The 72089-nt window shown below is 37.8% G+C and overlaps 1 protein-coding gene and 1 pseudogene across 1 annotated transcript; one reads left to right on the forward strand and one right to left on the reverse strand.

Annotated features, from left to right (window-relative positions):
• The first annotated feature begins 4815 nt into the window (after positions 1–4815).
• ACADL (acyl-CoA dehydrogenase long chain) lies at positions 4816–59067 on the forward strand. Its single transcript, XM_039249968.1, is given in 11 exon segments — positions 4816–4972; positions 10353–10508; positions 13718–13855; positions 15645–15809; positions 24810–24876; positions 30353–30517; positions 31372–31473; positions 32605–32718; positions 47694–47821; positions 51708–51794; positions 58305–59067. Coding segments are annotated over 11 exon segments (1293 nt in total). The 5' UTR covers positions 4816–4895; the 3' UTR covers positions 58399–59067.
• Positions 8324–9382, reverse strand: LOC120243751 (annotated as a pseudogene).
• Positions 59068–72089: the final 13022 nt, after the last annotated feature.

The following is a 72089-nucleotide window of genomic DNA, read 5'->3' on the forward strand; positions in this document are numbered from 1 at the left end:
AGGTCATGATCTCACAGTTCATGGGTTCAAGCCCCGCATTGGGCTCTGTACTTATAGCTAGCTCAGAGCCTGGAGCCTGTCTCAGATTCTGTCTCTCCCTCTCTCTCTGTCCCTCCCCTGCTCACACTGTCTCTCTCTCTCTTTCTAAAAATAAATAAAATATAAAAAAGAAAAGACCTGAAGTGCAAATAGAAACTTAATTTTGAAAAAAAATGTTCATTGAAGAAAAGATGAGATAAAGGTGCAAAACAGCAAGATTACATGTCAAAGGGGGCAATCAAAGCTTATATTTCAAGGAGGTATGGCAGGTATCCAAAACAATTGTTAAGTATTTTCACCTTTCAAAATAGCTTATAGATCATTTAAGTGTTGTATTTCATTAAACATAGATAATGTCTTCCTAATCTCTTTATGTAAATGGAAACGTATAATGAAACCCATCTCCACAAACATCACTAATCACTCCCTCTAAAGTTAGGAGGCTTAGGGTTTCTTCAATGATGTGGAGAACAAAGGCAAAAGGGAATGTAGAGAAAAATTTCCTTATACCCTGCAGCCCATTGACAAATATTTAAGACAGAGTTTAACTTTCCTCCAGGAACTCCCCCACTGTCTTAATGGTAATGCCTTGTTAGAGGGGAAAAAAACCTTAGCTTGGGGTGCCTGGGTGGCTCAGTCTGTATCTCCCTCTCTCTCTGACCCTCCCCTGCTCTCTCTCTTTGTCTCTCTCTCTCTCTCAGAAATAAATAAAACAGAAAAGAAAAGAAAAGAAAAGAAAAGAAAAGAAAAGAAAAGAAAAAAAAAGAAAAGAAAAGAAAAATAACCTTAGCTTGACAATAGCCAGGCCTCCAGAATCCTGCAAGTCTTCTTTAACATATGAAAATCTTTTTGGAAATTTCCTTTATCTTTACTGCCCTCCCCCCCAACTCCAAAGTATACAACCAACTTCTCTTTACAACCCCAGTGCAGCTCTCTCTGCTCATGGGTCCTGTTCTAATGCTATAATAAAAACACTTTTTTGCACCAAAGACATCTCAAGAAATCGTTCTTGGCCATTGGCTCTGTACCCCAACACTTCACATCACTTACAATACTGTATTTCCTAGGGATTTTGGAAATAATTCTAATACTCTCTAGAGAAATCTTGCCTTTGTCATCTACATGGGCATGCCTGGTCCTGCTCAGAGACGCAAACATAGCCACAATGTACCACAAAGGCCTGCTTGCTTCACACAGCTCTCCCGTAATTCTGCCCTAAAACTGCCATTTCCTCTTGATAGACAAATAAATTTTTATCTTGTTCAGATCTTCTTGATCTGAAATATCACTATTAGAGCCAATTATTTGAGTTAGAAAAATCTAATTTTGTCAAACTGATTATTAAAGGCCATTATTAAAAGTCAGGATCACCTGAAAATGTTTGTGAATCTGTGAGTGGAGGAGGAAAAAAACAACTAACACTTACAGAGAGTTCTACGCAGAGACCTCAGCAACAGTCCCTAGTCCCGGTCACAGACGTGGTCCTGTTGAGATGGAGCCGCAGAACTTGCCAAGGCAAGGGCAAGGATATCTCCCCACTAAGCTGGGCCTCCTGCTCAAGGACAGGAAGACAAACTCCTTGTGATGTGGGAAAGAAAGGCAAATGAAAAATTAAATTTCCTTATAACCTACAGCCCATTGACAAGTCCTTGACATAGGAACAGTGACCTTCCTCTGGGAGCTCAGGTGTCTCAGTGGTGATACTTTGCTAAAGGGCAAAATGCAATCTTAGCTTAACATTATCCCCACCCGCCAGGATCCTGTAAGTTTACTTTAACATATAAAAATTCCTTTGGAAACTTCTTTTACCTCTTCCTTCTAAGATATAGGCTGGCAATCATACTCCAAGCTTATGGCCCACTGATATACATCTGAAGGGTCTCATTACTAAGTTTTTACTAAACAGTAATAAATGACTTTTTCCTAACAATAGCTAGCCCCTCAAGGTCCTGGAAACCTTGCTTCCAAAATACCTTAGAGAGTTATGCTATCCCTACCCACCTCCCAACCGGAAAGTATATAATCAGTCACTCTTCATAACCTCAGAGCAGTTCTTTCTGCTCATGGGTCCTGTCCCCATGCTTTTAATAAAACCACCTTTTGCACCAAAGACTTCTCAAGAATTCTTTTTTGGCAATGGGTCCCAACCCCAACACTTCAAACCATATCACTTGGAGTTCTAACTCTTCTCCTTGCCTATTAAGGAGTCTGAGATCAACTTTTTTTCTGTTTATGTCTCTCTTTAAAGATTAGGGCCATCCAAAAACAGACCTGCACTGGCCAGTGGACCAAGTTCAAGGTATTTGTCACCATCCGGAACTACAATGGCCAGGTTGTTTCTGGGTGTTATGTGCTCCAAGGAGACAGCCTCTGCCACATGCAGGGCCATGGTCCTGGCCCACCTCTCTATAGACACAGGGCAGTGAGGGATGGGGTTTTAGGGTGATGGTGGAGTAGTCTGGAGCCAATGGTCAAGAAAGAATTCTTGAAGATGTCTTGGTGCGAAAGTGATTTTATTAAAACATGGGAACAGGACCTATGGTCAGAAAGAGCTGCCCTGAGGTTGTGACGGGGTAAGTGATTATATACGCTCAGGTTGGGAGAGAGTTAGGGTTAGAGTAAGTCTCTAAGGAACTTTGGAAGCAAGGTTTTCAGGACATTGAGAGGCCAGGTGCTGTTAGGAAAATGCCATTTATTACCATTCAGTAAAAGCTCAATCATGAGACCCTTCAGATGTATATCAGGGGGACATAAGCTTAGTATGATTGCCAGCATATATCTTGGGGTAGTTGAGATAACGGAAGTTTGTTTCCAAAGCAATTTTTATGTGTTAAAGTAGACTTATAGAGCCCTGAGGGGTCAGGATAATGTTAAGCCAAGATTCCCTTATGCCCCTAGCAAAGTATCATCTTGGAGGCACTAGCGGGTTTGAGCCCCATGTCAGGCTCTGTGCTGCCAGCTCAGTGCCTGGAACCTGCTTCAGATTCTGTATCCCTCTCTCTCTGCCCCTTCCCCACTCACTCTTTCTCTTTCTCTCTCTCTCTCCAAAAAATAAACATTAAAGAAAAAAAATGAAACTAAAAGCAACCTTATCTTGACAATAGCTAAGTCTTCAAGATCCTGTGAGACCCTGTTTTCAGCATCCAGAAATTCCTTAGGGACCTAAGTTAGCTATACCTTCCTTCCGCCACAAACTTGAAAATATATCATCAGTCACAGTGCAGCTGTTTCTGCCCACCAGTCCTGTCCCCGTGCGTTAATAAAATCACCTTTTTGCACCAAAGAAGACTCAATAATTCTTTCTTAGCCTTTGGCTTGTGAACCTCACTTTAAATATCATCACTGGTATGGCTCAGGCCTGCCTATGGGGGCGCTGGACTCAACTGGGCCCAAGAAGCTGCTGAGGACAGCTGATAGAGACAACAGCCACACCTAGACCAAAGATTGCCCTGCCACCACAGGCGACTTTGCCAAGGCCATCTTTTTTTTTTTTAATGTTTTTTTTTTTTTTTTTTATTTCTAGGAGAGAGAGAGAGAGACAGTGTGAGCAGGGGAGGGTCAGAGAGAGAGGGAGTCACAGACTGAAACAGGCTCCAGGCTCTGAGCTGGCAGTCAGCCCAGAGCCCGACGCGGGGCTCGAACCCACCAACTGCGAGATCATGACCTAAGTGAAAGTCTGCTTAACCGTCTAAGCCACCCAGGCGCCCCTGCCAAGGCCATCTTTAATGCCATCTCTAAGACCTGTGGCTATCTTACCAAGACGCCTCTAGAAAGTGACCCCGTTCACCAAGTTTCCCTAACAGGAGTTCACGAACCTTCTAGAAGAGTCTCCATGCAGAGGATCCAGTCTCCAGCTGTCGCCACCATATTGTTTTTTTTATGAAGAAATTAAAAGTGAATTAATAAGCCTGTAAAAAAAAAATCACCTGTGAGATGTGTTACTATACAGAATCCTGGACCTCATCATCAAATGTTATGATTCAAAAAGTAGTGCTGCTGCTTCCCTGATTCTCAGACCACACTGAGGCACGCTGAAGCAGTGTTTTATCATTATTTTTCAGACGTTCAGCAAGACCATGCAGAAAAACGTCTCTTATTGACCCATCGGGACAGGTAAATCGATCAGCCAATTATCATCTTGAAAAATCGAGAGGCTGGCCCCATGAAACTTATAAAAACCCTGGCACAGACTTCCAATGGCAGAGGTCCTAAGACTACCAGCCAGCCAAGTCTAGAGTTTGGGCAAGCCTGCACACAGCCAGTGCTCCCCTGAAGTCAACTAATATTTACATGGTTCTGTTTGGAATTAACTTTTTTTTTTTAATTTCCTGATATTCTGCATTCGGTGAACAAGTTCTTGATTTCTAACACAAAATCTCATTGTCACTTGCCCAATTTCAGGCCTTGATAACTGTCCACCACTAGTAGAACGGCATGAATAGCCTGCCTTACCTCCTTAGAATTCCACTCGGCAAACCCTATTTCGAGTTCAAAATCCCTCAGAGATTTCCCATCTCCAAAACCCGAGTTCGTAAATTTCAATAGCTCAGACTATCTTCTGGTGGAAACGTTAATTATTACACACTATTTCATGACTTCTGGAAAACGACAATGCACGAATTCAAGTCACATGTTACTTGGGTGAGCGCGACCCTGAAGTGTTGCAGCCGCAGGCCGCCCGCCTGCTCCAGCTCGCGGGGGGCGGGTCTTCTGGCTTCCCGCTCCGCACCGGGGCGGGTTCATCCCCAGTAGGCCCAGCAGGGCCATCCCGGAGACCATCAGCCCGCCCAGCACTTCTCCCTGGGGTCTCCGAGGAGACGCGTCCGGAGCCCCCGCCGCCCTTCGCCGTCCCAGTCATGGCTGCACGCCTGCTCCGCAGCTCCCTGCGCTTGTGGAGGGGCCGGGGTGCCCTGTGTTCAGAGCCTGCCGCGAGGTCAGTGCCCGCCGGGCTCCAGCTACACGGCCCTGGGGGCTGCGGGGCAGGGGCGGCGACACCCACCCTTCTAGGGGACCCCGAACGCAGCGGCGCTCAAGGTGCGCCGGCCTGGGAGAGAGACTCCGTGCACAGGGGCTGGGCCTGGGTGGGACCCACGTCGGCCGGGGCGCGCGGGGTAGGGTATCGGCTGTGACTCCTTCACCGCGGGAAAGCCTCAAGTGGAGTTCGCCAAAGGCTCATTCTCTGACCCCACTCTAGCTCGTCAGTTGTGCAGCAGGCGCAAGTGGGTGAGGGATCACGTCTTTGGGGCTGTTTACTTGAGTTCTGGCTGCACCCTTTGATATTACAAAGGTGGAGGAGAGCCGCCGCCTGATTGGGAACCGGTGAGTGCAGATCCTGAGAACGCATGAGCACCTACTGCGAAGCCTGCTTGAAGGAGTGACCCGAAGAAGGCAGCCTGACATCAGGCTCATCACCCAACGACACTGCGATTTATTTAACAAACCCTTTAGTTAATTAAATCCAGAAGAGTGGCTCTAAGTGGCTCTGTGACTATTAAGGAGGTGTTTAAAAGATCAAAAGCTTTGGATCATATAAAATCCATTCATCAGATAAACTAGAAGCATTCGGGATTCACTACGTAAGGAGTGTGACAGGAATTATAAACTGGCTCATTACAACATCGGTGGGACTCTGAGATGCTATAGGAGAGGAAAAATGTCTGTTCTTTCTGAGGAGAATTGGGAAGACTTCACCGAGATGGTGACTTGACTTTAGGATGCACATACTTTTCTAAGCTCTTCTCCAGAACTTCATAAAACTGTGATCTTCAGATTTTTGGTGTCAGTACTCTTTTATGCTCTGAAAGTTAACCCCCTCAGAGATTTTTTTTTTTTGGTGTGCGTTGTATCTATCCATATGAATATCAAAAGATACCTACAAAACAAATTTTACAAGTACATATTTAGTTCATTAAAAGCAACAATTTTATGGTATGTGAAATAAGACAGATACTGTATGATTTCACTTAGAAGTTGAATCTTACAGAAAACAACAAGCAAAAAAAGAACTAGACACAGAACAGATTTGGGTGGGGCAGGGTGTCAAAAGGTACAAACTTCCAGCTATAAAGTAATTCATGGAGTGTAATGTACAGCATAGTGAAATAACTGTATGTATATTTCAAAGTTGTTAAAAGAGTAGATCTTAAAAGTTGTTATCATAAGGAAAAAATACTATGAATATGTGTAGTGATGGATGTTAAGTAGACTTACCGTGTTGATTATTTCACAATGTATACATATATTGAAATCATGTGCATCTGAAACTACCGTAATGCTATATATGTCAATTATATCTCAATAATAAATAAGTAAAAGTAACAATAAACCCATTACGTGTTAACATAAATAACATTTTTATGAAAAGTAGCTTTTTCAAAACAAGAAGAGAGACATTATTTACATTTTTATAGATTCTTTAATGTCTGGCTTAATAGAAAACAGCCCAATTCTCATATCTGTATCTGCATTACATCTGTTGGGATACGTTATTATGGTTGAAGTATAGGAAGAAAATCTCATAGAGAATTTTGGAAAAAGGAGGACCATCTGAATAGGCTTGGGACTAACTTTTATTATAGCAGTCTTCTTAATGTGCATATGGATCATTCAAGGATGTCGTTAAACATACAGATTCTGGGGGCCTGGGTGGCTCAGTTAAGCATCTGACTCCTGATTTCAGCTCAGGTCATGATCTCAGGGTTTGGGAGTTCGATCCCTGCATAGAGCTCTGCACTAACATTGTGGAAACTGCTTGGGATTCTCTCTCTCTCCCTCTCTTTGCCCCTTCCCTGCTCATGCTCTCTCTCTCACTCTCAAAATAAAGGAAACTTTAAAAATTCTTAAAAAGCTACAGATTCTGATTCTGTAGATCTGAGTGAGATCTGGAATTGTATATTTGTAACCACTTTCCAAGTATAGCTCATGGTGTTGGTGGGGGCTGTCTCCCTTTTATAATGTAAATGAAGTTTTCAAAGAATAACAATTAGAGCTTGGCCTGTTTAATTAGTAGAAGTTTCTTTTTGTACGGATTTCTTCTTTTGTACGGATTTCCTGGTCTTTATAGGGAGAAAAGGGGCCAATTTGTTCAGTAAAATTTTCTTGCCTCCAAGAAATGGATGTTCCAACACGTTCGCTTCAAGTGTTTTGGTTTTCTTCATATGCTCTCTTGAACACATATGACTAACCTGAAAGTCTATTCTTTCTGGTACTGCTTTCACTTTCTAACGTCTTGGTGTATTTTACTTAGAAATATTCCAAAGGTTTCTTAAGGTAATATGGGATATAAAATTTTAAGATCCAGGTGGACTGGAGTGTAAATTCCATTTTTTGTTTGCTAATTATGTTAAAAAATGATTCATTGTTTCAGAGCACAGTTTCCTAGTCTCAGCACATTTTTTTTTCCTGAGAAAAAACTCTCAGTATGGACAAATGTGTGCATGAGAGCTTTATTTCTACTAGCTGGGAATTGGAACCAATCATTTTAATTAGTGGATAAAGTAAATTTTAGTCTATTTGATGTAACATCACAGTAGTATGTAAGACGCTTGTACATAGTTTCTCACTGTTACTTTCTTACTTTGTCTACTATTTGCACTCAATGTACACTTGGTGTCCCTGCTCTTTCTAGAATGCATCAGATACCATCATGCCTGACACCTTTTGCTCTAATTTTTTTAGAAAAAAATTTTTTAGTGTTTATGTATTTTTGAGAGAGACAGACAGACAAACATTCAGAGCATGAATGGGGGAGGGGCAGAGAGAAGGACACAGAACTGGAAGCAGACTCCAGGCTCCAAGGTGTCAGCCCAGAGCCCAACGTGAGGCTCGAACCCATGAACTGGGAGATAATGACCTGAACCAAAGTCGGGTGCTTAACTGACTTAGCTACCCAGGCACCCAGCTCTAATTGTTTTCTTAACTTAAATTCTACTGAGAAATCTTCTTGACTGTTACCTTGAGATGTTTGCTCAAATCTCATTTTTTCTAATGTAACCTACCCTGACTGCACTATTCCATGCTGCCGCCATTGCCCCAGCCTTGTCCCAGACACACACTCTGATCCTTGCTCTGCTTTTCTTTACCATAGAATTTATCATATATGCTATAACTTGCTACCTTACTATAAATAATACAGTTATTCAGATTCCCCTTCTAGAAATGTGAGTCTGAAGACCAAGATCTTTATTTTGCTCACTGTTGTATCCCATTACCTGAACAGTGCACTCAAAGTATTTGTTGACCAAATTAACGAATATGCTATTTTTTTCAGTGTCTATGATCAATTTTAATATAATCTAAACACATACCATTTAGAAAATACCAAGAAAAATTTATGTACAAGAGTTGATGCTATTGCATTTGGATAAAGCTGGCAAGTTCTTGCTACTAGCATAGCCCAAGAAACACCACCGAGGAAACCTAATATATTGGAATAGATGTTGTGGCGTTTGGCCCACAGTTTGATAGCTCTCAGAGGTAACCTGAAGTTGTCAATGTTTCATACTAGATGTAAAATTTCATCAGTTACCCTGCAACCGTAAAGACTTCTTATGCATCTTATATCTAAATTCTTAAGCAGACTGTCGTCTCGTAAGTCCAAGTCTTCTGGAATAGTCTGCAGCGCTAATCATGCAAACAAAATATCAATCTCTATCCCATCAAAACACAGTTTGATAACTGGTACAAAAGCCTCTTCAACGGCGCTTAAATCTTACTTCTTCCTGCAGTTTCAATTTGTTGTAGAATGAGGTGAAAAAGCTACTCTGATCAAGAAGCTATTAAAAATGATGATTTGAAAAAAAAAAAAATGATGATTTGGATGACTGAGTAGTAACCATGAGGGCAAAAGTCAGATCAAGTATAAAATTTGTAGTATTACATGTTCACAACCAAAGATTAGTACCTAAAAGGCATCTCAAATTATATTCATAAACTCCATTAAAAGTTCCATGTAAAAGATAAACCTAAAGCAAAATGTTGGATATTACATTATTAATGCATATTAAGTGTATTACTATAACAAAATACCATAGACTGGCTGGCCTAAACAACAGAAATTTATTTCTCATAGTTCTAAAAGCTACATAATCCAAGATCAAAGTGCTGGTGAGAGCACTATTTCTGGTCTGTAGGTGGCTGCCTTTTTCCAGTGTCTTCACATGGTCTTTCCTTGTTGCGTGCACACTGGGAAAGAGAGACAGAGAGAGATCTCTCTTACTTTTATAAGGCCATATATCTTCTTGAATTAGGATCCCACCCTTATGACTTCATTTAACTACCTCAAAAAGTCACAATGGGAGTTAGAGCTTCAACATGAATTTGGGAGGGACACAATTAGGTTCATAGCGCTCAATAAAATTACATAAAGTAAAATAATTCCTTTCGTGGAGGAAAAAGGATTGAGACAACCTAGTTGCCCATAAACAAGACTACCTTTTAAATAAAAACATGAAGAAGAAGGAGAGGAGGAGGAAAGAAAACAGAAAAAAAAAAAAAATAATAAGGAAGGTCCATCCAAGGAAGAGAGAAACCCCAGACAGATTTTCATGTAAAACACAAAAACATCCTTTGCCAATATTTGGATATATGGTAAAAAGGTTTTTTAGATATGAGCTTGAGGATATACAAGGTGATACACAGATTTTCAGAACCTTTTCAGGAATAGCCCCGAAAGGGAAATACATCTGAAGACCATTGAACTAAAAGGAACTATAGAACAGTCTAATTTTAAGTGTAATATGAGGGGGCATGGAGAGGGAAGGATTGGTTTCTGAAGATCTTGAATAATTCTGTTCTAATCCTTATAGGGATTCATGGACACTTTTTTATTTTTATATATATACCCAGTTGCCTCTAATATGGCAATAACATCCCCATAGTTTATATCTTACACACCTGCCATTTCAAATTGTGTGATTCTGAATGAAATAGTAATTTGGATATGTTAATATCATCTTAAATATTGTACATTACATGAACACTTATCAATATTCTGTGGTGGTATTGGTTTACATAATTTAATTCACATCATGTGATAACAGTGTTTTACCTCAACTGAGACATGTGGGTAGTCATGGTTTGCAAGTGAAGAGCAAGCTGAATGAGGACAAACTACTTGATCTCATCCAGACCCTATCAAAAGTGGTAACATTCAAATTTAAACAGGTGTGTCAAATTTCAGACTCTTGCTACCTACCTTTACAGTGTCTGGGGGAAGAAAAGCAGTGTTTTCCCATGTTGTTCAGTGGCATTAATTTGGGTATGAAGGGTAACAATTTTACTTAATTTCCTTAATGTGTATGTATATTTTTAAGATATTCTCATTCTGGAGGGAAGGGACGTCTGGAAACTCCTTCTGCTGAAAAATTAACAGATATAGGAACTCAAAGAATCTTTTCTTCAGAACATGACATTTTCCGGGAAAGTGTAAGGAAGTTTTTTCAAGAAGAAGTGATTCCTTACCATGAAGAGTAAGTGGCACATTTTCCTTTAAAGTAATGTGCATACGGAGTGCCTGGGTGGTTCAGTCGGTTAAGCATCAGAACTTGGCTCAGGTCATGATCTCAGAGTCGGTGAGTTCAAGCCTTGTATCAGGCTCTGTGCTGACAGCTCAGAGCCTGGAGCCTGCTTCAGATTCTGTGTCTCCCTCTCTCTCTGCTCCTCCGCATCCCTCTCTCTCAAAAATAAACATTAAAAATTTTTAAATAAATAAAGTAATATGCATAAAGATAACATTAAGAACCATTTCCTAGGGGCACCTGGGTGTCTTAGTCAGTTAAGTACCTGACTCTTGATTTTGGCTCAGGTCATGATCTCACGGGTTCGAAAGTTTGAGCCCTGAGTCAGGCTCTGTGCTGACAGTGCATGGCCTGATTGGGATTCTCTCTCTCCCTCCCTCGCATATATACGTATGCTGCTCTTTTTCTCTCTCTCAAAATAAATAAATTAAAAAAATAAATAAAACATTTTCTAGAATGTTATTCTACAGAACATATACTGTGTTAATTGCTTCATTACCATTTTTTCTGTTCTTACTGTAATACTGTAAGATCACGGGATTCTTTTTTGTTTGTTTGTTTGTTTTTTGGTTTTTTTTTTACAAATAGTTTATTGTCAAATTAGTTTCCACATAACACTCAGTGCTCATCCCCACAAGTGTCCTCCTCCATGCCCATCCCCCCTCCCCCCCACATCCATCAGTCCTCAGTTTTTGTCAGCATTCAAGAGTCTCTCATGGTTTGCCTCTCCCTTTCCCCCACCATTTCCCCCCTTCTTCTCCCCCTTGCTCCTCCGTCAAGTTCCTCCTAATCCTCCTATACGTGCAAACATATGATATTGGTCCTTCTCTGCCTGACTTATTTCGCTCAGCATAACACGCTCAAGGTCCATCCATGTTGCTACACATGGCCAGATTTCATTGTTTCTCATTGCCATATAGTATTCCATGGTATAGATAAACCACATCTTCTTGATCCATTCATCTGTTGATGGACACTTAGGCTCTTTCCATGTTTTAGCTATTGTGGAGAGTGCTGCTATGAACATTGGGGTACACGTGCTCCTATGCATCAGCATTTCTGTATCCCTTGGGTAAATTCCTAGCAGTGCTATTGCTGGGTCATAGGGGAGTTCTATTGTTAGTTTCCTGAGGAACCTCCACACTGTTTTCCAGAGGGGCTGTACCAGTTTACATTCCCACCAGCAGGGTAGGAGGGTGCCCGTTTCTCCACATCCTCGCCAGCATCTAGAGTTCTCTGATTGGCTCATTTTAGCCACTCTGACAGGTGTGAGGTGGTATATCAGTGTGGTTTTGATTTGTATTTCCCTGATGAGGAGGGATGCTGAGCATCGTTTCATGTGTCTGTTGGCCATCTGGATGTCCTCTTTGGAGAAGTGTCTGTTCATATCTTCTGCCCATTTCTTCACTGGGTTGTTTGTTTTTCGGGCGTGTAGTTTGGAACTGGCCTGGGAAGATCACGGGATTCTTAAGTTAGTCCAAAACTATTTAAATGAATTTTAAAATATACAATTAAAAATAAGAAAATTTGAAAATTTGCAACTCAACCTGAGAGTAGTATTTTGAATACTCTGATTAAATGGCAATTAAGTAGTTACTCGTCAATTCCATATGTTTTTTTCTGCTTCGTGAATGGATTAAAATACATGAAAGCTCAATAGGCCAGTGTAATGCAAATCTTGGTTGGCAATGGACCACCTTAAAATATTTTTACTGCTGGATGAGATATTTATTGATTAACTGATTAACTACTGATCATCTACTTTTTTGACCAAAAAACTGTCATTTGTATGAAAATAAGATTTTGCTACATTTCTAGAATTCACTCACTGCCAGTACTTTACTGTAATTTAAATGTTTTTCAAAACATTTTTAAATAGCTTCCATTAAGATTTTATTAATGCTTTCTCGGTAAAAATGACCAAAATTAACTAAACCTGATGCCATGACTGGTCATTGGTGAAAAGCAACTATTTCTTTAAAAAAAAAAGAAGGAAGGAAGGGAAGAAGGAAGGAAGAAATTTAGTAAGATACGCTCTAGGAGAATCCTTTTTGTTCATTACTCTACTGATTTGAAACTTTGTTCCAGAAAAGTTGGTGAAGATTTGAAGTAAAAATGATGGAAGTTGACAGATTTGAAGTTAATGATAAAAATATTTCCAAAAGCTAATTTAGGCAATATGTACATTAAAACATACATGATAATCAGACTCTTCCTTTAAAAATTTTTGAGGCATCTGTGTTTACCTTTCAACAGTATCTTCAAAAATATACCTCATTTTTAATAAGTATATCTAACTCGCACTTAAAAAAATAAAATGAAGCAAAAATTCTCAAATTCATTATTTCCAACTAGCTATCTCTTCTCATGCCATTCTCATTTTCTAAAAATGTTTATTTGAGAGAGAGAATGAGCGAGCGCATGTACAAGCGGAGCAGAGGCAGAGAGAGGGAGGGAGAGAGAATCCCAAGCCATCAGCACAGAGCCCAATATGGCTCTCCATCTTACAAACCATGAGATCATGACCTGAACTGAAATCAAGAGTCAGATGCTCCCACTGCACTACCCAGGCTACCCAGGTGCCCTGCCTTTCTTATTTTTAAAAAAGAAAAGCCGAGGTTGCACAACCTTATTCAGAATCTACTCTTTTCAGAAGTCCATTGGATAGCAGCTCTGCTGGAAGATGCTTATGTGCCTCTTTTGTTCCTAGTTAAACTGTAATGAGATTGCCCGCTCTTGTCACCTTTTTGCATGTACTCCTCCCCATAAGTTCAGCACTTTAAGGTAATGTACAGAGGGCAATTGCCTTTATAGGACAGACTGGACAAATTCCTGTGACTATGTGGCACAAGTAAGATCCTATCCTAAGAGGACCAGCTGAGAGAAACTGTACCTGTGAATGTCAGTGCATGTAATTTGCAGATCTGATGAATAGTCAAGGGAGGAGAAAAGTGCCAAATATGAAGAAGTAAAGAAGAGAATAAGAAGGAAGAGAAATGATAAAAGAGTTCAATGCAAATAGAACATTATGGCCAATGTCAACGACAATTACCTTAAAGGAACATCCCTATACAAAAATCACTCATAAAATCAATTTATGACCATTTAAATAATATGAAAAATGTTTCTTTCTCCGATTTTGAAATCTTTGCTATTTGCAGATGGGAGAAATCTGGAGAAGTGAGCAGGGAGCTTTGGGAAAAAGCTGGCAAACAAAGACTGCTCGGTATCAATATTCCAGAGCATCAAGGAGGTATTGGTGGAGACTTGTATTCAGCAGCTATAGTTTGGGAGGAACAGTAAGTATGCAGACATTTGAAGTGGAATCTTGTTTTGTAAGCACACTGCTCACTTTTCTGAGATGATAAAATATGCTTTCTAATCTTATAATATTGAAAACTGTAAAATGTGAATGAATATATGCACCATTTGCACATGTTTTAATGTGTGAAGACAGGAACATGCCCTATTAAGTTGTTAGAATAGGTGCTGCTGAAAATTAAAGAGATTGCTTCATTTCTGTTGGCTCATGTGTATATTATTCTTGTTTAAAAATAAGTGGAAAAATATCCCCATCAAATATACTTAAAGTTTAATAGATAAGAAGAAATAAAGATTTCAGTTGATGAATGGGCAAAAGATTTGAACCAGCAGTTCATCAAAATGAAATACAAGTAAGTTCTTTTATTATTTTGGTTATTTAAATTATTTTTAATGTTTGCTTATTTTTGAGAGAGGGACACACACACAGAATGTGAGCATGGGAGGGACAGAGAGAGAGGGAGACACAGAATCAGAAGCAGGCTCCAGCTTCTGAGCTGTCAGCACAGAACCCCACATGGGGCTGCAACTCACAAACCGCAAGATCATGACCTGAGCCAAAGGAGGATGCTTAACCAACTGAGCCACCCAGGTGCCCCCGAATAGGTTCTTTTAGATGAAAAAAAGTTTATCCTTACTACCAGCCAAATGCAATTTAAATTAACCTGGAGGTTATCATTTTGAGTATTTGCAAAAGTCAGTGAAAATTCGAAATCATAATACTCTCTGCTTACAAAGTTGCAGTGAAAATGGCGTACTCATACTATTAGTGACATTATAAATTAGAACAATAAATGCTTTGGTGAAACATTCACCAATTTTAATTCAAAAAATGAAAATATTTCTGCTCTTTGATCCAAGATGCTACTTTGGAGAATTTATCTTATGGAAATAATTTAATAGAAAAAAGGGGAGTTATGTACAGAAATCATTGTCATGTTAGATCATAAACCTCCAAATATGGAAGCAATCTAAATGTCTGCTAGTTGGAGAATGAATAACTAAATTATTTTAAAAATGTAAATTATATTATATAAACAATTTGGAATATTTTATAGCTGTTCCAGCGTATTGTGACAACATGTAAAAAAAAGAAAAAAGACTTTTTCATGCCTTATAATTAAAAAAAAAAAGTTAATAACTCAGTCGGTTAATCTTTCGACTTCGGCTTCGGTCATGATCTCACGGTTTTTGAGCTGGAGTACTGCATCAGACTCTTTGCTGACAGCTTGGAGCCTGGAGCCCGCTTCGGATTCTATGTCTCCCTCTCACTCTGGGCCTTCCGCACTTACTCTCTGTCTCTGTCTCTCTCTCTCTCTCTCTCTCTCTCAAAAATAAATAAACATTTTTAAAAAAATTAGTTAAGTGCAAATTCACACCATGACTGTGACTGTATTAGAATATATGCCTATGGGCAAAGGTAATTCACCAAAATGAAAACAGTTGCTATGTTAGGGTAATACAATTGTAGATGATCCATACTTTGAAATGTTTTATCTTCTAATTCATTAGGTAAATACTCATGGAGCTCTGTTATAGTACTGTTAATTGTGCCAAAAATTAAAAGATTAGTAAAAACAAAGAAAATTTTCAGGAGCTCTAGGTTTGTGGGGAAACAGGCTAGTGTGGAACAATGTGTTAAGATTTAATAATTTGAAAAAAGAAGATTTAATAATTTGTTGTTTAGTTGAAAATCAAAGAAACTGAAAGCAGAACAAAATAACTATTTTGTGCCTTAATTTTTTTTTTCTTTTTTCTCTCTCTAAGAGCATATTCAAATTGTACAGGCCCAGGTTTTATTCTTCATTCAAATATTGTCATGCCCTATATTGCACACTATGGCTCCAAAGAACAGATTAAGCATTTCATCCCCCAGATGACTGCTGGGAAATGTATTGGTGCCCTAGCAATGACGGAGCCTGGGGCTGGAAGGTAAATCAACATTCATTTGATTTTGATTTTTGGAAGCAGTGCCCTAACAGCCAGTATTTGCTCAGTACTCACTTCATACAAACACTGAATGATGTACGAGGAAGGATACAAAGATAAACACAAGTTTAATTTACAAGCTCAAGTAACTTCAAATTCTAGTAGGAAAATAAGGCCTTATCATATATAAAGCACAATAAAACATAATATATGCTGTTTTCAGATATTTGTATAGGGTAATGCAAATAAAATGGTAGGGTGTGACTTGAATTTGGAGCATGGTAGATTTTGGATACGGTGTGACATTCATGTGACAATGTCCAGCAGGCTATTAGAGGTAGGGATATGGGATTCTGGATGCAGGCTGGGGTGGCAAGATTTGGAGCAATGGGAATGAAGAAGATAATTTATTCAGTCATTTGAAGGTTACTTACTAAGTGCCTTTAATGTGCCAGATACACAGTGGTGAACAAAAACAAATGTGCTCTCTATGTTTATTGAAGAGAATGACGAGAAACACATAAATAAATATATCCCTAATTATAAATTATGATAAGTACTATGAAGGAAATATGGTGCTATGCTAGAGATTAATGGTGTATGTGTGTTTCGTAGGAAAGGGAAAAATGAAATTAGAGATGAGTGCTAGAGAAGGCCTATAAAAAGGGTTACATGTAAACTGAGATGTGACAGCTTTACAATATAACTTGAAATCTGGAATTGTGATACTTCCAGTTCTGTTTTTCCTTTTCAAGATCGCTTTGCGATTTGGGGTCTTTTGTGATTCTATAGGATTATTTGTTGTAGTTCTATGAAAACTACTATTAGTATTTTGATAGGGATTGCATTAAATCTGGATTGCTTTGGGTAGTATAGGCATTTTAACTATATTTGTTCTTCCAACCCATGAACACGGAATGTCTTTCCTTTTCTTTGTGTTGTATTGAATTTCTTTCATCAGTGTTTTATAGTTTTCAGAGTACGGGTCTTTCACCTCTTTGGTTAAGTTTATCCCTAGATATTTTATTATTTTTGGTACAATGGTAAATGAGATTATTTTCTTAATTTCTCTTTCAGCTACTTCATTATTAGTATACAGAAAGGCAACAGATTTCTGTACATTGATTTGTATCCTGCAACTTTACTGAATTAATTTCAGTTCCAATAAACTTTTGATGGAGTCTTTAGGGTTTTCTATATATAGTATATGTTATCTGCAAATAGTGAAAGTTTTACTTATTCCTTACCAATGTGGATGCATCTTATTTCTTTTTGTTTAACTGCTGTGGGCTAAGACTTTAAGTACAGTGTGGAATGAAAGTGGTGATAGTGGACAGTTTTGTGTTGTTTCTGACCTTAAGGGAAAAACTCTTAGTTTTCCCCCATTGAGAATGAAGTTCACTGTAGGTTTTTCATATAACACTTTTATTATGTTGAGATATGTTTCCACTAGACCTACTTTGCTGAGGGTTTTTATCATGAATGGATGTTGTACTTTGTCAAATGCTTTTTCTGCTTCTATCTTTTCTCTTATTAAGGTGACATATCACGTTGATTGATTTGTGAATATTGAAACTCCTTTGCATTCTGGGAATAAATCTCACTTGATCGTGGTAAATGATTTTTTTTTAATGTATTGTATTGTTGGCTTCATTTTGCTAGTATTTTATTGAGGATTTTTGCCTCTATGTTCATCAAAGATTTTGGCCTGTAGTTCTCTTTTTTTGTCTATCTGGTTTTAGTATCATGGTAATACTGGCCTAATAGAATGAATTTGGAAGTGTTCCTTCCTATTCTATTTTTTGGAATAGCTTCTTTTTTTGTTTATTTATTTATTTTGAGAGAGAGAGAGAGAGACAGAGCATGTGAACACAAGTGGGGGAGGGGCAGAGAGAGAAAGTAAGAGAGAGAATCCCAAGCAGGCTTTGTTCTGCCAGCAGAGAGCCCAACACAGGGCTCAATCTTACAATCCTGAGTTGATGATTCGAGCCAAAATCAAGAGTTGGATGCTTAACCAACTGAGTCACCTTGGTGCCCAATATTTTTTGAAATAGTTTGAGAAGAATAGGTATTAACTCTTCTTTAAATGTTTGGTAGAATTTGCCTATGAAGCTGACTGGTCTTGAACTATTGTTTGTTGGGAGTTTTTTTATTGATTCAATATCCTTGCTGGTAATTGGTCTGTTCAAATATTCTATATTCTATTCTATATTTTCCTGCTTCAGTTTTGATAAGTTATATGTTTCTAGGAATTTATCCTCTAAAATTTTCTATGACATTCTCTTACAATTGTTTGTGTTTCTGTGGTGTTGGTTATTTTTCTTCTTTCATTTGTGATTTTTTTTTTGGGCTGAGTCTTGCTAGAGGTTTATCAATTTTGTTCATGTTTTCAAAGAGCCAGCTCCTGGCTTCATTGATCTGTTCTATTGTTTTGTTTGTTGTTTTTGTTGTTGTTTTAGTTTCTATATTTTATTTCTGCTCTATTATTTCCTTCCTTCTGGTTTGGGGTTTTGTTTGTTCTTCCTTCTCTAGCTCCTTTGGGTCTAAGTTTAGGTTGTTCATTTGAGATTTTTCTTGATTCTTAAGGTAGATCTGTATTGTTATAAACTTCCCTCTTAGAACCGATTTTGCTGCATTCCAAAGATTTTAAACTGTTGTGTTTTTATTTTCATTTGCTTCTATGTACTTTTTGATTTTTCTTTGATTTCTTATTTGACCCATTAATTGTTTACTAGCATGTTATTTAACCTCCATGTATTTGTGCTCTTTCTAGTTTTTTTTCTTCTGGTTAATTTCTAGTTTCATAACATTGTGGTAAGAAAAGATGCATGGTATGACTCTGATCTTTCTGAATTTGTTGAGACATGTTTTGTAGCCTAATATGTGATCTGTTCTGGAGAATGTTCCAGTTATATTACAAGTTATATTACAAAGCTGTAGTAATCAAAATAAGATGGTACTGACATAAAAATAGGCACATAGATCAATGGAACAGAATAGAAAACCCAGAAATAAGCCCACAATTATATGGTCAATTAATCTTTAACAAAGGAGGAAATAATATACAATAAGAAAAAGTCTCTTCAGCAAATGGTGCTGGAAAACTGGACAGCTACATGCAAAAGAATGAAACTGGACAATTTTACCCTATACGTGAAAATAAACTCAAAATGTATGAAACCTAAATGTGAGATCTGAAACCATAAAAATCCTAGAAAAGAGCACAGGCAGTAATTTCTCTGACATCAGCCATAGCAACATTTTTCTAGGTATATCTCCGGGAGCAAGGGAGATAAAAGCAAAAATAAACTATTGGGACCACATCAGAATACAAAGCTCTTTTACAGCAAAAGAAACAATCAACAAAACTAAAAGACAACTCACTGAATAGGAGAAGATATTTGCAAATGACATACTTGATAAAAGGTTAGTATTCAAAGTATATAAAAAACTTCTACAACTCAACACCCTAACACCAAACAGTCCAATTTAAAAATGGGCAGAAGACGTGAACAGACATTCACCCAAAGAGATACAGATGACTAACAGACACATGAAAAGATGCTCAACATCATTCATCTTCATGGAAATGTAAATCAAAACTACAATGAGATATCACTTCACATCCGTCAGTATGGCTAAGATCAAAAAACATAAAAAACCACAAGTGTAGGTGAAGATGTGGAGGGAAAGGAACCTTCATGCACTCTTGGTGAGAATGCAAACTGGTATAGCCACTGTGGAAAACAGTATGGAGGTTCCTCAAAAAATTAAAAATAGAGCTTTCCTACAATCCAGCAATTGCACTAGTAGGTAATTACCCAAAAGTTACAAAAACACTAATTCAAAGGAATACATCTATCTCTGTTTATTGCATTATTTATAATAGTCACATTATGGAAGCAGCCCAAGTGTCCATTGATAGATAAATGGATAAAGAAGTGGGGTATATTTATATACCTTGTAAAATTACTTAGCCATAAAAAAGAATGAAATCTTGCCATTTGGAACAATATGGATAGAGCTAGAGAGTATAATGCTAAGTGAAATAAGTCCGTCAAAGACAAATGCTGTATGATTTCATTCATATGTGACATTTAAGAAGCAAAACAAATGAGCGAAGGGAAAAAAGAAAGACAGAGAGAGACAAACTGAGAAAAAGACTCTTAACTATAGAGAACAAACTGACGGCTTACCTGAGGGAAGTGAGGGGCATGGCTGAAATAGGTAATGGGGACTAAGGAATGCACTTATGATGAGCACTGAATAATGTATAGAATTGCTGAATCACTATATTGTATACCTGAAATTAATATAACACTGTATGTTTACTAGGGTTAAAATTAAAACCTTAATACATAAAATAAACACCTACCTATATTACTACATTAAAAAAATAGTAACGTGAGATGTGACAAATGAGAAAGCACTAACTGTGCAAGAATGAAGGGCAGGAGCTTCCACCCGGTGGGACCTGGCCCTCAAGGATGAAAAGGAGAGCAAACAGGAAACCTTGGACATGATGCTTCCTTTGGAACTGTACAGAAGACAGCCACTGAGACGAAAGGATTGAGTTTGGAAGAAATCTAGACCAGTGCTGTCACGAGCATGAGGTGAAGTGAGTTTGAAAAGGTGATAGGACAGGAGTGAGAAGTTAGTAACATCAAGGCCACAAAACTGTTGAGGGTTGAGAAAAGATCATGGCAGGCCACTGGTGGTGATCTTCTGATTGTCATTTCAGTAGAGAGAAGGGGCAGAAACTACTTTGGATGAGAGATGGGCATTGAGAAAACAGATGTGGAGAACACAGACTAACTTTCAGAGTTTGTGGTGAAAGAGAGCGTAAAGAGAGGCAGTAGTGCGACAGGCCAGCGCAGTAAGGGGAAGGGTTTATGTTGAAGGGAACAGCAACTTCTAGGCCAATGGGAAGCAGGCAGTGCAGAGCAACAACATAAAGGCGTGGCAGAAGCAGTAACTGAAAACCAAGACTTGTTTCCACCAAGATCAGGACCTAATGTTTTACATTCTCTTTTCTGACAGTGCTATTTATTGTTAAGTGGCTCAGCATTCCATAGTGTGACTTGGCCACATGCTTAAATTGTATCTCTCCTTCCCAAATGTAAGCCTATAATTACAGGCCAATACTGATATTTAGTTTTGCCAAAGATAAAAGGTTTTTGTATGCTTCTTTTGCCTAAAAATGTAATCTAAGAGAAATACAAATTTAATCTCCCTTTGCTTTTAATTTAGATCGTTGTTCCAAGATAAGTGGGTGACTCACCACATTTGGATTACATCGTTAGCTCTGCAACAGTATGTTCCTTTTCCAAGCCATTGAATGCTAGTTCTCCCTAGAGAACAATAAATCAGACATCCCAACTTGCCCCAACTTACACATGCAAACAAAGGCTTGCTTGATTTTTGTTTATTTAAGTTCTCCGTCCTCTTCTGTGGTTAGGTGTATATACTTAAGAAGGAAACTGAGAACGAGAATGGAGAAAAAAAGGCAGATGGTTTGGAAGGTTTGTATGAGTGATGGAAGGGTAGCAAATTGGTCAGTTATTTAGAGACAAGCAAAGGGGCCATGTGAGTGAGCGCAGGGGTGAAGGAAAACAACAGATGCAGAAGAGTGTTCCGGTGTTGAGGACTTTCGGAAAAAAGAAAGAAAAAGCATGTGGGAGGTAAAGAAGAAAGATGGGGGATGGTTTGTTGCACCAGGTTTCAGGAACAATTTGTCTACTCTTACATTCTTGCTTTGATTTGGCCTTCACCAAAAAGGTGAAGTTTGCTAGCAAAGATCTAGGGTATCCTTGCTGCTTTTCCTTCCCACTTACATAGGAGACTCCCTAATGTGTAATTATGTGTATTTGTATGATACCTTAACATTTTGTACCTTTCATGCTGATTTTCTATTTGACTATCACAGTAATCTATATGAAGTGATACTGTGATCCCTATGTAAAGGAGAACAGAAAATGAGAAATGAAATATTTTAACCAAACTCATAGAACAAATAAATCTAGGACTACATTGGATCCAGAGTATTCTGACACCAGCTCTGTGACTGTGGGTGAAATGTCTGAACTTCAATGTTTGTATCAGTGATACTTAATACGATTATTGTGAAGGTCTGAATTCTTGGCAATGCTAAGTAGTATATATTTTAGTAGTATATTTTTAATATTTCATATTTACCATTCAAGAGCTTTTTTTAATCCACAAACTGAGCTGTGTCATTACCTTTGTTACTTTATCTTAATAAGCCATGTACTGATTTTAGGAACTAACATTTTATACTGACTTACAATGAAAATTATGTTAGAATACACTAGCACACAGCTTTAAAATGTTCCTTATAATAAAAATAATAGTAACAGGGGCACACTTAACTCAGTTGGTTAAGTGTCTGACTCTTGATTTCAGGTCATCAGGCTCCGCGATGAGCATAGAACCTGCTTAAGATTCTCTCTCTCTCTCTCTCTCTCTCTCGCTCTCGCTCTCGCTCTCTCTCTCCCTCTACCCCTCCCCCATAATGGTCTCTCTCCTCTCTCTCTCTCTCAAATAAAATTACAAAAAATTTTAAAAAGCTTTAAAAAATAAAAAGGCACCTGGCTGGGTGGCTCAGTCGGTTAAGTGTCCAACATCACCTCAGGTCATGATCTCACAGTTTGTGGGTTCAAGCCCCACATCGAGCTCTGTGCTGACAGCTAGCTCAGAGCCTGGAGCCTGTCTTCAGATTCTGTGTCTCCCTCTCTCTCTACCCCTCTTCAACTCTCATTCTCTCTCAAAAATAAATATTTTTTTAAAAAGCTTTAAAAAGATAAAATGTCCCTTATAGTCATTTATCCTTTTACTGAAAACAAAGCTACAGATTTTTGTCATTTAACTTACCCTTCAAACAAATGCCTTGTTTACAATGTCCGGTGTCCCCAAGACCAGCTCCAGTTTCAGTGATTAGCGAGGAGTCACAGGATTCAGCATATAATTGTATTCACCGTGTAATTTATTTCAGTGACAGAATACAAAACAAAATCGGCAAAAGGAAAAGCCTCGTGCACTGAAATGCATAGAAAATCAGGTGCAGAGCTTCTGTGAGCCCTTTCAGTGGAGTACCCCAGGACTCGTGTAATTCCTTAGCAGCCAGTTGTGAGAGTACCTGTGGACTGTTACCTACCAGTGTAGCTCGTTAGAGACTCAGTGCCCAGAATTCTACTGGAGGTCGGGCACAGAAACACTCTCTGCCTAGCATATGACATAGGCTGAGATTCCCAGAAGAAAAACATGTGTTCAGCATAAATCATATGATTTACACAAACAGTTTGAATACAGTGAGCTACTCCTATCTGTTCTGCTAATGGTGGGAATCTTCCTGAACTCCAAATTCACAGAGGCCAGCCAAAGAGCCAATCTTGTAACCAGGCTTTTCTAAAGATAGCAGCCTGAGACCTGCTATATTAATTCCTTTCTGCACATTTGGCATCTTTGAGAATGTAAATTAGCAAATGTTTGAGTGCTTTTGTGTGCAAAGCAGTATGCTAGGTGAAGGGCATGGAAACTTGATATATCGTTTGTCCTCAAAAGACTTGAGTCTGGGAAGTGGTGTAGGCATAAAGATAAGATCTTTTTATTAACCCCGGAAATTCAAGATAAATGCTGTAAGAGATTGTTATTTTCCTATGGTTTCTGTAACAAATGACCACAAACTTGGTAGCATCACAAGGCAGACATTTATTCTCTCATAGTTCTAAAGGCCATAAGTGCAAAATCAGTATAAATTAACCCAAGTCAAGATATCTCCAAAGCTTCACTCCTTCTAGACATTTTAGGGCAGAATCCATTCCTTGCCTCTTCCATCTCCTGGTGGCTGACATTCACTGTTCCCTGCTTTGTGTTCTCTTCATTCCAACCTGCCTCCGTCCTCACATTTCCCCTCCTCTTCTGCCTGTGTAATTTCCTGCTGCCTCTCTTTCACAGGGACATTTGCATTTCAGGCCCACCCATCAGATAATCCAAGATAGTCTCCCATCTCAAGATCCTTAAATTACTCACATCTACAAGACCTTTTTTCTAGGTCCCTTTCCAAGGATTAGGACTTATTATATTCAGGGTCATTATTCAGCCTGATACAAAGAGCAATAAAGTGCCATGGAGTATATAATATAAAGGCCATATTCAAGAAGAAGAATCAGAAGTGATGTAGACTATTTATACACGATGGTATTCATTCTAGGATATTTATAAAAATTGGAAACTACTAATTGTTCAACAATAGATTGCTTGAAGAAAATGATAAATCTATACAATGTAATTCTATGCCATTGATAAAAATGAAATTATAGAAAAGCATTAGATATTATTGAAAGGTCGAAATCATATATGTGGTTCAAGTTTTATAAAAATATGTGTGTGTGTATCTATTTCCACTGAAAAATGGTGGAGGGATGTATTTTAGAAATGTTTACTCTAGGAAGTAATTTTTTTTCAGTATTTTTCCTTTGTCAGAAATATTGTCTGTACACTTTGTATTTTAATTATGGATATTTGTTTATATTTAGAAAAATAATCTATTGCATGTTTAGAGCAGGCTTGTTAAAGGAAGCATTTTAAATAGCTAAATTTTGATCAACAGAGATAGGGGAAGGAATCAAGATGAATAGAGGCAGGCAAATATATGGTGACAAATAATTTCAAATATAGTGGGCTTTGAGATGCAATCTGAGTCCAATTTGGGGATCTACTTGGGAGTTTTATGCTCTATAAAATCTGGCCATTTTATGTAATCTTAATCATATATTCATTTATACAAGAGGTTTAGAATATAATACATCAGACGTGGTTTTTCAGTGCATTTGTGTGAACATTCTTAATGTTAGTTAGAAGTCAATTTTTTTCATGAGATGAACAGTTTGAATTATCACATTATATACATACTTACATAACAACACTTAAGTAATTCAGTTTTTACCAACTAATGAATTTTCCTTCATTTAAAAAAAAATATAGTGATTTGCAAGGAATAAGAACAAATGCCAAAAAGGATGGAAGTGACTGGATTCTCAATGGAAGCAAGGTATGTAAAGAGGGGCTTCTACAGCCCTTCTGTCCTGAGTCATGCCATGAGTAACAGTGTCTCAGAGACTACTCCTTATTGACTCTCTCATTCTATGGACTCATGTAATAATTTAATTTACTTAAGTTGTTTTGTTTTGAGGACAGTGTGAATTTTGCAACACTACATATTACATGAGATCTGTTCTTCTTGTATGTTTCATTTTGCTGGCTCCCCTCATTAATATGGCAAAAGTTTTAGCTTCCAAACAGTCCTTATCAAGCCAGAAAGGGGGAAGAAGAGGCTCACATTGTACAAATATGAGACAAACGATAATTAATAAACTTGATATTCATGAAAAATCGGGGATAAAATCTTACCTTGTAAATATCAAGAAGAGTTTCAAAAATTCTTAGGAGAGAAGGATAGCTTTGATAGAATTTGAGAGCCCTTTAATCTTTCTGAGAGTCACATCAACCCAGATGAATTGGGAAGTCCCTCCAATTAAGGTTACAGAAAGGCTAAGCGGTGAATATGTCCCTTAGAATTTATTACTAATGACAGAGGATTTTGTTTACCTAAAACTGTGTCTGGAACACACTCAGTAAATATTTATTGTTGACTGAGTGTTAAGTGAAGGAAAGATGTTTATTTTCTGCACTAAGGAGGTCTTTCCGAAAATTGTTTCAAAGCCTATTGAAGAACTAATTTATGTTTGTTTTCTTTGAATTTTTTTAAACTTATAATTAGTTAAAAAAAATTTTTTTTAATGTTTTATTTATTTCTAGGAGAGAGATAGAGACAGCATGAGCAGGGGAGGGTCAGAGAGAGAGAGGAAGTCACAGACTGAAACAGGCTCCAGGCTCTGAGCTGGCAGTCAGCACAGAGCCCGACGCGGGGCTCGAACCCACGAACCGCGAGATCATGACCCAAGCGAAAGTCGGACGCTTAACCGACTAAGCCACCCAGGCGCCCCAACTTATAATTAGTTTTAGACTAATTTTTTTGCATTTACACAATCACAAGTTTGAATGTTATGGTACTGTCAAACTGCTGTAAAATTTTGTAAACAGTCTTGATTTCTTTACTTATGTTATCAAGGACTAATAGCAGCTTGTGGGCTGGCATGGGTTTGAAGAACATGTTTTGAGCATCCTAGGTCTAAAGACCATTCCATAATCTAGTTTTACAGTTATTGATACAGAAAAATAGTATCTGTGGTATCAAATAAATTTAGAAAATGTGTGTAACTTCTCTTTGATATGCTAATGTGCTTTATAAACCTCTAAAAGTTGGATACAATACGTCTTATGCCCTAGGGAATTCTCTTTATAGATTATCTTGAGTCACTAGTATTTTCCCAAACATACTTTTTGTCGTAGACTCTGGGTCTGGTGTTCTCTCTTGTCCAGCAAAAGAGTGGATACAGGATTGACATGTGAGAGAGGCTAATGTCTGGGAGGAAACAAAAGTGCTGAGTAAGGGTCCTTACTCCATTTTTATTAGGATCAGAAAGCCAAAAAGCATGATAGACATGCACAAAGAGGCAATGAAACCATGAACATTAACTCATAGGTGTGAGGGAAAGGGGATTTTGATGATATTTGGTGTTAGAGGTTTGGGTCAATACAAAACAAAATCCTGGTGCTGGGCAGAAGGTTTTTTATAGCAAACATGAGACACTACCTGTTTACCTAAACTGGCCTAGGGGACAAGAAGAACAGAGCATGCTAGGGGCGCCTGGGTGGCTCAGTCGGTTAAGCGTCCAACTTCGGCTCAGGTCATGATCTCATGGTTCATGGGTTTGAGCCCTATGTCGGGCTCTGTGCTGATAGCCAGCTCAGAGCCTGGAGCCTGTTTCGAATTCTGTATCTCCCTCTCTTTCTGACCCTCTCGTGCGCGCTCGCTCGCGCGTGCGCTCGCTCGCTCTCTCTCTCTCTCTCTCTCTCTCTCTCTCTCTCTCGGAAATAAATAAAAAATTTAAAAAAAATTTTTTTAAAAAGAACAAAGCACGCTACCTCAGGGTCAACAAGGCACCTTTCTTTTGCTAATTAACTCCAGCTCTGCGAACTTCGCCTTGCTGCAGTCTAAAGTCTTGATTTCCTGTTTTTGTCCTCCTTTCCTGTGAAAACAGGTTTCTGCTATTGTACTAAGGGGACCAAGAGGAGGGGGGAAGCATTCCCACCCTGAATACCTAATTTTGTTTATCTCATTTTGGGTGTTTTCAACCTGAGATTTCCTATTCCAGTACTTGTCCTCTACTGGGGTCTTTTGCCCTGTTTGCCTAATCTTGTTTACCCAACCTTGGGTGGCTTCATTCTGTGGCTTTTTAATTCTTTATGCCTTGTTAACTCATCCATGCACCCTCAGGGAATTAGTAACTTGTTCCCCACAACTTTGTCCTAAGGATTATAATAAAGATGTGTCTATTCCTGTATAATAATCACTTAACTCTGCACGCAGAGGGCCACTGAAGACTAAGATATTTGGTCAAATGGGAACCACATTCTCCTGTGACTCCAGCTTTGTTAGCAGGTCTTCTGTGGGAACCATCCAGGAAAGCACCATTGATTATTTCCAAACCTCTATTAGAAATAACAAAAAGTTGAAAGGAAGCAAAAGTAAAGGAATAAGTAAGTGAATATAGTACCTTAATAAGATGACCTAAGGGGAACCTAGTGGCTCAGTCAGTTAAGCACTGACTTTGATTTTGGCTCAGGTCATGATTTCATGGTTTGAGATATTGAGCCCTGTGTTGGGCTCCATGCCAACAGCATGGAACTTTCTTGGGATTCTTTCTCTACCTCTCTCTGCCTTTCCCCTCCCCCCAATAAATAAATAAACTTAAAAAAAAAAAATGACCTAAGATGAGCCCATTAAAGCATCAACACATAGTATCTAATGGTTTAGGAAAATAATTACATTAAATGAAGAGATCAAGTTAATAACTTTTATATACATAGGTATCAGCTAAGTAACAAAATGCACATATATTTCAACTACATTAAAAGGGAAAAAGACAGAAAGGAAATTCATAATGGTGTCTATATGATGGACTCAAGGATTTTTTTTCCTTTTTCCTTATAACAATATACTATTTATAATGTCTACAATGAACTTATAAGCATTAAATACCCCCAAAAATGATGACCCTCAGTAGGGATAATCCCAGCCTTATTAAGAGTTTTGACTGTCATAATTAGGAATGAAATTGAGAAAGTCCTTTTACAAAGAGAATTTTCTTATAAGTAAAGGAAAGCAGTCATGCTGGAAATACTCGCCTTATGTCAGACTCTTGCAGAAATGGTTCAGAATCGATTAACCTTCTTCCATAATTGTGTCTAAAAAAACTGCTGAAGAATTCTATTCACTATTAGCAAATTGAAGTCAGGGTGTTAAAGTGAACACTTTTTGCTCTGTAAACAGCTCCTCCCTTCCTTTCATCCCATTATTTGTCTTTTATCTATAATAATGTCTGTTAATATATGTCTGAGACCATGAATTTAGAGCTTACAGACACTAATCCCTGGACATGTGATTCAAAACAGAAAACCACTACTTCAGCAATTCAACTCTACGCATGCACAGATGGTCATTATTCTCCTGGAAAGATATGAAATTGGGAGACTTGACAGGTTTTTGAGCAAGTGGTGCAATGGAGCAATATTGTAGAAAAATATTTTTGCCATGATGTATAAATTTTTTTTCAGGAATACATTTTTCTCATTTATTCAGCAAACTCCTTGAAGGACTTCTATATGCCAAACACTATTGTAAGCACTGATGAGAGGTAAATGAATAGAGAATAGTCCCTGCTCTCGAGAAGCTCCTTGTACAGAAAAAATGTTGAGGGTCTTTGATTGTCGTGTCACTTATAACCAGGCCACCACCCACCTTCACTTGCTATCATATAGACAACACTAACATCATTGGCTTATTTCCCATTATTTGTATGTACAGCACTGTGGCTTTTAGAACATAAATCTTATAAAAAGCATGGATGTCAGGTGATGGGAGTAACCAATGCCATTTTGTACCCCTACTATTTCAAAGGGACAGAGACAAGAATAGATCATTTGAATACAGTTCGATAAATGCTAAGATGGTGGTGAATTCAGGGTGCTTATGGGAGCACTGAACCTGGCCTGGAGAATTTGGGAAGACTTTTTGGAAGAACTCTGAAGTTAGTCCAGAATGATAGGATTTATCCTAGCCTTAGGAAACAGCCTCTCCAGAAGAGGGAATGAGATTTCCGGAGACATATAGGTAAAGAAGACCTTGGAATAGAGAGGACAGCAAATAGTTCAGTGGAGTTGACCTGAGGACAGTGAATGAGAAAAATGGGACAAATGATCAGGCTGGACTGGTTAGGCTAGTGCCAGTTTTTCATGAGTTTTATATGCTCCTCTAAAGGTTTATAACTTATCCTGAGGCCTATTACAGAGCTACTCAAATTTTTAAAAATATGAAAATGATACGATTAGATTGCATTATAAAAAGGTCTCTGACATCATGATGGATAATAGAGGTGAAGAGACATCAGTTGTGGGAACTTAAGAAATGATGAGGCCTCGAAATAAGGTAATGGCAATGGAAGAAATGAAAGGAAGTGAGTAGATTCATAAAGTATTGAAATGGATTAGAGAGAATTAGATATCAAATTTAATATGAAGCAAGATGATAACATGATTTTTTTTTTGGCACCATTCACTGAGATAGGAAAAATAGATTGATATTCAAGATTAGTTAAGAGTTAAGGGTAGGAAGGGATATGTTCTGCCCATGAATCATCAAATGGACTCTCCAGAGGCAGGTAAGTATACAGATCTGAAACCTAGCAAGAAATTTGACTTAAAGATTTGGAGTCATCAGCAGATCAATAGTAATTAAAGCCATGGAAGTGCTTGAGGTGACCCAGGAAAGACACAAAATGGGTTAATTATTAATATTTGTGCTGGATGTATTTCTTTGATAAATAAATATCATCTGGTATTCTAATATCTCTTATTTAGTATCCCTCTTTAATTATTATCTCCTTATTGAGGCCATTTGGAAAAAAGTAGGCCATGTAACATCCAAATCAAATCCATTCTTTTTCAAAACTGTTATGAGAGTACAAATACTTTAATGTTGCCACTTAGAACAGATTCCTTTTTTTCATCTGCGATTTCTTTCTAAAATACAGTTTATCATTTTAATAAGAGTATTTTGCTTTAATTTAGAAAAGGTATAAGCTCTGTTCATTATTATTTACAGTATTAATTGTGGAATGAAAATGTACTGACTTTATTCTTTGAAGCAATGGGTTGTTTTCCCTGTACTCTTTAATAACCTGATATATAAATAATCAACACTGAAGATACTTGGGTAGAGTACAAAGAGAAGCATAATGCATGTCTTGTCTGGTTTAGTCTTCTTGAATATACTTTCCTCCCATCATGACTTAAACATGGACCTGATTTATTGTGGAGTGTCACAGTATATTTGGGGTTTGCAGGTATTCATCAGTAATGGGTGCCTAAGTGACATTGTGATCGTAGTGGCAAACACAAATCGTGAAGCTCATTCTCCTGCCCATGGCATTAGCCTTTTTTTGGTGGAAACTGGAATGAAAGGATTTATCAAAGGACGAAAGCTACATAAAATGGGACTAAAAGCCCAGGTAAGTTACAATATGAATTATTAATTATAAATCATTGAGTTTACTCAATTATACTTTGTAGAACTACATATAGCAAATCATACCTTCCTACGTCAGATTCTGAAAATATGCTTTTCAGAAATGGAAAGAGAGGAGTGCCCAGGTGGCTCAGTTGGTTGAGCTTCTGACTCTTGATTTCAGCTCAGGTCATGATCTCACTGATTGTGAGTTTGAGCCCTCCATCTGTGCTGTCAGCCCAGAACCTGGTTGGGATTCTTTTCTCCCACTCTCTCTTTGCCCCTCCGCCCCTCATGCTTGCTCTCTCCAAACTAACAAACATTTTTTTAAAAAAAGGTAAGATTTATTCCATTTATCCAACTGTATCTCTTTGTGCTGTTTAGTAGTGGAAGTGAATCAGCATATTTTGAATATCTGCTTCAGAAATGGCAAACTTAATTATATATTAATAGAACTTATATTAAATTGATTGAAGAAAATTATGAAATAAAAGCAGAAAATATTTTTCTATTATTTGGTAATTATTTGGTAGTTTTCTCATTACCAAAAGGAAAAACATGTTTTACTTAATATGCGTGAGAAATCCTTAGCTCTCAGTACATACAAATCTGGAGGAGACTGGAACTAGAATGACAGAGTATTGCAGTGGGAAAGCCACAAATTTTTAGAATCAGATGGATCTGGGTTTGAATCCCTGGTGTACTACCTACTAGGTGTATTCATTAACCACTCCAACTTGGCTTCCAGTTTGTTTTGTTCTTGTTTTTGTTGCCCTTAAATGGAAATAATACTCACCTCATTAGTATGTTAGGAGATTTAAGTGAGATAATTCTGTACTTAATTGTATGATCCCTTAGGATACTGCAGAATTATTCTTTGAAGATGTACGGTTGCCACCTAGTGCCCTACTTGGAGAAGAGAATAAAGGCTTCTATTACCTCATGTAAGAGCTTCCACAGGTCAGAATTATTAAAGATTCCATCTTTTGATTAACTAATAAAGTAAAATGAAATAATATAGAATTATGTAAACCCATGCATATAAAACTTGTGATATAGCCAATCATTTGAATAAACTTAAAGTTGAAAAAAAACCCTGACTTCTTGGGATGCCTGGGTGGCTCAGTTGGTTAAGCATCAGACTCTTAATCTCAGCTCAGACCTTCATCTCAGGGTCATGAGTTCAGGCCCCATATTGGGTTCTGTGCCGTGTGTGGAGCCTACATAAACAAACAAACAAACAAACAACCTGAGTTTTATAGGCTAGATAAGTAAATAAATGAACTCAGGGATATCCAATCAAAGCTTATAAGTGAGTAGGGAAATTAGGTACTTTAGTTCTTTGATACCTTCTTAGAATGACATTAGCTTCTTAACTACAAGTCAAGAATTCTTAGCTCCTTGTAAGGAAATATCAGCCAAACATTTGGCAGAATTTTTTTTTTTTTTTTTAATGATACCAGGGAATCGTCCTGAAAAGTTTTAGCCCATTTAGTCAGCTCTCACTTCTGTGTTTTTGGAGTGTGGTGCCTAAGTGATTGTTGGACCTCACATGCCAGCATAGAAATATAGGTGCATTTGCCTAGGGACTGCCACAGCCTGGGCTAAACTGGAGTCAAGGCTAGGAATACTGCCACAGAAATAGAATACAAAAATCACCATCAAGATGGATTTAAACTGACCATGCATGCTTTTGCACTAGGAGGCAGAATTTAACTTATCCACTTTAAGAGGTTGATTTCCATAGACCCATTAGAATATGTAGAACACAGAGATCAATAAATAAAAATCAGCAATTTCATATTTCTTTTCTCATAGATGATTGATGAAAAGAAGGAGTAAAATAAATGATGTCTATATCTATATGTAGTAAAGACAGACATTTATAAAAATAAAGGATTTGTTTTAAAGAATTTTGGATATATCAAAATATTCTTATATATCTATGGGAACATTTTCTTATAGAGTTAAGAAATAAAATAATTTTAAGGAGTTTTATAAAGATTATTTATTGGATTTCTTATCATCAAAATCATGCAAAAAACACTTGTGGAATTAGAATGATGCTTAAGACCTAATTTTGGGTTCTAGGAAAGGCTGATAATTGCTGAATTTGCAGTGTCAGGCAGTGAATTCATGTTTGAAGAAACCAGGAATTATGTTAGAGGAAGAAAAGCTTTTGGGAAAACGGTTGCAAATTTACAGGTAAGCTTACTATCATGATTTAGTATTAAGTGACATCAATTTCCTCTTCTAAACACAAATATGGAGCAATTCTCATAGAAGTGGTATTAGAATTCATGAAGGTGGACAAGAGCCCTGAGGGAGAAAGAGTAGAAAGATAAGAAGAGATTGGTTCTAGGGCAGAGTCCTGAGAAAAATGTAGGATTTAAAGGTGGCATAGGAGGGAAGAACCTGCAAAGACAACAAAGAATGAAGGGCTAGAAAGAAAAGAGCAAACCAGGCAAGGAGTGTCACAGAAGCCAAGAGAAAAGAAGATTTCAAGTAGGCAGAAGTAGGGCCAAAGGTTGCTTAGAGGGAAAACAAGATAAGAGTCAAGAGTGTCCATTGGACATAGCAATAGGGAGCTGATAATGGACTAGAGTGGGGTCAAGCCAGACCAGAGGAAGTAAAGATACTGATGGCACATGGCTCTTTCCTGAGCTTGGCTGTGAGTGGTGGTTAAGAGAAAGATGGTTACTAGGGAGTAAGAAGAAGATGGGGGGTGGCAGGCAGAATCTTGGGGTCAAGTAACATATTTGTAGCTTTAAGTGTTTTTGTTACTGTTAGAATGAGAATGCCGGAAGCATGTTTTAATGCCTAGAGAAAGGATTTAATAAAGAAGGAAAGATTGTAGATATGAAGAAGATAACTGCATAGGATATTTGAGAAAGCATTTAGGTGTGGGTGCCAAAGCACATGGAAAGATCGGCCTTCCCACCCACCCCCACAGCAGAGGTGTTTCCTCCATTGTAACAGAAGAAATGATGAAAGGATGGGTATGAGTTCAGTCAAACCCTTAGCTCTCCTGGTAGAAAATTGCAAAAGCTCTTTATGAAGACTTCCATTTTCCTTAATAACATACGGAAACTCAGCTCTTAGAGAGAGGTGAGTGAAGGGGACATGGAGGTGTCCATAGAGAGTGAGGAAGATTTGAAATAGCCTTTCAAAGTAAGAGACTGAACTAACTAGAGAAATATAGTAAGGCTGTGAGCAGTATTGAGGACTCAGATGAGGTTAATGATTATGGGTTTATAATAGCACCTTCTGCTTTTTTGTGTTTTAGATTTACTAGGATTTAGCTGTCAAGGATCAAGCACTGAGAAGGTTAAACCTTCTTTAAGGTTTTGCAGGGAAGCTTAAGGTATTTGCCAAAGAACTCAGCACATGGTGGCCATAATCACTAACCATGCCAATCAAATATTAGACTCTAGTTTCTTCTTAAATGAAAGAAAAATTTATACACAGTTTAGGCATAAAATTGAGTAAACATTTTACCACCAAAAAACCTGGAATTGGAAATTTACTTGAACAGTTTCAAGTGGAATGGCTTAGATGAAGGGCTTTATGAAGGGCAAGGCAGAGATGAAACACTTTGGTAGACTTTAGGACCTGCATTACAGAAATTAACCTCAGACGGGATGCCTGGGTGGCTCAACCGGTTAAGTGTCCGACTTCAGCTCAGGCCATGATCTCACGATTCGTGGGTTCGAGCCCCACATCGGGCTCTGTGCTGACAGTTCAGAGCCTGGAGCCTGCTTCAGATTCTGTGTCTCCCTCTTTCTCTGACCCTCCCCTGATCACACTCTCTCTCTCTCTCAGAAATAAATAAAACATTTTTTTAAAAAGTTAAAAAAAAAACAAAGAAAAGAAATTAACTTCAGTCATAGTTAAGCCCTAGATCAGCTACTTGGATCTCCATGGTCTAGTCAGGCTATATGATCTCTCTAGGAAGCATTTTCTTATTTGCAAGAATTGAATGATATCTGTAGCTACCTCATAGAATTGATGTGAGGATTAGACGAGATACTACACACAAAGTACTCGGAATATTGCCTGGCAAAGTAAGCACTCATTAAAGTTTGTGATTTTTCCCTTACATAATGTCATCCTCTATTTTGCTCCAATAAAGGAACTTACTCTGGTGTTCATCAAGTAAACTTTTTCCATTCCGAAAAAACTTCTTTGTATCCTTTCTTATTAGCATAACAAATCTAAAAATAGTTGTTATGAATCTATAAAAATGAGGCACACAGTTTAGAAAACATTTTTAAAAAACAATATGACTTGACTTGCCTAAATTGTGATTTCCTTAAGAGTAAGGATTTTAGGGGTACCTGGGTGGCTCAGTTAGTTGAGAATCTGACTTAGGTGAGGTCATGATCACATGGTTTGTGAGTTTGAGCCCCATATTGGGCTCGCTGCTGTCAGCACAGAGCCCGCTTCAGATCTTCTGTCCCCCTATCACTGCCCCTCCCCCTATCAAAAATAAACATTAAAAAAAAAAAAAAAAAAGAGGAGCGCCTGGATGGCTCCATTGGTTAAGCAACTTGATTTCGGCTCAGGTCACAATCTCACAGTTTTGTGAGTTCAAGCCCAGTGTCAGGCTCTGCACTGAGCCTGTGGAGTCTGCTGGGGATACTGTCTCTCTCAAAATAAATAAATAAACTTAACGGAAAAAAATAATTAAAAATTTTAAAAAGAATAATGATTTTAGGGGAGCCTGGGTACTCAGTTAAGCATCCAACTCTTGATTTTGGCTCAAGTCATGATCTTGCAGCTCATGAGTTTGAGTGCCAGGTCGGGATCCACACTACAGTGCAGAGCCTACTTCAGATTCTCTCTCTCCCTCTCTCTCTCTGCCTCTCTCCAACTCATGTTCTCTCTCTTTCTCTCAAAACAAATAAATAAACATTAAAAAATAATAAGAACAAGTGACTTAAAAAAAGAGTAAGGATTTTATACTTTATATTCCTTTTCATTTGCACATCATTAATTTACACCTATCAGTGATTCTCAGTGATTGCCCTCTTCCCCTCAAACATTTAAGACTGTCAGGAAGTGGGGTACACAGCGACTGGGGGTATTTTTGGTATTTAGTGCTCCTTATAAAATGTATTTCTTAATGCAACTTGAAATTCAAAATTACTCCTTACTCCATGGGCTGCAGAATGGATGTTGTCTTAGCCAAGCATGAAAACAACATTAATCTCATTGTCCATCTCAGGCAGAGCTCTTGGGTGACCAGGTGCATGGTCAATGAGCAGTAATATTTGGAAGAAATTTTTTTCGCGAGCAGTTGATCTCAACAGTGGGCTTAAAACATGCAATAAGCCGACCATGTTGTAAATAGATGTGCTGTCATCCAGGCTTTATTTTGCCAGTTCTAGAGCACAGGCAGAGTAGATTTAACATCATTCTTAAAGGCCTTAGGATTTTCAGAGTAGTAAGTGAACATTGGCTTCAACTTAAAGTCACCAGCTGCATTAGCCCCTAATAAGAAAGTCAGCCTGTCCTTTGAAGCCTTGAAGCCAGGCATTGATATCTTCCTAGCTATGAAAGTCCTAGATGGCATCTTCCTGCAATGTAAGGCTGTTTTATCTACTTTGAAAATCTGTTGTTTAGTGTGGCCACCTTTGTTAATTATCTTAGCTAGAATTTCTGGATAACATGCCTCAGTTTCCTCATCAGTGATGCTGCCTCGCCTTGCACATGTATGTTATAGAGAGGGCTTCTTTCCTTAAGCCACAGGAATCAACCTCTCCCAACTTCAAACTTCTTCAAGTTCCTTCCCTCTCTCAGTTTTCATAGAATTGAAGAGAGTTAGGGCCTTGCTCTGGATTAGGTTTTGGCTTCAGGGGTTGTTGTGGCTAGTTGGATTTTCTATCTAGACCACTAAAACTTTCTCCATCTCAGCAATATGTCTTCTTCACCTTTTTATCATTCACGTATTCATTGGAGTAGCACTTTTCATTTCCTTTAAGAATTTTTCCTTTGCATTCCCAGCTTGGCTGACTAGCACAAGAGGCCAGGCTTCCAGCCTATCTTGGCTTTTGACATAAGTGAGCTTAGTTATTTCTAGCTTTTGATTTAAAGAGAGAAGTGTGACTTTTCCTTTCACCTGAACACTTAGGAGCCATTGTAGGGCTGTTGATGGGTATCATTTCAGTATTGTTGTGTCTGAGGGAGTCGGGGGGCTGAAGGAGGAGGAGAGACAGGGGAACGACTGGCCAGCGGAAAGGTCAGAACACACACCACATTTAAGGATCAAATTCACTTTCTTATACGGATGTGGTTCATGGTGCCTCAAAACAAGAGGGAGAGTAACATCAAAGTTCACTGATCACTATAACAAATATTTTAATAGTGAAAAAGTTTGAAACATTGTGAAAGTTACCAAAATACAATGCAGAGACATGTGAGCAAATGCTGTTGGAAAAATGGCACCAATAGACTAGCTCAACACACGGTTGCAACAGGCCTTCAATTTGGAAAAAAATGCAACATCTGCAAATGCAATAAAGTAAACAGCAACAAAACAAAGTGTGCCTGTAATAGTTTTGACTTCTGAAATCCAACCACCACTACTTCATGCCTGTAGCCCTATTACGGACAGTATAAAAAGTAAATCAGATAGGCATATTTTCCATCCCCTTGGTCATCTACATTTCCTTTTATGGAATTCATATTAAATTATCACAAGGATGACTATGATATTACCCGGGCTGCTTATAGCATAGAACGTTAAATATGATTTGACATTTGACCATGAAGGAAATAGAAAATTGGTATAATGAAGAAAAAAGGTTTGTAATATATGCATTTGATTGATACATATACTAAATAAATACATATATTTTGATAGCAAAAAGAGAGGATATAGTTTTAATCTTTTTCAAGCAAGCACCACTTTATTGTTGCCTTCTTTCAAAGGTAGTTTACCAAATTGTCACTAGGTGGCAGTAGCATCGCTTCCACCAGTGTACTACAGCTACCTGTAATACGGTTTTCCAAGAAAATATATGTGTTCTCAGATATCTAAGATATTTCTTCGAATCTTACTGTTTTATTGAAATAAATATCATTGAATATTTTCATATTCAATCTAGGAATGGATTCAAAGAAGATGAATGACCAATATATGCTTACACCTCCTATTCTAGAGCTGAGTATACTATTGTTCTAGTTATTAAAATGAAAGAGAAGACCCTTAAATGTTGTATGATACTTAGACAAATGTCATTTTATGATAATTTAACTATTCAGTTTCCTTTTTCTTTGTTATGCTTGAATTTTGAACACTTGGGGCCTTTCTGATGATTTCGGTGCACTTCACAAATAAATCATTTTCTTTGTAGAATGGAGACCTAACCATACGTAAGTGGCAATTATTTATTATAAGATTTTTATTTCTTTTCATTAATACCCTCCATATTTGAACTCAAATCTTATGATTTTCCATGAAATAGATAATAAAATGGTAAATTTCAGTTATTAAATAATGATGACTGATTTTTTAAAAATTTTATTTATTTATTTTTTAATAGTTTATTGTCAAGTTGGTTTCTGTATAACACCCATTGCTCATCCCCACAAGTGCCCTCCTCCATGCCCATCAACCCCCTTCCCCTCCCCCCCACCCCATCCGCCCTCAGTTTGTTCTTGGCATTCCAGAGTCTCTCATGGTTTGCCTCCCTACCTCTCCCCCACTATTTTTCCCTTTCTTCTCCCCAATGGTTCTCCGTTAAGTTCCTCCTAATCCTCCTATACGTGCAAACATATGGTATCTGTCCTTCTCTGCCTGACTTATTTTGCTCAGCATAACACCCTCAAGGTCCATCCATGTTGCTACACATGGCCAGATTTCATTGTTTCTCCTTGCCATGTAGTATTCCATGGTATAGATAAACCACATCTTCTCGATCCATTCATCAGTTGATGGACACTTAGGCTCTTTCCATGTTTTGGCTATTGTTGAGAGTGCTGCTATGAACATTGGGGTACATGTGCCCCTATGCATCAGAACTCCTGTATTATCCCTTGGGTAAATTCCTAGCAGTGCTACTGCTGGGTCCTAGGGGAGTTCTATTGTTAATTTTTTGAGGAATCTCCACACTGTTTACCAGAGGGGCTGCACCAGTTTACATTCCCACACACCAGTTTACATTCCCACCAACAGTGCAGGAGGGTGCCCATTTCTCCACATCCTCACCAGCATCTAGAGTCCTCTGATTTGCTCATTTTAGCCACTCTGACTGGCATGAGGTGGTATCAGTGTGGTTTTGATTTGTATTTCCCTGATGAGGAAGGATGCTGAGCATCGTTTCATGTGTCTGTTGGCCATCTGGGTGTCCTCTTTGGAGAAGTGTCTGTTCATATCTTCTTCCCATTTCTTCACTGGATTGTTTGTTTCTCGGGTGTGGAGTTTGGTGAGTTCCTCATAGATTTTGGATACTAGCCCTTTATCTGATATGTCATTTGCAACTATCTTTTCCCATTCTGTCGGTTTCCTATTAGTTTTATGGGTCGTTTCCTTTGCCATGCAGAAGCTTTTAATCTTGATGAGGTCCCAATAGTTCATTTTTGCTCTTGATTCCCTTGCCTTTGGTGATGTGTCAAGTAAGAAATTGCTGCGGTTCAGGTCAAGGTGGTTGTTTCCTGCTTTCTTCTATAGGGATTTGATGGTTTCCTGTCTCACATTCAGGTCCTTCATCCATTTTGAGTTTATTTTTGTGCATGGTGTGAGAAAATGATCCAGTTTCATTCTTCTGCACGTTGCTGTCCAGTTCTCCCAGCACCATCTGTTAAAGAGGCTGTCTTTTTTCCATTGGATGCTCTTTCCTGCTTTGTCAAAGATTAGTTGGCTGTACATTTTTGGGTCCAATTCTGAGTTCTCTATTCTATTCCATTGGTCCATGTGTCTGTTTTTGTGCCAATACCATACTGTCCTAATGATGACAGCTTTGTAGTAGAGGCTAAAGTCTGGGATGGTGATGCCTCCTGTTTTGGTTTTATTTTTCAGTATTACTTTGGCTATTCGGGGTCTTTTGTGGTTCCATACAAATTTTAGGATAGTTTGTTCTAGTTTTGAGAAGTATGCTGGTGCAATTTTGATTGGGATTGCATTGAATGTGTAGATTGCTTTGGGTAGTAATGACATTTTAACTGTACTTATTTTTCCAATCCATGAGCATGGAATGTTTTTCCATTTCTTTGTGTCTTCTTCAATTTCCTTCATAAGTTTTCTATAGTTTTCATCATACAGATCTCTTATATCTTTGGTTAGGTTTATTCCTAGGTATTTTACGGTTTTTTGTGTAATTGTGAATGGGATCAGTTTCTTGATTTCTCTTTCTGTTGCTTCATTGTCGGTGTAGAAAAATGCAACCCATTTCTGTACGTTGATTTTGTATCCTGCAACTTTGCTGAATTCAGCAAAGATCAGCATAGATCAGCTCTAGTAGGCTTTTGGTGGCATCTGCCAGGTTTTCTGTGTAGAGTATCATGTCGTCTGTGAAAAGTGAGAGTTTGACTTCTTCTTTGCCAATTCTGATGCCTTTTATTTCCTTTTGTTGTCTGATGGCTGAGGCTAGGACTTCCAGCACTATGTGAAACAACAGTGGTGAGAGTGGACATCCCTGTCGTGTTCCTGATCTCAGGGGGAAAGCTCTCGGGTTTTCCCTGTTGAGGATGATGTTATCTGAGGGCTTCTCAGAGATGGCAAATATGATTTAAGTAAGTTCCTTCTATCCCGACTTTCTCGAGGGTCTTTATTAAGAAGGGATGCTGTATCTCGTCAAATGCTTTTTCTGCATCTATCAACAGGATCATATGGTTTTTATCTTTTCTTTTGTTGATGTGATGTATCACATTGATTGATTTGTAAATATTGAACCAGCTCTACAGTAACCCAGGAATGAATCCCACTTGATCTTGGTGGATAATTCTTTTTATGTGTTGTTGAATTAGATTTGCAAGTATCTTGTTAAGGATTTTTGTGTCTGTATTAATCAGGGATATTGGCCTGTAGTTCTCTTTTTTTGCTGGATCTCTGTCTGGCTTGGGAATCAAAGTGATGTTGGCTTCATAAAATGAGTCTGGAAGTTTTCCTTCGATTTCTATTTTTTGGAATAGCTTGAGAAGAATTGGTATTAATTCTGTTTTAAACGTCTGGTAGAATTCCCCCAGGGAAGCCATGTGGGCCAGGGCTCTTATTTGTTGGGATATTTTTGATAATTGATTTGATTTCTTCACTAGTTATGGGTCTGTTCAGATTTCCTATCTCTTCCCGTGTGAATTTTGGTAGTGAGTGTGTGTTTAGGAATTTGTCCATTTCTTATAAGTTGTCCAATTTGTTGACATATAATTTTTCATAGTATTCCCTGATAAATTGCTTGAATTTCTGAGGTATTGGTTGTAACAAGTCCATTTTAATTCATGATTTTCTCTATTTGAGTGCTCTCTCTCTCTCGTTTGTTTTTTTTTTTTTTTTTTTTTTGAGAAGCCTGGCTAGTGGTTTGTCAATTTTGTTTATTTTTTCAAAAAACCAACTCTTGGTTTCATTGATCTGTTCAACTGTTTCTTTGGTTTCTATATTGTTTATTTCTTCCCTGATTTTTATTATTTCTCTTCTCCTACTGGGTTTGGGGTGTTCTTGTTGCTCTCTCTATAGTTCCTTTAGGTGAACTGTTAGACTTTGCACTTTCGCTTTTTCTAATTTCTTGAAATAGGCCTGGGGTGCAATGTACTTTCCTCTTAGGACTGCCTTTGCCGCATCCCATAGAGTTTGGATTGTTGTATTTTCATTTTCATTTGTTTCCATATATTTTTTAATTTCTTCTCTAATTGCCTCATTGGCTCATTCGTTCTTTAGTAGGGTGTTCTTTAACCTCTGTGTTTTTGGAGGTTTTCCAGACTTCTTCCTGTAGTTGATTTCAAGTTTCATAGCATTGTGATCTGAAAGTGTGCATGGTATGATCTTAATTCTTTTATATTTATTGAGGGTTGCTTTATGTCCCAGAATGTGGTCTCTCTTGGAGAATGTGGCATGCGCACTTGAGTTGAAAGTTAATTCCATCGCCTTAGGAGGTAGAGGTCTAAATATATCTGTCAGATCCATCTGGTCCAATGTCATTCAAGTCCATTGTTTCTTTAGTGATTCTCTGTCTAGTAGATCTATCCATTGCTATAAGCAGAGTATTAAAGCCCCCTGCTATGAGCACATTCTTATCTATAAGATTGTTTCTGTTTGTGATTAATTATTTTATATATTTAGGTGCTTCCATATTTGGTGCATAGACATTTATAATTATTAGTTCTTCCTGATGGATAGACCATGTAATTATTATACAATGCTCTTCTTCATCCCTTGTTACTGTCTTTAAAGTCCAGTTTGTCTGATATAAGTATAGCTACTCCAGCTTTCTTTTGACTACCAGTACCATGACATATATTTCTCCATCCCCTTACTTTCAATCTGAAGGTGTCCTCCAGTCTAAAATGCATTTCTTGTAGACAGCAAATAGATGAATTTTGTTTTCTTATCCATTCTGCTACCCTATATCTTTTGACTGGAGCATTCAACTCATTTACATTCAGTGTTATTGAAATATATGGGTTTAAAGTTTGTGTCATTTGTGGGATTCATGCTTGTGTTGGTGTCTCTGGTATCTTGTGTGCCTTGCAACATTTCCTTCAGAGAGTCCCCCTCAGGATTTCTTGTAGGGCTGGTTTAGTGGTGACAGATTCTTTCAATTTTTGTTTATTTGGAAAGATTTTTATCTCTCCTTCTATTTTGAATGACAGGCTTGCTGGATAGAGGATTCTTGGCTGCATATTTTTTTCTGTTCATCACATTGAAGATTTCCTGCCATTCCTTTGTGGCCTGCCAAGTTTCAGTAGATAGGTCTGTCACCAATCTGATAGGTTGCCATTTGTATGTTAGGGCCCTTTTCTCCCTACCTGCTTTCAAAATTCTCTTTGTCCTTATATTTTGCTAGTTTCACTATGATATGTCATGCAAAGTTCAATTCAAGTTACGTCTGAAGGGAGTTCTCTGCGCCTCTTGAATTTCAACATCTACTTCCCTCCCCAGGTTGGAGAAGTTTTCTGCTATTATTTGTTTAAGGACTCCTTTAGCACCTTTTCCTCTCTCTTCCTCTTCTGGGATTCCTATGATACAGATATTATTCCATTTGGTTGTATTGTTGAGCCCTCGAACTCTTCTTTCATGTTCCTGGATCAGTTTATCACTCTTTTTCTCAGCTTCCTCTTTTTCTATAATCACTTATTCTCCTTTCTGCCTCTTCAATTCCTGCCTTCGACGCCTCTAGGTTTATTATGTTTCTATTTATAGCATTTTTTAATTCATCATAACTATTTTTGAGCTCCATAGTGTTAGTAGCATAAGTTTCTCTGGTGTCTTCCATGATTTTTCAAGCCCAATGATTAATTTTATGACTATTGTTCTAAATTCTTGTTCAGTTATGTTACTTATATCTGTTTTGAGCAGTTCTTTACTGTCATTTCTTCCTGGAATTTCTTTGAAGGAGAGTTCTTCCGTTTCGTCATTTTGGTTAGCTTTCTATCTCTTGTTAATTGTAAAAGCTTGTTGTACACTCTGCCCCTGTGAGTCATTCTGTATTAAAGAGGGCTCCTTGACTGTTCAGGGCCTGTATGTTCTGGAAGTGTTCTTTGAATGGTGTCTCCTAGTTTCTCTTGTTCAGAGTTTGGTTATTTTGTTTCCCTACTCTAGTGGTATTTATGACTCTCCACCATGTGCACTTTGGCTTGTTTCTTGAGGTAGACCTGGAAAAAGAAAACAGACAACCACACAGGGAACAAAGATACAGAAACGCACAGACAAAACCAATAAACAAGCAAACCCAGGCTCAGGTAAAAACAACAATAACAACAACAAAACAGCTCTCTGGCGGGGATGGGCGTGGTTTGGAGTAGGCATGTCTCGCCTCCACTGTGTCCCGCTGGCTGCTCCCTGAGGCCCCACTTTGGTGGTTATGGGGAGATAAATGGCATCGCCCCAGTCCCTTCTCAACCAAGTGCCACAAATTACTCCTTTGGGTCCGATCTCCCTGTGCTGAGGACGTAGCCAAGGTGCGCTGAGTTCTATGCCCCATGCCCTGCCTCCTTTCCAGGTCCCAGTCTGTGCAGGCTTTGTTTATACCACCCTAAACAGTCCCGTAGGTCGCTGCTTCCCTGCTGCTGGGGGCTGAGTGGGGGGTGGGGGAAGTGTCGCAATCAAGCAGGGATACAACCTGGGATCCGAGGCCTCCATGCCCCGCGTGCAGGGAATTTAGAAGCTTTAGGCCCGCTGCCACCTCTTGCCGATGATGACAGTTCCCATGTGCTAGACACTGTACTAAATGGATTCTCTTGTTTTTTCTTCACAACTCTCTAGATAAGCATTCTTTTTACCCTCATTTTACAGATAAGGAGATTGAGGCATGGAGAGGCTAAGCAAGTTTCCCAAATTACACGTATATTACAACTCTGGAAATTACACTCCTTTTTTAATTTTCGAAATAATTTTTAAATGTTTTATTTATTTGTGAGAGATGGAGACAGAATGCAAGCAGTGGAGGGGCAAAGAGAGAGGGAGACAGAATCCGAAGCAGGCTGCAGCCTCCAAGGTGTCAGCACAGAGCCTAACACGGGACTGGATCCCAGGAACTGTGAGATCATGACCTGAGCTGAAGTCGGACGCTTAACTGACTGAGCCACCCAGGTGCTCCTGGAACATAAACCCTTAACTCATACACTAGTTTGACTACCCAGAAATATAAAGTAGATAGACCTTTTTTCTTTCTCCACTTCCCTCACCCATGGGAAATGAAGTGAAAATTCAATGTTCTTTTCTAAGGCAAGCTTTAGTTATTTCTTGTATGGGATGTGCTATTGATTCTAAGGGCACCAAATATTATGAAAAGGAATAGGAGAGAAAAAAAATGCTTCATCTTTACATTCCTCCAAAATGTAATTATCCAGTTCCTGAGACCTTGAGTGTGGGATTAATTAACTATAAAATCACGTGGCAAACTGAAGATGTTATATTTTATATTTGAATTATAATATATTACAGTACAATTAACAGTATTATTTAAATGGAACATGGGCTAGACAACCTTTCCAAAGTGTATTCCAATTCTATAATTCTATGATTCTTAGAATTATGTCGTTCAGAACTCTGAAGGAGACTCAATCTGATTCACTTAGTAAGTTTTGAGGAATTTTTTTGAAATGCTAACTGTAGTATTATCTATTAGCAATTAGTAATGAATGTTTAAAAGTACTGCTACAAGTGTTGATCATTCACAAAAAGCACCTTGCTGATAATGTGTAGTATAATTATTAGCCACCATCCATTACGCAATAATTTCTGAAAGCATGATACAACGTCTGTGGTGATGAACACAAACAAATTTCTTATAGTAACACCCAATGTGATGCCAGGAATATGAGAATATGCAAATATTTAATCTCTTTATCCCCAGAGAGTAAATTTTGTACTCTTAGAGGCATTAATTTCTTTAAACCTGTGGACCTGACTAAAGGAATTAAAGAAAGAGTTCTAGTTGGTTAAGCATTCGACTTTGGCTCAGGTCATGATTTCATGGTTCCTGGTTCCAGCCCTGCATCGGGCTCTGTGCTGACAGCTCAGAGCCTGGAGCCTGCTTCAGATTCTGTGTCTCCCTCTTTCTCTGCCCCTTCTCCACTCGTGCTCTGTTTCCCTTTCTCTGTCTCTCAAAATAAATAAACATTAAATAGCAACAACAAAAAAATTTTTTAAAAGAAAGAGTTGTAAATGAGCTCATCATGGTCTAAAATTTAACTTCAGCTTCTGGAATCTCCTAGAACTCCCAGAGAAACAGCTCTCATGTGAGGGAATTGGGCTTAGAGATCTTGATTCTCTCAACTGTAAATAGCACATAAATCCTCAAGTGTGCCATCACAGTAGGGAGAGGGCAAGAGTATCTTGAGACTTGTCAGATTCTTCCTTACCTTCCAAATGAAGTATCACAGATAGTGTCCTTGAACTGAGCCAGGAGTAGGCTTAGAGGGAATATATACTCATCTGTTTTCAATGTATAGAAGGGTATTTCCCAACTTTTTTTTTTCATTTCTTGTTCTATCTTTAGATTTTCTGTGTAATCTTGGATGCATGGGGTGGGGGTGGGAAACTCTGTGCTGATTTACTGTGTAGAGATTTGGCCTAATTAAATATAAATGAATAGAAAGGGAGATAGACAATGGAAGGAAAGAGTGAGAGGGGAAGAAAGTTTTGATGTGACCCAGCATGATCTGAATTAGATGCCAGGATACTGAGTGGAAAATGTGTGGCACCAGCCTTCCTACTGCTTGGTTTTAGAACCATTAGGTGCCAGCTATATTGTTTGTTTCTAGAACAGGATGGAATAAAGCCAAGGGAAAGGCTGTCAGTTGGGTTTTTCATTAGTATGGTAGTTATATTGATACATCTCTGAGGAATCTGTCCCTCAGAGCTCCTACTCCTCCTGACACTCAGGTCTTGCCTGGTCCTGAGTCTTACTATATTCCTTCTCTACTCCTTTCTAGAAATGTAAAGTACCCAAACTGTCCCCACTACAATGATGTTGAAAGGTTCAATTTTGTGGTTTGAGAATTGCCATAACCAGTAGGAATGGCAGACAGGGCCAGCCTCCTCTTCAGAATCTGGTTCCTAAAGCCTTCCTATTGAGAACTCAGTCTTGGCTTTGAATTTGCCAGTGCACAGGTGGGGCACATTAATGTCTAGTTTGAGTTCAACTCTGGTACCTTTTTCACTACCTTCCATGCTTTTTATTAGGCAAAGTGAAGGTCTCATTCAAATCCCATAGCAGAATGATGAAAACCCTGTTTCTCTCTGTATTTTCACAAGGAAAATACTGCCAGCTGACCAGACCTGGGCCTCAAACCTAAGAGGTCAACTAGAATGGGGTGTATTTTGGAGAGTTACTCAAAGTGGAAAGCCAGTATGTCAAATCCAAGCCAGTTTCCTGAAGGACGTTCAAAAGTTGGTGCCAAAGAGACCAAAATGTAAACTCAGAATTTAAGTTGTGGGAGCCAAGAATCTGTAACGTAAAAATATTTGATTCAAGTGAAAGCAGTCAAGAACACTTGAGAACAGTCTAGGTAAAATGATTTCCAAAGCTGCTATAGGTTGTCTATGGCTGGCAAGAGAAAGTATAAAATGTTGATATTGACCGTTCCCGACCAGTCAGTTCAAGTTAGAGAGTAGCTATTGAGGGGAAGTAAGAGGGGGAAGGTGGAGAGGTGGAAGCGGCTGAAGGATACACGACTTTGATCTCTTGAGTACTGATGGTGTTCTATTGCATTCTATAGATCTAGATTACTTACTTTTCAATATAAAATAATGTTTAATAAATATTTTTATTGTTGTCCCTCCAGCTTGTTACTTTGCTTGTTACTCTAACACAAAGAAGCAGAATAGAGAAATATGTATACTTAAAAAAGTGGGAGGGAGACTCCTGGGTGGCTCAGTCAGTTAAGCAACCCACTCTTGATTTTGACAGATTGTGATCCTAGGGTCATGGGATGGAGCCCTGAGTCAGGCTCTGTGCTGAGCATGAAAGCTGATGAAGATTCTCTCTCTTTAAGAGAGAGTGAGAGAGAGAGAGAGAACTGGGGAGAAAATAGTAAGAGACAGAGAGAGACAGAGAGTGAGAGACAACTGGGGAGAGGGACAGAGAGAGAGAGAGAGAGAGAAATCCTTCATGGATTTAGATTCCAGGGGAAAATAGGTGTTTTAACAGCTGTACTTACAGGACTATACCACAAGATGGTGGTCACCTATCAAAGTCATGCTGTTTTTCAAGCAGTTTCCCTAAATGGTCTAAACTTCTTAATCTAAAACATGAGATGTTATTTATCATTTATCTCTTTTTTTTTCCCGTCTTCTAGTACAAGTTTCCTTAGTAATGAGTAGAGTGGGTTTTAAATTTAAGCTGTTTAGTTAACATATGCCTCTTTGGGAGATTAAAAAAAAAAAAAAAAAAGAACCAGCGATTCCACTTTTGTTTTGCTCTAAAGATCTTTTATTATATAATTTTAGATATGCTAGGTAACTAAAAATATGCTCTTTTACAATGCTAATTTTTTTTCTTTTCATTTCTTTTAAACTCAAGACAGTGCAGCATAAGTTAGCAGAATTAAAAACACACATTTGTGTCACCAGAGCTTTTGTGGACAGCTGTCTCCAGCTGCATACAGAAAAACGTCTGGACTCTGTCACTGCTTCCATGGCAAAATATTGGTATGCACGCTTCAGTAATTAAATGTGGGGTTTGCATAGACTGTGATGGAATCCTTCCAACTTTAAACTCAGCCTTGAGGGTCTTAAAAGAAGACTGAAAATGAAAACTAACAGTAAGAACCAACTTTTTAAAAACTGCTGAAAGGTCCTATTAAGCCTATTTATAGTGTGCTAAAAATTACTCAAGTTGATTTAGCTTTTAGCTTGCAATTGAAAATAAGATATTGGGGCACCTGAGTGGTTCAGTCAGTTAAGAGTCTGACTTCTGCTCAGATCATGATCTCATGGTTTGTGATCTCGAGCCCCGCATTGGGCTCTCTGCTGTCGGCACAAATGTACCTTTGGATCCTCTGTTCCCTTTTCTCTCTGCCTCTCCTCAACTCTGTGCACATTTTCTTTCTCTGTCTCTCTTTTTCTCTCTCAAAAATAAATAAACATTAAAATAAATAAACAAACATTTTAAAAAGAAAATAAGATAGTAAGATACTGAAGGATGACTGATTATTTCATTCAAGTAGTAGTTTAATTTCAAATTATCTGATGAGTGGCAGTATAGTGAGACCAAAAAAGAACAGTACCACTTGGATTTCTGAGGTTGAACCCCAATTCTTTCATTAAATAACTATAATTAAATTTAATTCTCTCTGGGTTAGGGTACCTGGGGGAACCAGTTGGCTAAGTGTCCAACTCTTAATTCTGGCTCAGGTCATGATCTTACGGTTCATGAGTTCAAGCCCTGAGTTGGGATCTGTGCTGACAGCTTGGAGCCTGCTTGGAATCCTTGCTCTCCCTTTCTCTCTGACCTTCCCCTTCTTGTGCTCTCGCTCTCTCTCTCAAAATAAATAAACATGCCTAAAAATATTAATAATTCTCTTTGGACCAACATTTTGATATCTGTAAAATGAGTAGATTGGACTCCATTTTTCTGTTTTAAAATGGTGTCCGGATCTAAGAAAAGAATTTTTTTTTAAATTTTAACGTTTTTATTTATTATTGAGAGACAGAGAGAGACAGCTCTTGCACATGGGAGGGGCTGAGAGAGGGGGAGACACAGAATCTGAAGCAGGCTCCAGGCTCTGACCTGTCAGCACAGAGCCCAATGCAGGGCTCGAACTTACAAAGTGTGAGATCATGACCTGAGCTGAAGTCGGATACCTAACCAACTAAGACACCCAGGTGCCCCAAGAAAAGTTTCTGAAAGTTTATCCAATCAAAAGTTGCACATGCTCTATTAAATGAAAGGGAAAGTGTCCTATTAAATTTGGAAAGAACTTTCATTTGTATTAAAGATGATTAGCAATGGTATTAAAGATGAGTTAATTTAAAAGAGACTCCTATAAGGCTTTTGTGTATTTTAAGATGCAAGAACACAGTTTATATCAGAGACTGAAAATGGGTTTGGTTTCCTCTGTTTTAAAAACAAACATTCTCATATCTCATTAGCCCAAAAATAACCTAGAAAAAATTCCTGTCATTATTCATTAACCTGTGTTCAGTTCAGTCAGGAATCAAATGGAGAAATATCCAGAATAGTTCTTTATGAAATGATTCCAAAATAATAAAACTGTCAGCTTAGAATTGATGTGGAATTATTGGGAACTTCTACTTTTAGGGGAGACATTTTATATTTACATTTATAGCAAATACTGTGACTAGTTGGAAAAGTGTAAAAAATTTTGGGGGGAAAGTATTTTTAGGAAAAGATATATTCAGATAGCTATTGACCTCATTGTTCTTAAAAACACCAAGTGTATAGACAAACTTTTACTTCACATTGAAGAAGAGGAAGCAACTAGGTATACCTAGTAAATATTTTACTACAATACTTGCCAAATACAAAAATTTATAGAATTCCAAATATTGTTGCCTCCTGAGTCTTATCTGTTAATCATTATATTGCTACTGTATTTATTAGACATATCCTCACCTGTCTTATGGCTTGAGTTAAAAGTTATTTTATTTTTATTTTTCCCAAATTTTTATTTAAATTCTAGTTAGTTAACATATAGTGTAATGTTGGTTGCAGGAATATAATTTAGTGATTTATCACTTACATATAACACCCAATGCTCATTATAACAAATGTCCTACTTAATACCCATCACCCATTCAACCCGTCCCCTCCCATCCTCCCTCCATCAACCCTTAGTTTGTTCTCTATCATTAAGAGTCTCTTATGGTTCACTTCCCTCTCTCTCTTTTTCCCCCCTTCCCATATGTGTATATCTGTTTCCCATATGTATCTAAATTCCACATATGTGTGAAATCGAATGGTGTTTGTCTTTCTCTGACTTATTTCATTTAGCATAATACGCTCTAACTCCGTCCGTGTTGTTGCAAATGGCAAGATTTCATTCTTTTTGATGGCTAGGTAACAGTCCATTGTATAAACTATACCACATCTTTATCATTCATCAGTCAATGAACACTTGGTCTCTTTCCATAGTTTGGCTATTGCTGAGAGTTAAAAATTATTTAAAATAGGTAAATGTATCTGTGCTTACTTTTGCAGTAGGTTTCCCATTATTGAAAATTAGGTTTAGGGGCACCTGGCTGACTCAGTCAGTAGAGCATGCAGCTCTTGATCTTGGGGTCATGAGTTCGAGCCCCATATTGTGGGCAGAGGTTACTTAGAAAAAAAAAAAAAAAAAACGGAGGGGCGCCTGGTTGCCTCCATGGGTTAAGTGCCAGACTTGAGCTCAAGTCATGTTCTCACAGTTCTTGGGTTCGAGCCCTGTGTTGGGCTCTGTGCTGACAGCTCAGAACCTGGAGCCTGCTTCAGTTTCTGTGTCTCCCTCTCTCTCTCTGCCTCTCCCCAGCTCACGCTCTGTCTGTTTCTCTCTCAAAAATAAATAAACATTTAAAAAATATTAGAAAAAAGGAGAAAAATGGGGTGCCTGGGTGGCTCAGTCAGTTGGGCATCCAATTTTGGCACAGGTCATGATCTCATAGTTCATGGGTTTGAGTCCTGCGTTGGGCTCTGTGCTCACAGTGTGGAGCCTGCTTCATCAGAATCTGTGTCTCCCACAGAGAGTGAATCTGTGTCTGCCCCTTTTCTGCTTGCACTCTCTCTCTCAAAAATAAATATTAAAAGAGATCTTTAATTAAAAAGGAAAAAAAGAAAAATGGGTTGAAAAGAATTTGAACTTATATTTTTATGTTAAGATGAATAAAATCCCTACCAATTATCTTATGAATTTTAATGATAGTTAAAATTACTGTGATGTGATCAAACAAGAATATTTCTCAATATTTCATATTAATATACACATACTTTGGGAATAATAATACCCAAATAATCTTTAGTAAGTTTCCTATATGATGGTATGTACTTTAATAGTTACTAGTCTACCCTTTTAGGTTTTTACTTTTACTTTCAGTTTATTTTTGAAAAACTCTTAAAAAAATTTTTTTTCACAGTTACTGAAATCCAGAATTGCAACTTTCGGGTAGAAGTGACATCTTTGGAGAAAAAAACATATTACAAGGCAAAAGGAAATAGACGGTTGTATAACTATGTAGTTAACTTAGATTGTATGGAGAATTTAAATAAATTAGACCAAATTCAAGTTTTATTATGTCCTTTTCAGGCCTAATGTAGCCACAAACCTAATAGATTATGCTTTCCACTTTTTATTTCTAGCCTTAACAAAAACCTAGCCAGAACCAACCGATGCAGGAAGTATTCAATATGTGAAAATTTTCCAGAAGTTTATTTCATATGTAATTTATGTCAATCTTCTTGGTTGGTTAATGTGTCTAATTGTAATTGTTTGATACATGTATGTATTTATACAGTCATAAATCATTTGTTTCCGGATTGTGAAGCACCTTGTGTAAATCCATTTCAAATGTTCCTTTTTTGCTTTTTGTTTTGGTTATCCGGGGCAAGTGACTTACAAAACATCATAGCTTATGACTGTGTCCAGCTCCACGGAGGCTGGGGATACATGTGGGAGTACCCAATTGCAAAGTGAGTATGGCAGTGGTGGTACTCTCGTCTGGATGATGTGAAGGAAAAGGAAAATTTCTTTACTGTATTTTGTACATTGAGTATAGAGGGAAAACAGATGCAAAATCTTTGCATTTGTCAGCTGACTACAGAGTGTGTTCAACCAAATGAAACAGCTTTAGGTTAGCAGCCCACCAGTAAGATTTTATCATTAAAAAATTTTTTTTAAATGTTTTTTATTTATTTCTGAGAGAGAGAGAGAGAGAGTGTGTGTGAGCAGGGGAGGATCAGAGAGAGAGGGTGATACAGAATTTGAAACAGGCTCCAGGCTCTGAGCTCGCTGTCAGCACAGAGCCCGACGCAGGGCTCGAACCCACGAACCATGAGATCGTGACCTGAGCCAAAGTCAGATGCTTAACCAACTGAGCCACCCAGGTGCCCCAAGGATTTTATCATTTTTAAAGAAAGGAAAGAGATCAGTATGATAAAGCTTGACTTTATTTGAATCATTTTACAGAAGGATTAATATCACTTTTGTTATAGTTGAATATTGTATTTCATGGTTAACCATAATCTGGTTATTTCTACTTTTTTGCTATGACAAACAATGAATGCTGTGGCAAAACACCTTTATACGTTTGTGTTAGATACATGCGTTTTCGATTACAATGGGACAGAGTTCCAAAATAGTATTGCTAGTTCAAAAGTATGCATATTTTAAATTTTAATACATTGCCAGGTTATTTTTTCCAGTTAGTAGCCACTCATACTGAAATGAAAAAAGTCTGAGGATAACTTATCCTCCTAAACTATGAACATTCTTGCTTTTTAAACTTTGTGCTAATATATTGTGTAGAAAATAGGTTATTATTCTTCCCTTAATTTGCATTGAATATTAATTATCTTATTTTATTTTATTCTGATAAGAACATTTACAATGAGATCTACCCTCTTCATACATTTTTATGTGTTCCATACTGTACTTTTTTAATGTTTATTCATTTTGAAAGAGAGAGAGAGAGAAAGTACATGTGCATGTCAACAGGGGAGGGGCAGAGAGAGGGGTGAGAGAGAATACCACGCTGGCTATGCGCTATAAACACACAATCTGATGCAGGGCTTGAACTCAAGAACTGTGAGATCATGACCTGAGCCAAAATCAAGAGTCGGAAGCTTAACCAACTGAGCCACCCCTGTGCCCCGCCATACTGTATTGTTAACTATAAGTACAAGGTTGTGCTGCAGATCTCTAAGGCCTATTCATCTTGCTTAACTGGAACCTATGCCCATTGATTAACAACTCCCCATTATCCCCTTCCTTTGTTCCTGACAATCATCATACCTCTTAGATTTTATGAAGGAGGTTATTTTAGGTACTTCATTGTAGGTGGAATCGTAGTATTTGTCTTTCAGTGACTGGCTTATTTCACTTAGCAGAATGTTCAAGTCCATCCAAGTTGTCACACATGGCAGAATTTCCTTCTGTTTGAAGGTTGAACAGTATTCCATTCCATTTTCCTTATCCATTTGGCTGTTCATGCATGTTTAGATTGTTTCCACATCTTAGCTCTTGTGAATAATACTGCAAAGAGCATGTACGTGCTAAAATTGCTTGCAGGTCCTGGTTTCAATTATTTGTGATAAATACCTTGAAGTGGGATTTTAGGATCATGCAGTAGTTCTGTTTAATTTTTTGAGGAACCTTTATACTATTTTCCATCACAGCTGCCCCATTTTGTATTCCCTCCAACAGTGTGCAGGGGCTCCAATTTCCACATGTTCTCGTCAACACCTGTTGGCCGTTGTTTTCTTGTTAACAGCCATCCTCACAGGTGTGAGGTGATATCTCACTGTGACTGTGATTTGTATTTCCCTGATGATTGGTGACACTGAGCATTCTTTCATGTACCCGTCGGCCATTTACATGTCTTCTTTTAAAAATATCACTTTTTAAAAGTAAAAAAAAGGCACTTTAGGAAAAAACTTACACATCAAAAAGATCTAAGTTGTCATATCTTAAATATTTGATTATTTGCCCCCCAAAAAACAAGTTAAAAGTATTAACTTTTTCCAGATAAGAGTTTTTATTTAATTCTAAAGAAATTAACTGCACCCTCTTTTAGTCTCTTACACATGAATATTCTTGTCATTAGTTTGGAGCAGTACTGGCTTCTCAATAAGCAACATACTCTTCCATATTTCTTTCTCCATTTCTGTAATCCCTTCTTTCCCTCTTCCCCTTGACATTTCTCCTCATCACTCTAGAAAATATCCTTTTCCTCTAATTTAGCAATATTTTCAGTTTATAAAACTTTCTCAAGGAAGTTTTACTATGTGGAAACAAGTCGGGTTTAGTTCTAAATCTGAGAATATAAATGCTATGGGCTTCTAAAAACTTTTTCCAGTTTTTAGTTTTTTTGTTTTTGTTCTTAGGTTTTTCTACCTTTTTTTTTTTCCCCTAGTGGCTCTGTTGGTTAAGTGTCCCACTTTGTCTCAAGTCATGATATCATGGTTGGTGAGTTCAAGCCCCGCATCAAGCCCCACATCAGGCCCCACAGTGGGCTCTGTGCTGATGGTGCTGAGCCTGCTTGGGACTCTCTCTCTCTCTTTCCTCCTCTCCCCCTCTCTCTCCCTCTCTTTATGCCACTTCCCTGTGCACACATTCTCTCTCTTCCTTGCAAAAATAAATAAACTTAAAAAAATTTTCCTATTCTAATTTTAATGTAAATACAGCCTACCTAAAGGGAAAAATTATCAAACTGGGATTCAAACTGACTTTGACATTTTTCATTTTGGCAAACATAATTGAAAACATTTGATGGTCTTTAATGAGGAAAATAAACATTTAGGTTAAGTTACATTAAGAACAGAAGCTGTAGCATAGATATAATCTGCTAATTTTCTGTAGCCATGGAGGCAGTTCAGAAAGCTTTAATCACAGGGTGTCTATAATTTATAACCTTTTACAAAAACTCAGCAAAAACTAGGGCTTTTCCCTTCTTTGGGAATGTAGATGTGAAGTAACTAAATGATTTTTTTAATTAATTAATTAATTAATTAATTTAGCAATCCTTGGACTTGGATTTTGATATATCCTTTCAGAACTACTTCAAAGAGCCTTAATCAAAAGCAGATTTATTGTTTTTTATCTTTGTGTAGTCATGAAATCAGAAGTAAACATTGAGTTATACTAGCGTAAATTAAATCATCACTGGAATTTTTTCTGTATATTTTCATGTTTTATTCACAATGTTAATCTATCTTATTCACAATATTCATAATGCTAAGAAAGTCAAATCATAATGAATGTCTATATTTTTCTTCTGAAGTGTGCTGTTCCAACCTCTGCTGGAAATGTAGACATGTAGTGGATTAGTGTTTGACTAGTTCAGGTGCTAAGAAAGGTATTATGAGGAGAGGAGTCCCATCCACATGGGTTAAGATTAGAGTGCAGAGTAAGTCTTGTTCTCTGTTTTCTTAGAAGTAATTCCTTCAGGTCAGTAGCAAGCAAAAATTATAGCTTGATGACTTATTTGAAATCCCTGTTTTCAATTTGAGAGACTTATATTTCCTCTCAAGTATAATAATCCCCTTGTTGGCCGGTTTGTTCAAAGATTGTATGATCTTTTAAACTAGACTGCTAATTCTCACCCCAGATACGAAGAAAGAACTTTTCATAAGTGTGGGAGCCCGACAGTGACCACAGGAAAGCGTGGTTAGGGACGTGGGGATGTGCCTGCACACGGGGCTCCCTGCCTGGGCAAAGCATGCCTGCAAACAGGATGCTCTACCAGGAGGCCTGCACACAATATCCAAGTTTAATGGTCCGCTCGCAAACGAGGGAACATGCCCTCCTTAGAAGTAAGGAGAAGGCTGGAATTGTGGGCAGGCCTCTTAGTAAACATGTTGTGGTCGCTTCCTCCCTTTGCTCCCCCCTGTCCTTGAAATGTGTTTGGCTACTTGCCCTTAATTGGTAAAGGAATGGATCTTGTAGGTTTCAGTTTGTATCCAGTTACCGGGGTATAAAATAAACCGCAAGAGGGGCTTGCGTAGAATTGTTCCTCCGGCCGGGGTTGTGTCTGTGTCTGTCTTTTGTGTGTGTCTTGTCCTCGGTGTCATTTCGTCCGCAACATATAAGTTAACAAGAGATAGAGTAGTAGATAATATAAAAGGCTGATTAGACACATTAGGGAGTATGTGGTTGTAGTGCACAGATTTTGATTTGAAAGAAAAAAATCATTCTAATTGTGTTTCTTATATCCTCCAATTAAGCTATATTATTTGTGTATTCATGTGTATGTATTGCTGAGTCTTGATTTTGCAGATAAAACAGGTGCTTCTTTTTTTTTGCTTTTATGTTTTGTTGCTTTTCTTTCTTTTTTTTTAATAACTAGTCTTAAGCATGTGAACTTATTTCAGTCTTACGCATTAGGTTTGGGGCCTGTGAGAAGCGAGGCTTAAGCGTTGCCATTTCAAGACCTCTCTGCCATGCTAGGAAGAATAGCCTGAGATACAGAGCTCCATCACTACGTGGTTAAACATTCCTCTTGCTGATTTCTCTGTTAATTTTAGTCGATGACTGAATTTAATTAGTAACCTATAAAAGGTCTACTGATCTCTTTCATTACCTACTCCACTGGAATTTCTTTAATGTGAAAAAAAAACAAAAAACAAACCCAGCAAGCACAATCCAATCCAAAAATGTCTGAAAGCGTTGAGATTGCTGAAGTAGGCGAAAGTGCCATGTAGATTCTCCACATGCAAGTGCTGGATTTTGTGGGCAACAATGGAATCTGTTCAAAAGAAAAAAAATATACTTGAAAATGCAAATGTCTTTAGATTTCTTTTTTTTTAATTTTTTAAATGTGTTTATTTATTTCTGAGAGAGAGACACACACACAAACACAGCATGAGCAGGGGAGGGTCAGAGGGAGAGGAAGATACAGAATCTGAAACAGGCTCCAGGCTCTGAGCTGGCTGTCAGCACAGAGCCCGACGTGGGGCTCAAACCCACGAACCATGAGATCATGAACTGAGCTGAAGTCGGACGCTTAACTGACTGAGCCACCCAGGCACCCCCAAATGTCTTTAGATTTCAAGTTTCAACAAAAGGTAGGTATTGAGACTCTAAAACTCTTTGGTAAACATTAAATCAGTAAATATTTACTGAGTGCTTACTTTTTGTAAGGTACCATGATAAATATGAAGAGTCGAGAATTGGTCATGTTCCTAGGGAGCTAGAACATTTAATTTGTCTCAAATGTTAAATTAAAAAAAAAAAAAAGCAAAAACCAAAAATAGATTCTATGCTCGGAAAAAAAAAAAAAAAAAACCTTTGAATTTTTCTACTAGGAAAGTCCAAAGCTCAATAACTAATCCTACATGCTTGGGCCAATGAAAATATTGTGATATAATAAAAAAGGTACTTGCCAAAGTGGCAGAATACCTACCTTCTCATTCCAGCCTGCCAATTATCTGTTATGTGATCATTAAATAACAACCATTAATTAGTATGTGTATTAAGTACTCTGCATCTCAGTTTCCTTACCTACAAAACAATAATGATATTTATCCTTCCTGATGCCATAGCTGAGAAGGTAAAATGAAATGAGAAAAAGTAAGAACAACTATACAGTATCATGTTTGCTATCTTTGCTACCAAAAGTGAATTCCTGGTAACAGTTTGTGTGTGTGTGTGTGTGTGTGTGTGTGTATGTGTGTGTGAGTAAACTCAGCTACTCAGTATTGTAATGTCATACATTACTGGAGTGACTATTAATCATTTCCAAAAAATAAGTTACTTGTTAACTTTGTGTGAAGTAGTATTTTCTAAAGCATCAGTGTATACTCCTGGTAGCAGCAGTGGCGGTGGGAATCTAAAGGGATGTTAGAAAATAGGTGCTTTCTTTTCTCTTTTGTTTCCTATAAAACCAGTGGATTTCAATGTTTTTAAGGAAACATTAACGATAATAAGAAATTGAGACATTCTATCCACTCTAAACCTGAAACAGACTTTTTAAAATGCTAGTATATGTGCTAAAGTTTACAAAATTAAATCAAATGAAACATTAAATCAAATGTTATTTTGGGGCTCCTGGGGGCCTCAGTCAGTTAAGCAACCAACTCTTGGTTTTGGCTCAGGTCACTATCTCAAGGTTCATGAATTCAAGCCCCAGATCAGGCTCTGTGCTGATGGCTCGGAGCTTGCTTGGGATTCTCTGTCTCCCTCTCTCCCTGCCCCTTCCCTGCTCATGCTCCCTCTCTCTCAAAAATAAACAAACATTTTTTAAAATGTTATTTTGAAATTGTAATCTCATCAAGCAAACTAAAAGCTGTACAGATGATCAGTATCTTAATAGAATTTTGTAATTATACAAATCTAGGATGAATGCAATACTGAAAAAAAGTAATTTATAAAGAACTTTTATTGTTTGGATTTCATTAAATGAATACTTTAATGGTTACCTGCTGAGACAAAATTTATAACTTCCAATATCTTTTATTTATTCAATCATCTTTTGATTTACTTAGAGCTTATGTGGATGCCAGAGCTCAGCCAATCTATGGTGGTTCCAATGAAATAATGAAGAAGATGATTGCAAGAAAGATCGTCCACAACAAGTAGACATCTGCCCACATCCTGGAATCCTATTACAGCTAATCTGGTTTTAAATCTACTCAAGATAAAATGCAACCTGGAAAAGGAGGAAATGCTAAACATGTTTTTATATGCTCTCTCTGTCAAAACAGAAATCAAATATGAGATTAGTACAGTGGTAGGAGAAATCTTTGATTCCTAAAGATTCTAAAATTCTCCAATATAGGCTTAACTTTAAAATTTTTTATATAGCTAAAAGGCAAAGATTTTCTGATTCTAGAAACCCTTGGTGTTTGTTTTTCCCTAAAATTAAAAAAAAAAAGCATAATTGTTTCCAAATTGAGACAGCAATAGTTTTGTTATTATACTATAAAAACATTAATAACAGTTACAGCACATTGACTTTGAAAGGGAAAAATAAATATTATATACAATGCAAATGTTTTCAACCACCCTCCCCTAAATCTATTTCTAAGCAGTGGAATCGTTTCTTCAAACAAAAGCTTATGAAGAGTCTCTGAAAGGCTGATGAATGAAGAACTGCTTTTACTGGAAGCAAGAAGCCCTCCTGCCTTATGGCCTTGGATCCGCTAGGACTCAAGCTGATCATTTGCTCGACCTCAGCTAGACAGTGAGGTCGCTTCTCAGGCGCCTGGGTGCCTTACTTAATTAAGCATCTGACTCTTGGTTTCTTGGGCTCAGGTCTTGATCTCACAGTTCTTGAGTTTGAGCCCCACTTTGGACTCTATGCTGATAGCACAGAGCCTGCTTGGGATTTCTCTCTCTGTCTCTCTGCCCTTCTTAGCTTGCTCTCCTTTGTGCTCCCTCTCTTTCTCAAAAAATAAACATTAAAAAAAGAAAAAGAGAGTGTGGTTGCTTCATCTACTGACACCTGGGCTTTCAACAGATTCCATCTCAGTTTATTTTATAGTAGGACACAGAATCATTTATCATCCTTTAGTTTCGAAGTTTCAATATAATGGTATATTTATAGGTATCAAAACAATGACTTTTATTTTGGAACAGTGTACTTTTAAAAATTAATTTAACAAATATTTTGTCTTCTATAAGCTAAACTGTTAAAAATATGATGGCAAATGAAACTGGCAAGATCCCTGCTAATAAGTGAATAAACAAGTAAGTTGTAATAAATAAAGTAAGAAGTAAATTTTAAAAAAACAAGATGACTTCAAATCATGATATCTGCAATAACAAAGTAAGCATTTAAAATAGGAAAGCAACAGGGTGTCTGGCTGGCTGGCCGAGTTGGTAAAACGTGCGACTCTTGATCTCAGGAGTTGTTAGTTCAAACCCCACATTGCGTGTGGAGATTACTTAAAAATGGAATCTTTTAAAAAATAAAATAAAAAAACAAAACAAGAAAGTGATGAAACATTTGGTTTGACACTTAAAAGTAATTATTATCAGAAAACAAAATCATTAATTTGTATTCTGCTAGAATCATTTCACTACTTGGTTTTTTTTTTCTTTTTGCATATACTTGCAATACAGTGAATAAAGACAGTTTTAAGGGAAACACATAGATGTATTCTTGGTAAACTTAAACATTTTATTTGGTATTATTGGTATCAAACATTGTTTTTTTAATGCAACCATTGCAACTGGGTAGAGCAAAGGGAAGAGAAACTACTTTGATACCATTCTTTCCTAAAATTCCACACCTTTGGTTTGCTCTTGGGTAGAAGTTTATATGGTTGCAACCTGAAGTTCTTGCTAATAGACATTAAATACCAGGCAAAGTGGGTTAAAATCAATTTTTTATCAGATTACGGTATTTGTAGTTTTCACCTCCCTCCTATTACCAGGAAACCAGATAGGATTAGACAGATGGAGCCCCGCCCTCCCAGCCCCTTTTCCTCCCTTTCTCCATTTTAATGAAACTAAATTTTAGGAACATCTGTAGCATAAAAAGTAAATTGCCCTAGTAGGAAAAGCCTACTATGTAGAGGTGGACAGACCTGAGTTTGAATAATGACTCTACTTTTTAGAAGCCAATAAACCTTGGGCAAGTTCTTTTAACTTCTCAAGATTCTTTCAGGGGCAAATGACAAAAGAAACCTAATTTTTACTATTGTAAGCACAAACTTGACTGTGGTAGTTTAAAGGGATTGTGGAGTAACTCATACAATCTAAAGAACTATAGGAACCAGGGTCTCAGAAAGCCTGGTTATGGGGCTTACAACTTTCAGCACTTACACTATCTCTACCTATTTTCCTTTTTTTTTTTTTTTTTTTTGGGTGCAAATTGGCCTAATGCACCCTGTAGAGAAATTTCATTACACGGTCTGTAAAAATGACCTTGGGTTTCTCCAGGCCTACAGCTTTCAGCACAATGTGATTATAAGGTAGGGGAAAGGTGCATTATGATTGACAGTCTCATCAGGAATACATAGACTAGGGGAAGCAGTTCCTGAAGCAGAGTGTGGTATCATCAAAAGAAAAGGAACAGAAAAGTCTGCTGGGCAGACCTAAATCATACACCACGCACAAAGCTATTATAGTCCACTAGAGCTAGGAATAGGTTTTAGTCATTTTTATACCTCAGAAAGTAAAAGGATTTGTAAGATAGGATATCTTCTTGGACTGCTGTCTAGGATGTTTTCTATCTATTCTAAGCCAGTTGTTCTCTTTGTCTTGCCAACTTTGCTCTTGTTTTGGGCCCCTAAAAGAATCATGTGCTGTATCCTGGGCTTAAAGCTGAAAGTAAAACACGGGAATACAAAACGTGTTTTTTAATCTTTCATGTAGTTTTCATATCTTAAATAGCTAACCTCCGTGTTTTGCTTGTGTGGCTTTGATTGTTGTCCCCTAGGGAGGGTATCTGTCATCTGTATACCACGCTGTGCTAAGTGCTCAAGAAATGATAAATAATAATAATGCTCAAAGGAACAGACTGGACCAACACAGCAAGAAAGGCACACTGTGTAAATAATTAATGAGAATTGAAAAACCTGAGTAATTTTGGTTTTTAGCTGAGGTTTTTAGAATAATAATTATTGCTATAAAATTATTTTTCAACCTTTATTTCTTTGATAGTGTCAGTGAAAATGGCAATATGTAAAAGAAGCTGTTTTGATTTGCTATTTTAAAATCTAACTGCAAATCTTTACTAATCTAGTAATTCTAGGAGTTCATTGTTCAAGATGTAAGATTTCTAGGAGACTCTTTTTTTCATATGTCAGTATTATTTTTGGCACACACAGCATTTATTTATTTGGCGTCATTGGAAAGATTTGACATTGAGATGAAAACCACCTGCAGGCCTACCATATCTGCTGCTTTATACTAAATGTGTAAAGGAAGTTCTATTCTGTTTTTGAAATCTCATTTTCCATTTTTAAGAAAAATTACAGAAAACTTAAAACATACTCAAAAATAATCGAGATGGTATAATGAACCACTAGCTTCAATATTTGCCAATGTATCTCCCCCACTTTTTTCTCAATTTTTAAACATCAAATTCCAGACTTAATTCTATTTCACACACACACACACACACACACACACACACACACACACACACACACTTCAGAATAAATATCTAACTGATGGAGATTATTTTTACATAACCACAAGGCCATCATTATAATTTAAAAACTTAAATTTAATTTATAGTCCCAAATCAATGTTCAAACTGTTTTGGTTGGGATGCCTGGGTAGCTATTGATACGTTGATATCTGCTCAGTTGTGACCTCCCTGTGGGTCCTGAAATGGAGCAGTGCATTGGGCCCCATACTGAGTGTGGAATGTATATGGGATTCTCTCTGTCTCAAAATAAATAGACAAACATTAAACAATTTTTTTCTTGGTTGTATCAAGAACGCCTCTTGTAGTTTCTTCAAATCAGGATCCAAACAAGGTTCACAAATTGCATTTTTTTAATTGTCTCTAAAATCTCTGTTTTTAATAACAGTTCTCCCTTCTCTCTTGTTTCTTTCTTTTAAAATTTTATTTTTTAAGTTAACATATAGTAAACGTGCCTGGTTTTGGTATACATGCATATAGCAAAATTGCCTTTTTTGGTTCTCTGAATATAGCAGGCAAATAGATTAATGCAAGCCCCACCACAGTTCCATTAATCCCCCCAAAATACCTCGTATCCTTTATAGGCACACCTTGTCTGTACCCATAACCATCAGTCTGTTCTTTGTTATGGTTTTGTTGTTTCAGGACTGTCATAAAAATGGAATCATACAGTATGTAACTTCTTGAGAATGGCTTCATTCTCTTAGCAAAATTAAGTTAATATTTATTCATGTTGTGTGAATAGGGTGTTCCTTTTTTTAGTGCTAAATAGTACGTCATTGTATGGATATGCTGAGGTTTATTCATTCATTCATCTTCTTAAGACATTTTGGTTGCTGACATTAAGTACCCAGGAAAGGAATTATTAGGTCATAAAGATAAACGTATGTTTAACTTTCTAAGAAATGCCAAGGTGTTTTTCCAGAATATTTGAACCATTTTTCTCTCCACCAGCAACGCAAGGGTTCCAGTTGCTCTGAGTTTTCTCTAGCACTGCATTTTTTACTTTAGTCATTCTAATATGTATGTAGTGATATCGTGCTGTGGCTTTAATTTGCATCTCCCTAATGCATGGTGATATTGAGCAGCTTTTCATAAGTACTGCTTTCCAATACCTTCTTTGGTGAATTTTCTGTTCAAGATGTCTTTTGCCCATTTTTTAGTTGGGTTGCTTGTTCTTAATATTAAACTTTAGAATTCTTGGGGCACCTGGGTGGCTCAGTCGGTTAAGCATCCGACTTCGGCTCAGGTCATGATCTCGTGGTCCATGAGTTCAAGCCCCACATCGGGCTCTGTGCTGACAACTAAGAGCCTGTTTTGGCTGTGTGTGTGTGTCTCTCTCTCTGCCCCTCCCCCGCTCATGCTCTGTCTCTCTCTGTCTCTCAAAAATAAACATTAAAAAAATAATTCTTTATATATTCTGATACTGTCAAGCACAAGGCAAAGCCAGGCTGACAGATTCAGCCGGTAAATAAACAATGAGCTCTCTTTTGACTAAATTTACTGTTTACATAGAGTGGAAAGATAGGTAGCTTAAAGGTATCCACTCTATCCACTCTCTGTGGTTTGTGCGAGATGACACTGAACCAAAAGAGGCCAAAAGAGCCCAGATGACTGTGGTGGGAATGAGGCGATACTCTCTTGCTGCAGATTGCATTCCATGATGACTGTTCATTACTTTTGTAGCTGTAGGTGTGCCTTCTGGGTGGCAAGACCCCATAAGAACCGTGAAACAATGAGGGCTGTCTCATGACAGCTTCCTGGGAAGATAGGGAAGCCATTGGGGAACGGCTCATAGCAGCACCTCACAAGCCTTCCATGCTCTCATGTTACAGGGGGCTCACAAAGTATTCTGTCAGGATTCAGCAGCTGTTCAAAGCCTTGCTCACGCGGCCTATGTGGACGCAAGCAAGGTCATCAGTCTCTGGCTCTTCCCCAATGGATACAAGTCCTTTGTCGGATATGTGATTTGTAAATATTTTCTCCCTATCCGAAGCTAGTTCTCTCTTTTGTTTTTTAGATTTATTTATTTATTTTTGAGAGAGAGAGAGAGTGTGAGAGAGAGAGAGGACAATCCCCAGCAGGCGGTGCACTGCCAGCATGGAGTCTGATGTGTGTCTCATACCCATAAACTGAGATCATGACCTGAGCTGAAACCAAAAGTTGGATACTTAACCAACTGAGCTACTCAGGGGCCCCTTGTAGTTAGCTCTGAAGTGGGTTTTATAGAGCAAACATTTTTAATTTTGATGAATATGGAATTTTTTTCTTCTATGGATCATGAATTTGGTATCATATCTTAGAACATTTTGCTCACACTCAAGTCATAAAGTTTTTCTCCTATGCTTTTTACTAAGAATTTTATACTTTGGATTCTTCATTGTGGTCTGTGTTCCATTTAGTAATTTTATAAAGGATGAGATTTTGTTCAAGGCACTTTTTTTAATATAGATGTCTAATTCAGCACTGCTTGTTGTAAAGAATATCGTTTTTTTCCCATTGATTTTCCTTTGTACTTCTGTCAAACATCAGTTGACATATTTGTGTGGGTTTATTTCTGGACTGTGTTCAGTTTCATTGATCTATGTATCTCCTTCTTTGTCTTGGTTATAGTGGCTTTATGGAAAGTCTTAAAATTTCAGATAATGGGATTCCTCTAACTTTCTTCTTCTTTTTCAAAACTGTTTTGGCTCTTCTAGTCCTTTTACCTTTCCACACAAATTTTTCAATCTTTGTATCTACAAAAAAAATCCTGCTAGGGTTTTGATTGGAATGATAGTAAATCTATAAATCACTTTGGAGGGAATTGCCATTTTTACCATATTGAATTTTTCAGTTAACGAATGAGAATAAGGGATTCAATTTATTTATATCTTTGATTTATTTCTTTTTTAAAAAGATTATTTATTTAAATATTATCTATTTAAATATTATTATTAATCTCTCTTATTTTGAGAGAGAGAGAGAGAGACAGAGCATTTGTGCAGGGGAGGGGCAGAGAGAAAGAAAGAGAGAGAGAGAGTATCGTAAGCAGGCTCTGCACTGGAGCACAGAGCCAGATGCAGGGCTCGAACCCAGAAACCATGAAATCATGACCTGAGTTGAAATCAAGAGTCAGATGCTTCACCAACTGAGTCACCCAGGCACCCCTTTTTTGATTATTTCTAAAGCATCTTGTAGTTTTCAACATAGAGATTTTATATGTGTTTTGACTTTGCATCTGCTAAAGTCACCTGTGAATTCTAGAGTGTTTTGTTTTGTAGATTCCTTGAGATTTTCTACATAGACAATAATGTCTATGAATGGGAACATTATGAAATTATGAAATTAATAGGGACAGTTTTATTCCTTTTTAACCTGTATATCTTTTATTATTTTTTCTTTCTTTCTTCTTTTCCACTCTGCCTTCTTTTCCTTCTCTCTTCCTTTCTGCCCCCCTCCTTTCATTTCTTCCTTTCTTTTTTTCTTATTGTACTTATTAGGACTCTTCACAGTAAGAATTGTGAAAATGGACCTCCTTGCTTGTTTTTGATCTTAAGAGGAAAGCATTCAGGGTTTCACATTAAATACAGATTTTCTTTAAACCTTGATCAGGTTTAAGAGGTTTTATAGTATTCTTAATTTGATGAGGGTTTTTTACATTAATGGATCTTGAATTCTGTCAAATGCCTTTCTACATCAATTGATATGACCATATAGTTTTTTTTCTCTGGATTATTAATATAGTAGATTACATTGATTGTATTTTAAGTATTGAACCAAGCTTGCATTTCTGGGATTAATGCATATGGTCATTGTGTGTTATGATTTTTACATATTGCTTGGTTCTATTTGATATATATACTGGGAATTTTTGCATCTATCTTCATAAGGAACATTTAGCTGTAATTTCTTTTCTTGAAGTGTCTGTGCTTCATTTTGTTATCACAATAATGCTAACCTCAAACAATGAATTGAGGATTATTTCTCCCTTTTCCCTCCATGCCATTGATTTGTTGGGGAAAAAGAAACCTAGTCATTTTGTAAAATATCCACCATTGTTGATTTGCCTGACTGATCTTTCATGGTGACTTTTAACTTATTCCTTTATTCCCTATATTTATTATAAACTGATAGCACTAAAGGCGTGGTTAGAGTCAGTGTCAATATTTTTGCCCAGAAAACTTAATAAATGGAACTCTGAATATTCCATTGCATCGTGCCAGAAGATACATAAAATCTAGTTGTCTCACTTTTAGAGATACTGACATTGATCAGTGGATTCAGATAGTATTAGTATTAGTCTGATATTTCCATGAAATTCCCTATCAACATTTTACCTAATGGCTTTAACATCCATTGGGTATGTTAGGTAGGTAAAGGATGACATTCTAAATTTTAACTCCTTTTGCATTGATGAACTTTCATAAAGAAGAATTTTCATCAATTTTTTGGTTAGTCTGTATGTACTTTGAGTCATCTAGGAATCAGAAGTGGAGACACAGAAGTTCAAGAGGTTTTTTTGAGAGATAACATCTGTGAAAGATGAACATGGAAGGAAGTTGGTGGGCAAGGAGAAAAGAGCCTTAGACCATGAAGCAGATCTGACAAAGTCTTGCACAGGCCAGTGAGGAGTAAAGTCTGCCTATTAGAAGAGTCCCACATTTGTCTTACATGGTCAACCCCTTGTCCTTCTGCCCTGCTTAGTCATTGTCCAGCAACTGCCTGGGAAGAGCATATCCTCAGCTCAAAAGCTAATGTGTATCCTACAGTGCTAATGGCTATAGGCTCAGTTAACTGTATTCCCTACAACAGAGTGGCAAGTTCTTTCATAAAGGGAGATCTGAGAATTGCACCTCCATGGCTGCCACATCCTGAAATAGAATTTGTAAATTAAAGGCAGAAAAAAATTTTTTTTTTTTTTACAAATAGTTTATTGTCAAATTAGTTTCCACATAACACTCAGTGCTCATCCCCACAAGTGTCCTCCTCCATGCCCATTCCCCCTCCCCCCCACATCCATCAGTCCTCAGTTTTTGTCAGCATTCAAGAGTCTCTCATGGTTTGCCTCTCCCTTTCCCCCACCATTTCCGCCCTTCTTCTCCCCCTTGTTCCTCCGTCAAGTTCCAACTAATCCTCCTATACGTGCAAACATATGATATTGGTCCTTCTCTGCCTGACTTATTTTGCTCAGCATAACACCCTCAAGGTCCATCCATGTTGCTACACATGGCCAGATTTCATTGTTTCTCATTGCCATGTAGTATTCCATCGTATAGATAAACCACATCTTCTTGATCCATTCATCTGTTGATGGACACTTAGGCTCTTTCCATGTTTTAGCTATTGTGGAGAGTGCTGCTATGAATATTGGGGTACACATGCTCCTATGCCTCAGCATTTCTGTATCCCTTGGGTAAATTCCTAGCAGTGCTATTGCTGGGTCATAGGGGAGTTCTACTGCTAGTTTCCTGAGGAACCTCCACACTGTTTTCCAGAGGGGCTGTACCAGTTTACATTCCCACCAACAGTGTAGGAGGGTGCCCGTTTCTCCACATCCTCGCCAGCATCTAGAGTTCTCTGATTTGCTCATTTTAGCCACTCTGACTGGCGTGAGGTGGTATCTCAGTGTGGTTTTGATTTGTATTTCCCTAATGAGGAGGGATGCTGAGCATCATTTCATGGGTCTGTTGGCCATCTGGATGTCCTCTTTGGAGAAGTGTCTGTTCATGTCTTCTGCCCATTTCTTCACTGGGTTGTTGGTTTTTCGGGCGTGTAGTTTGGTGAGTTCCTTCTAGATTCTGGATATTAACCCTTTATCTGATATGTCATTTGCAACTATCTTTTCCCATTCCGTTGGTTGCCTATTAATTTTCTGGATTGTTTCCTTGGCTGTGCAGAAGCTTTTAATCTTGATGAGGTCCCAACAGTTTATTTTTGCTCTTGATTCCCTTGCTTTTGGGGATGTGTCAAGTAAGAAGTTGCTGCGGTGGAGGTCAAGGAGGTTGTTTCCTGCTTTCTCCTCTAGGGTGTTGATAGTTTCCTAAAGGCAGAAAAATTCTTGATTTTTGTTTTCCTTTTATCAGTTTTTAGACTAATGAGTGGATATCCCAAGAACCTCCAATGATAATGGCTTTCTAGCATCAAGAAGAACTCATGGATTTTGGAAATGCTGATGTATTTTAGTTAATTGCAATCATCATTCTTTCTGATGTGTGAATTGTTTTGTCTTAGGCCAGTAAGAGCTTCTGCAAGTTTGTTCCTATTTTTTTCTTTTTTATTATAAAAAATGTTAAACATTTACAAAAGTCCGGAGAGCAGAAAAATAAACCACTATGTATACATCATCCAACTTTGATAATTATCAACTCATGACTAATCTTTAGTCATCTGTAGCAGTATATACCCCCTACTGTCAAGGATTATTTATTTTTTAAGTTTATTTATTTATTTTGAGAGAGAGAGTATGTGAGTGAGAGAGGGGCAGAGTGGGAGGGAAAATCCCAAGAAGGCTTGCTCAGTCAGCGTGCAGAGCCCGACTCAGGACTTGAACTCATGCAAGATCAAGACCTGAGTTGAAACCAAGAGGTGGCTTGCTTAACCGACTGAGCTACCAAAGCACCTCTGTCATGGATTATTTTAAAGCAAATACCAGACATCATGTAATGCTGGATCATTTGGACATTACCTCATTATTTCTGATAGTGGTTGCTCTCTTGCACAATAAAATTTCCCATACTTATCATGTACAAATTGTGACTTAGAGCTGAACTTAGTCATTTTTCCAAATATCCCTAGTTTATTTTAGCGAGGTATTTCTAGTTCCAAGCTACTACCAACTTTATTTATTTATGCAATAGAGGGCACAAGTGAGTGAAGGGCAGAGAGAGGGAGAAAGAGAGAGAGAGAGAATCCCACGAGGGGCAGAGAGAGTGAGAGATAAGTGGGCTCACCCGAAGCAGAGCTCAAACTCACAAACTGCAAGATCATGACCTGACCAAAGTCAGATGCTTCACCGACTGAGCTACCTAGCGCTCTTTTTTTGTTTTTGTTTTTGTTTCAATTTTAACTTCTGTTTAATAAAAATCCCTCCTGAATATATTATGATTACTAACAGTTGTACTTTTTCTTCAGTCTTTTCCTTATATCTAAACTCAACATAAGTTTATTAAGAGATAGATTATGTTCCATTTTACAGTAGAAATTTATATTGCTAGAATGTTTTCTGCTGCAAGAAACAGAAAACCCATATCAAATTTGACTTAAAAAAATGAAAGAAGGGCTCATGAAACTGGAAATCTCACAGACAGTGCAGACTCAAAACTGGTTGACCAAATACCTTAGTTTTGTCACTAAGGACCCACTTTACTAGTTTCTTTCCATCTCTGTGTTGTATCATTTATAGTGTAGGCCTACTTTTTAAATTTTTATTTATTTTTATTAACTTTTTTAATTTCTGAGAAAGAGAGACAGTGTGAGCAGGGGAGGGTCAGAGAGAGAGGGAGATACAGAACCTGAAACACATTCTGAGGCTCTGAGCTCATTGTGAGTGCAGAGTCTGATACAGGGCTCGAACCCATGAACCATGAGATCATGACCTGAGCTGAAGTTGGACGCTTAACCGACTGAGCCACCCAGGTGCCCCAAGTGTAGGCCTAATTTGAAAACTAGTTCCTCTAATGGTCATGGGATGGTTTTTCTTACTCATGTCTAGAGTGAAAGACTGCACTTATGCCCAGCATTTTGGTCATAGGAGCTGAAATTTAGTCTCATGGAGCTAGTTTTCGTCACATGCCCGCCTTTGAACCAATGACAGTGCCAAAGGAAATTAAATGCATTAATTGGCCCTAGCCAATTTGGGCCCACTTTGAAGGGTGGAGGTAGGAGCAGATTCACTCAAAGTACATAAGCTGGGTGGAGAACTGGAAACCAGCATGAAAATCAGGAAAATGTTAGGAAAAGGAAATTGTGGGATACGAACCAAATAGGCAACTAACACATACTTGCTATAACTACCACAAACTAGGGGCCCCTGGGTGGCTCAGTCTGTTAAATGTCTGATTTTGGTTCAGGTCATGATCTCATAGTTTGTGAGTACGAGTCCTGCATTGGGCTCTCTGCTATTAGCACAGAGCCAGCTTTGGATCCTCTGTTCCCCGCCTCTTTGCCCCTCCCCAACTCATTCATTCTCTCTCTCTCTCTCTCTCTCTCTCTCTCTCTCCCCCCCTCCCCCTCTCTTTCTCTCATAAGTAAACATTTTTTAAATCTTTAAAAAAATCAAAAACTTACAAACTTGCCTTGAAAATTGTCACATCTCAAATGAGACAATGTCTCACTTGCTGTTACCATTTAAAAATGTTTGATGGGACTTTGTTAAGAGAGTTTTAATATTCATCCATGCACAAGTCTCCTTTCTGGGCACATGAGAAATTTATATTTCCTGGTTATCTTGCATTTGTGCAGAGCCGTGTGACTAGTCCTTGTCAATGAGTTATGGATGGAAGGGTTGTATGTGTTTTACCCATGGCAGCAGATGTAGAAGTGACGTTGAAGTGACAGAAGATCAAAATATGGAATACAGATCCAACATAGGGCAGAAAAATGCTCTGGATAGTTACCTGTACCTGCAACAGACTTTGTGTGAGATAGAAGTAAACATGTTTGTCTCAAATCATTGACTTGGGTATTTTTTGTTACTGCTTCCTAACCTGACCCATCTTGACAAATACAAATTTCATATGTTCTTACCCATGCTGTGTAACTGAGGAAATAAAACTAATATTATAATAGAAATGTAACACCAGTGATCCCAGGAAATACCATGATGTTCACATTTCATGTGAAATGAATCAGAATGTTGGGATAGTTTTTCGAGGGTAGTGATTTCTCACCAGATACACTTCTTTAGTAAAGCACCTATGAAATTAGTGTTCTGAAAACACTTTTATCATTTCACTTACTTATACAATAATCTTCAATGGTTCCACTGTTACTGAACTTTATATTCCTTACTTAGTGTCTTGCCTCAAAGCCTTCTATATTTTGGTCCTCACCTACTTTTGCAGATATATGCACCATTATTCTTTCTAATTTCATCAGTGTGCTTATCATTCTCAACACCTCTGTACACAGCCACAGAGCTTTAAGAGGGAATGCAGTTCAAAAATCTCTTTTAGGGGTACCTGGGTGGCTCAGTCGGTTAAATGTCTGACTTCAGTTCAGGTCATTATCTTGCAGTTTGTGAGTTCAAGCCCCGCATCGGGCTCTGTGCTGACAGCTCAGAGCCTGGAGCCTCCTTCAGATTCTGTGTCTCCCCCTCTCTCTGCCCCTCCCATGCTCATGCTCTGGCTCTGTCTGTCTCTATAATATATAAAAACATTTAAAAAATTAAAAAATCTCTTTTAGTTGTTTTTGCTTGTTGTTTAATATCCTTCCACCCCCTACCAGCTTTCTACATTTAGCAGCTCTGGTTTTAGACATTTTGCTTTGGGAGTTAGTGGAAACCATTGACTAACCAACATCTATTCTCCCTTTCTTTCTAAGTGATCCTATAATAATTCCTGTATTATTAGAGGTTCAACTTTAATTATATTTGCTAGTCTCTTTTGCAACTAAGTATATCCACTAGGCCAAACTGTAGAATTGTGGAAAGAGACATCAGAAGAGGAAGAAGGAGCCTTAAAGGCTCTGTTTGCCCTGTGTCCTTTTCCTGTCTGCTGCCTGCGAAGTGGATATGGTGGCTGGAGTTCCATAGCCATCTGGGACCATGAAGTTAATTTGAGAATGGAAGTCAAAATTGAGAATGGCAGACAAGAATAACAGAAAGCAGCCTGGGTCCTTGGTGACCTTGTGCAGTTTCTATATCTGCTTGGGGCTATCCACCTTTAAACTTTTTTTTTTTTGGTACCATGTCGTATTAACTCTTAAGGTGCATCATTATTTATGTATCATTAAGAAAGCTTATCATCAGTCAAATTGTTATAACGATGTCTTATTGCATTAGCAATGAGGTCAATTTCAATTTTATAAATGTTAAATTGTAAAAAAAATGTGTTTTAGAGTCAACAAAATATAAGAGATAATTAACTCTTTTGTTTTTGAACTGTCGTTATTTTGGACTTTTAGATACATTTCATGGATAATCTGCATTTTAGCTAATACAGACTGGTTTTTTTATTTTTATATCTACATT

This window comes from Hyaena hyaena, unplaced genomic scaffold, assembly GCF_003009895.1.
Source record: "Hyaena hyaena isolate Hyena2069 unplaced genomic scaffold, ASM300989v1 scaffold_353, whole genome shotgun sequence".
NCBI lineage: Eukaryota > Metazoa > Chordata > Mammalia > Carnivora > Hyaenidae > Hyaena > Hyaena hyaena.